Genomic DNA, 60,948 nt, shown 5'->3' with positions numbered 1-60,948 from the left:
GATGAGGACCACTTATCGGAAGGTTTTCTTTTCCTTTCCATAAATAGGCTTTCCCAACGACAATAGGGATTCTTACTTGTTTTTGCATGATTTGGAATAAGAGTGACAAATACATGATTTACTTCAAAATCTTAAATAGTAATTTATTCAAAGTTTATATTATAATTTTAACCAATACAAATTGTAGCTTTATTTAGTTAATGGGATTGTATTGCATGATAGTCTATGAATCTTCACTTAATTTTAACACAAAATAATAAATTTTAATTACATGTAATTTATTACATCGTCTTTAATATGAAATAAAAATAAAGCATAAAAGAAAAATCTTTATAGAATAATGAAGGTGGCAATTACACCCAAAGAAAAAAACTACTAACTTTTAATTTACACCTGAAGTAATCATAGGCTACTTTCTTCCGTTCTTTAATTTTTATTAAAACATAAATACACTGTTTAATATTATAGTTAAATAATTTTAAAAATTATATATTTATTAAATTAGGGTTCACGCGCAAAGCACGTACCCTAAGACTAGTTGAAAAAAAAAAACTTTGGATATAACAAAACTTTTATTAATTCAGTTGTCAAACTTTTACTGAAGTTTATTAATATTGTTTAATGAATATTCTTTTTTGCCCTTTATTTTTTTAATTTATAAAATAAAGTGAAAGAACCGTAGTGTCCGGAGTTTCGTTTAGAATTGACTTCATCAATCCAAGGAAAAGATCCCACATTTTTTTTTTTGATAACGAAAATGTCATTTTTTTTTTAAATAGAGCGATATTTTCTGGATAATATTTTACATTTATTCTCTACGAGGTAAAAGTATGTAGACCTTTTATATGATTGCTTTGGGTGAGCTCACATGCGTTGAATTTAAAAGTAATAGAGTTGCAATCATTGATATCTATTTCCTTTCTCACATCTTTTTTTACTTTTCTAAAAGAAATAATTGGATAATTTTCCTTTCTATTATTTGAAAGCTTGTACTCCCTCCATAGGAATTTTTAAAAATAGTTATTTCAAACAAATTTAATTTGTTTTCCCTCTAACCCTTAATAATAATTGTTCTTGAAGATGGAGATAACACGTAAATATTGAATGAAGAGAGATTATATCTTAAGACATAAATAAGGGTAAAATAATTCAAAACCACTTCTAATTAATATTTTTTAAAGTGTGTGTAAAAGAGAAACACGGAGGGAATAATATCAAATATCAATAAATCAAAACAGAATAGGAAAAACCAAACAGTTAATAGTTCGAGATTTATGTTAAATCTCTCCATCAATCATATTTTTCCTAATTTTTGTTTGACATTAAATTCCAATCAAATTAATACATTAACGAATATGCATGAAGAAAGGACAACAGCAAAGCAGGATCGAAAATCAACGGCTTGACATGAATTAAAGAAGGTTCAGGCCGCTCATTAAAACTTACGGAAATTTTGTTTCACATCTTTTCATTAATTATGGCTTTGTTGAGACTTTTCTTATTTTTCCTATAAGATCCTATATTTACAAGATGAGTGTTTGATAGATTGAGATGCTAAAATAGATGTACGGTCATATAAAGTTAATCATGATTAAAAGTAATTATACTCGACAAAAGACACAAATTACACATTGAAGATAAAACGAGAGAATGTTGTTGAGATGGTATGATGATCATGTTTTGCATCTGACTTCTAGATGCACGGGTTCATAGTTGTGAATACATGATGAATGGAGGTGTTAAATGTGCTGACATATATACCAAAAATCACATAAAAGAAAGTTGACTTGAATAATTTATAATCTCTTGAAATTCATACAGAATTAGGAAAAAATAAGTCATAATAAAAGAAAGTGTTAGGCGATACCAATAATTTTTACATGTTTTAATCGTGTTAGTGTGTTCACTTTAGATCCTAAATTTTCTCGAAGTCTTTCAGTCCTATTCGAAAATTATATGTTAGTAAAAAGCATAAATTACTTTTTATTTTTATTTCTTATAATAGTACTTTATATGAAATATTACACGATATGATTAGTAGAATTCATACAATTAATCATAACTTGCTTGAATATGAAACGTAATTGTCTTAATACTAATACTTCCCCCATTGTATACATCTTGGAAAAAGGAATACATATGGAGCGTGACATATATGCATGAGGGATGAGAGTAGCATATTTGTTCTGACAATTATTAAATAAAATATAAGAAAATATTGTGGGAAGTAATTGATAAGAGCAAGGAAGTCAAGGTTTGAAGAGGGTATATGACAATATCATAAAGGGTATATAATGGACTATATAGTAACAATATTAGAATAATGTCTTTTTCTAGCCGGCTTTTGTCCCTAGCCTAACTTGTAGAGTTAGTTCTGGGTTTTGTCAATATTGTCGCCAAACTTTTCCTTTGTTTAACAAAATGTGGTCAAAGAAAACACACGAAGGATGATTGCAATGTTTTTTATGATTAAAACGTTAAGAAATACACATTTTGCAAATCACTAGAAAATTTTTTGGGTAAAACCATCAGAGAAATTCCAAAACTTATTAGATTCCTCATTATAGAATAATAACTATGTCTTAGTCTCAAACAAATTATAGTCGATTATATAAATTCTTATACCTTTCATTTAGCTCAATTTATATCATCATTATGATCAAAATAAAATAAAAGTATAATAAAAAAATAAAAAAAAATAAAAAAAATAATAATAATAGAAGTTATCTACCAAGTCTAAGAGCCCGTTTGGCCAAGCTTCCAAAATCTGCTTATTTTAAAAAGTATTTTTTTTTAGAAGTACTTTTGAAAAATAACTGTTTGTGTTTTGGCCAATTCATTTAATAAGTACTTTTTGCAACATTTAGTAAACAAAATGTGTTTGGCCAATCTTTTTAAAAAGTGCTTTTGAGTGTTAAATTACCAAAAAGGATAATACCAAGATCTTATAATTCTTTTAAAGAAAGAATGAACTTAAATATTTATCGTAAGAGATTTTTATTATTTTTTATTTTATTTAATTAAAATATAAAACTTAAAGTAAACAAACATATTAAAGATTTAAATTAATTTTACATATATAGTTATACCAAAGCATATAATATTATCTAGTATAATTACTTATTGTTACATGATGATTTGAATAATCAAAATACATCATTCAATATAAATTAGAAGTCTATTTCACAAATTACTATATATTGATAATCCACCATGAAATAATAAGTAAAGTCACTCACACATGATAATATTTCGCAACAATTTCATCTCTACTTCTATCACGCAACACTCCATTTTAGTAGAAGACTTGTCTTGCATTTTTAAAGGAATATCAGAAGGCCCATCCGCTTCCTCAATCTCTACAGTAATGTCTTCTTTAGCATAATAGTTGAATTCCTTATCGGTAGAAGAAGGACGCTTCAGATGAAATTATGTATAGCCATGGTAGTTGTAACTGGATGATTTTAAGTGTCAAACTTGAAAGATGGCATTGAGCGTAAAATAGAAATATTTTTAAATATATAAAAAATTTGTAAAAAAAAATAGTTAAGTATGTTTAAATTCAAATTCAAAAAGAGTAACTAATTATTAACAACACATAATGTATAATTTTTTTAAAATTTAAATTCAAAAGGAAAATAATTGTTACCTAACTTTACTAACTTTGTTCTAAATTGCCAAGTGGCCTATTGTGAGGCTGCCACTTGGCTTAATGTGGATATTTTTTATTCTTCTTTTAATAATATATAGATAGATTATGCGACGCAATTATAAATTTATTACCTATTTGTAGGTAATTTTTACAAATTAGATTTAGTAACTATTTTAAAGATTCGGAAACTAATTGCATATAACAGAAGAAATTATAAATGATTATTTGTAGGATGAGAATTGATAATCCAAAGAAGGATGTTGATAATTTGCTTTAGTGTGAAAAAAGAAAAAGATAATTTAAAAATTTACAAGACATTACACACAAAAAAAATCAAAAAACAAGAAAAGTCAATAAAGAATTTGAAAAGTTACAATATGATTCATGTATATGATATCTTTAATTTTAAAAGAATGGTAAAAACTAAAAACAAAAATAAAAAAAAAACTTAAATTAGTAAGGGATAATTTGAAAAATATAAATTTATGGTGATGATAGTTTTAGCTTGAATAAATTAATTTTCTACTTCTGCTTCTGCTTCTTGGAAGAAGCTAGAATTTTCTGCTTCTTCCCAAAAGCAGAAAAACTGCTTCTGCTGCTGGCCAGAAGTACTTTTCTGTATTGGCCAAACAACATAAATTTTTTAAAAAGTACTTTTTTTTGGAGGAAAAAGTATTTTTGGCCTCCCAGAAGCTTGGCCAAACAGGCTCTAAGACTTATTCTCAACTAGTAGGTATTACCTATATGAATTTTTCTCTTCTATTGTATCATATCTTTAGCTAAGTTTGTATTGATTTCAAATATTTATAAGTATTTCGAGACACTTCTTACATATGATTTTAGGTCTAGATCTTCCCCATCATAGTTTCACAGATATAGACTGGCACATTCTGTAGATTGACGCAGGACATGACCAAACCATCTCAAGCGACCTTCTCTCATTTTATCCTCAATGTGTGATACTTGCACCTTCTAGCGAATGTGACATTTTTAATTTCTTCTATTCTAGTGTGACAACATATCCATCTTACCATTCACATTTTTACAATACTCATCTTCTGGATATGTCGAACTTTACCAGCCTAACATTCACTACCATAGAGCATAACCAATCTTATAGCTATTCTATAGAACTTTCTTTTATCTTGATAGGTATCCTTCTATGACATACACTCCGGTAGCACTTTTCCATTTCAATCATCAGGTTTCTTATGAGTAACATCTTCATCTATCATTCTATTCTCTTAAAACAACGAGCATAGATATCTAAATTGTTTGTATTTTAGTACTTTAATTCCATGTGATCTCACCTCAATTTTGCTTTTCTCATACTGACTAAACTTGCAGTGCATGTACTTAGTCTTACTTTTACTTATCTTAAAACCCTTAATCTCTAAGGTATTTCTCTATAGCTCAAGCTTTCAGTTTACACCCTCGCTAGTTTCGTCAATTAGCACAATATTATCAGCAAATAACATACGTCATGGGACCTCATCCGCTCATTTGTAACTAGGATAAATAAGCAGGGGCTCAATGTAGAACCCTAGTATAAACCCATTATTATGGTAAACTCCTATGTATCTCCTATTAATATTTTTACGCTTGTGACTCCTCCTTTATATATGTCTTTTATGATATTTATATATTTAATATGAATTCTTTCTTCTCCATCGCCCACCACAAGACCTTCCATAGTACTATATCATATGATTTATCTAGGTCAATGGAACCACGTGTAGATCTTTCTTTCCTTCATATTAGATTTTTATTGATCTTCTTAGCAAGAATTATTGAGGAGTAAAGGAGTAGAGTTAGTTATAATGAGAGGGGTATTTTAGACAATGTACACAACACTCATGTGATAGACACATGGGTGTTATAGCCTGTTTGGCCAAGTTTCTCTAGTTGAAAAGCACTTTTTTTTCAAAAAAAAAGCTTTTATTTTTTAAGTTGAAGTGTTTGGTCAAGTTTTTGGAAGAAAAAAAGGTGCTTTTGAATAGAAGCAGAAATAGTTTTGGAGAAGCAGAAAAAAAGTAGCTTCTTCCCATAAGCACTTTTTTTAAGAAGCACATTTGAGAAATATACACTTAAAAGCACTTTTTAAAATCTTGGCCAAACATTAATTGCTGCTCAGAAGTGCTTTTTAAATTAATTAGCTAAACACAAATTATTTTTTTACCAAAAGTACTTTTGAAAAAAAGCACGTCTCGAAATAAGCTGATTTTTCTAACTTGGCCAAACATGCTATTAGTTAGACTGTTAAATACTGTTACGCACTCTAACAGTGCATTATAAAATGAAAAATATTTTCTGCTTCTTCCTCTCTACTCTCTGTATCTTCTAGATCCTTCAAGCTAGGGTTTCAATTGTGCATGCAATCTAGATTATATCATGGTATCAGAGTGGGCTGTTGGAAAGTGTGACGAAATTATGTAAGATCTGAACATCGGACATTGTTAGAGCTCGAATTCAATCAGCCATGGGAGAAATGTCGAGTCTTCAAATTGATCACAATCATCCTCTATTTTTAGCTTCTACAGACACGCCTGGACTTGCATTGCATGATATCAAGCTCACTGGACCTGAAAATTATGATTTGTGGAGTAGATCAATGCGCATGGCACTTTTGGTGAAGAACAAGCTAGGGTTCATAGAAGGAACATACTTGAAAAGCACTTACAAAAGAGAATTGGCGAATTAATGGGAAAGGTGTAACGCAGTTGTTCTCTCATGGATAGGATGCACAGTTTCTGCAGAATTACAACAGAGCATAATTTATGCATCAAATACAAAAATAGTGCGGAGTGAATTTAAGGAGAGGTTTGATACAAATTGGATCATTAAAACAAGGTACTGATTCTGTAATATCATACTATACAAAAATAAAAGACCTTTGGGATGAAATTGATCTGTTAGTCCCAGCACCTGGTTGTGATTGTGAAGAAACTAGGACTTTTATTGAGCAATTTAAAGTTTTACGTTTGTTGCAATTCCTTGTTGGACTTCTTACAGTCAAGTAAGAAGTCATATATTGCTTAAGATACCAGTACTGACTGTAAATCAGGCTTATGCTTTGGTCATTCAAGAAGAAAGCTAACATGAACTAAGTATGCTTGAAGTAAATAGGGAGCCTTTAACTATGATGGCAGGACATAATCAAGGATATAAAGTTAAGAAGGCTGGGATAATTTGTGAGCATTGAGGATATAAAAGACATCTTAAGGAAAACTGTTATAAAATTATAGGGCATCCTCTTGATTTTAAAAGCAAGAAGAAACAGCAGGGCCAAGGAAATAAAACTTATGCTAACATGATATCAGAAGAGACCACAAGTTCTTCTCAGAATCAACCAGATGGACAATGTTTCACTGAAAGCCAGTACAAATAGTTGTTGGATCTTCTTAACAAAATACCTGTAGTTGATGGTCATACGCTTATGGCAGGTATAACTACATTGCTGTCCAATACATCCTTTTGTGAGTGGATAATAGATACATGGGTATCTCATCATATTACATGTCATAAGGAGGTTTTGTCTAACTTAGAGAACATTAAGCAACAAAAGAATCATAGAGTACATGTGCCAACAGGTAGCAAGTGCTATGTGATACACAAGGGAAATGCTTTTATTATAGGAAGCTATGAACTAAAGGATGTGTTTTATGTTCCAGATTTTAAGTTTAATCTGTTGTTAGTCTCCAAGTTGGCCAAGGAGTTGAGATGATGTGCCCTATTCTTCCCTAACTTTTGTGAATTGCAGGGTCTTTACAATGGGAAGGTGATGGGGATTTGTATGGAGGACAGTGGACTTTATGTGCTCAAGTGGAGAGACACACATGCAACAACAATGTTTACCAAGGATACTGATGAATCCAACCTTTGGCACATGAGATTAGGTCATCCATCAACAACAGCAATGAAACACATTTTTGTCTTGAAGAATAAAGTAGTGGACAACATACAATATAACTGTGAAGTGTGCCCTTTAGCTAAGCAAAGTAGATTGAAGTTCCCTCTTAGTAGCAACAAAACTGACTGTATTTTTCAGCTTATCCATCTTGATATTTGGGGGTCCTCACAAGTTACCTACATATGACAGAAAATATGATTTTTTACAATTGTAGATGACTTTAGAAGATATACCTGGGTGTACTTATTACAGTCAAAATCTGAAGTTATAACAGTGTTAAAAGATTTTCTTATAATGATAAAGACTCATTTTAGTGTGAATGTGAAAGTATTGAGGTCTGATAATGGGAAATTTCTTTTAACTCTAGCTGCAATGAGTTGTTAGCTTCTTTAGGTATTATGCATCAAAGTAGATGACCTTACACACCCCAACAAAATGGGATGGTAGAAAGAAACATAGGCATATACTTAAAGTAGCCAGGGTATTGAACTTTTAGAGTTCTTTGCCTAGAAAGTTATAAGGATATTGCATTAAAACAACTGTCTACCTGCTCAACAAATGGCCTACATCTCTGTTACAAGGAAAGTCCCCTTATGAGGTGCGGTATAAAAACCACCTATAATTGATCACTTGAAGGTGTTTGGATGTTTATGTTTTGCTAGCAATTTACCAAAAGGAGACAAGTTTGCTAAAAGGGCAAGAAAATCAGTCTTCATAGGTTACTCAGAGGTTCAGAAAGGGTATAGGTTGTTTGACTTAGACACTAAGACCATCTTTGTGAGCAGAGATGTCATTTTTAGAGAACACATTTTCCCTTTCAGAGAGACTATAACTGAATTAGAAGACAGTTTTTCGACACAAATGTCTGTGCCTATACAACCTGATTCCTCAATAACACCTGCATCTGGTACAATCTTATAGGAATTCCACACAACTACTACATATGATCAAATTCAACCTATAGACATCATTCCAGTCCCATACGATATCAATACACTTGCTGCAGAAGCAGTTGAGGTTGCATGCAGTGCAAAATACCTCAACTGAATTACCTACAGACATTGATAATACAGACACTGAACTAGAACAGAGATCACAGCTATTCCTGACCCAGGCATGATGGAACCAACTGATGCTCAAGGTTCCAGGAAGACCATAAGAACCTCAAAACCTCCAGTTTGGTTGAAAGACTATCAAACTACTAAGAAATTCTTTGGCCACTGTCTGTATCCCTTGTCTGAGACCTTGACTTATGCTAATCTCACAGCAGGCTATCAAGCTTACTTGCAAGCTTTCTCAATTGAAGTTAAGCCTAGTATTTTTCAGCAGGCTTCTACTGATAGCAGGTGGGTTGCTGCTATGCAACAGGAAATCAAAGCCCTTGAGGATAATCATGCTTGGGAAATAATGGACTTACCAGCTGGGAAGCAGGCCATTGGGTCAAAATGGGTGTACAAAATTAAATAAAAGGCTAATGGAGAGGTTGAGAGATACAAGGCAAGACTAGTTGCCAACGGGTATAATAAAAGAAAGGGCTAGGCTACCATGAAATATTTTTTCCTGTAGCAAAAATGGTCACAGTTAGGACCATTATAAGCATAGCTGCTGCAAAAAGCTGGCATTTATATCAAATGGATGTTAGCAATGCGTTCTTACAGGGAGACCTCTATGAGGAGGTTTATATGCAATTGCCTCAAGGATTTCACAAGCAGTGGGAGTTGAAAGTATGCAAGCTTATAAAATCTCTCTATGGCCTCAAATATGCATCCAGACAATGGAAGATAAAGCTCACTGATGCACTAGTTCATAGTGGCTATAAACAAAGTGCATTTGATCATTCTTTATTCACAAAGCATCAAGGAAAAAAGATGGTCATCATACTAGTATATGTTGATGATTTGCTTATTACTGGGAGTTGTACCAACCTAGTAAATGATGCTAAGACAATTCTGCATAGCAAGTTCAAGGCATAGGACTTGCGTCAGTTAAGATATTTCCTTGGAATTGAGATCTCAAGGTCCAAGAAAGGGATCTTACTCAACCAAAGGAAGTATGCTCTAGAATTAATCTTAGAGGCAGGCTTAAGTGGTGCAAAACCAGTTGCAACTCCTATAGAGTTGAATCAAAAATTGACAACAGTGGAGTATGACACTTGTGTTGGGAAAACAGGTGACTCAGAATTGAGGGACAACTCAACATATCAAATTGATAGGGAGGTTATTATATTTAACTATGTCACGACCTCAATTTTCCTCCGAAGGAAGTCGTGATGGCACATAGTCTCTACGACTTGGTAAGACTAACAATTAATAATAACCCGACAGAAATAATTTACAAAATACTAGAACAAGCTGAATAACTGATGTATACTTCAAAAAATAAAGAATCAACAACAATACATTTTCCAAGACCGGTGGAACTAAGTCATAAGCTCTACAGAATTAAACTAGAATATCTACTACATCACTGTCTGAAAGAAAATACAACAGGAAATAAGAATAAAGGAAGGTGACTCCGAGGCATGCGGATGCCGATCAGACATACCATGAAGTCTCCGTAAAGCAGCTAACAGATGATCACTAACGACCGGCACGAGGAGACATATCTGAATCTGTACAAAAATATGCAGAAGCGTAGTATGAGTACTCCATGATGGTACCCAGTAAGTATCAAGCCTAACCTCGGTAGAGTAGTGATGAGGCCAGGTCAAGACACCTATTAGGATATAAATAAACAGTATGAAATATAATAATGGAAAATGGAGAAATAACTGATGCAAACAGTTAACAGCATGAACTAATACCGGAATTGTAAGCACAAAATATAACATAAAGAAATAAATTAAAGAGAACCACAATGATCATATATGGACAATAACTGACAAAACAAGGAAGAATAAAACAACAAGAATCATAACGAGGTACCGCCTCGTGTACAATAAGAATCACCATCGAGGTACAGCCTCTTGTATATATATCAAGAATCACAACCGAGGTACCGCCTCGTATTCACAATTCACAATCTCAATCATAATCTTTCCTTATACCACCGCATGAGTGATCACGTCCAAATCACACCTCAAAAGAGGTATGAAATAGTTGTATGCAATAATAGAAACCCAACTAAGAGTCGGGGTCGAACCCACAGGGAGCTATGATGGGAGTTGGGGGTATATATTTCGAATTGAGCAATTGGATTTTCTAGATTGCACTTCCACAATAAGGATTTGTTTTCTATTTCTAATTTTACTCTAATGATTGCAAAAAATAAAGAAAGAAGACTAGAGATAATTATTTTTACTGTTTTTCCAAATGGATAAAAAGCCTAGGGCTGTGACTATGACCTAGGTGTTTCCTTAATGGGATAAATACTTTAATGCTTATTTTGTTGATTGGGGTGTATTATAGCTATCAACTCTAAATTACTCCCTAATTACCTCTTGGTCAGAGAGTAGTTTTGCCTACTTTGGCTTTCTCAAGACCAAATGGGTATCACCCAAAATAGTTGATAAAAGCTCAAGTCGGGTTATTACTATCTCTAGGTTGAACCCTTTAATTGGGTTAATCAATCTCTCGATTGACCCAATTCCTTGTTAGCTAAGTTATCCTAGACTAGGTTTTTCTTTTCCAAGTAGAGACTAAGTCAAATAGGCATGAATCAATATTTGCAACCATTAATTCTAAAATTGAAGCATGAACTAGGCTAAATAATCAACACCCAATCATAAACAAGCACTAAATTAGATATCCATAAGGTTTACACACTAGGGTTGAGTCACAACCCTAGTAAAAGTCTAGCTACTCATAATGAGTTTTGAAGAAAATAAGGAAGAAAAACTAATTAAACGCATAATGGAAGCTTAAAATGATTAAATCTATTGTAAATACATCAAAGAAAAGTAAAACTTCTTAAAATAGTAAAGAAAAATGGCTACAACAACTTCAGAGATTCAAACTTGATCTAATTTTGTGAAACTCGTCTATTTATACAAGGCTAAAAATCTCGGACAAAAATGCCCCTCGGGAGGTTCTGCGGCCGCATAATTTCATGTGCGGTCCGCATATTTCTTCATCTGGCAGGAGCTGGAGTTCTGCGGCCGCACATTTCTGAACTGCGGCCGCGAGACATTCTTCTGCGGTCGCACATTTCTAGACTGCGGCCACAAGGCAGCTCTTCTGCGGTCTGCAGATTTAGGCCTGCAGCCGCAAGGCACTTTTCTGCGGCGGCACAATTCTTGTACGGTCCGCAATTCACAGAGGTTCCTGGACTTGATCTTTTTGCATACTCTCTGATCTTTGACTCTTAGCCCAGCTTTGCGGCCACACAATTCATGTGCGGTCCACACTTTGCGCAAATGTATGCTAGATTTTTCCTCTTTGTGTGCGGCCGCAGATAGATTTTGCGGTCTGCAATTTCTTCTGCGGCCGCAGAATTCCTTCTGTGGATTGCACATTTGTGCTTCTGCGGCCTTTATTTCCTTGTGCTTCGGACTACTCATTTTTGAGTCGGATTTCATCTCGGGATTCCAAGTTCCATCATTCCTGTAATTTTGCATAATTGCATTAGTTTCTGGAACACAATTCAATGCTTTTAGACTAAAACTAAAGCTAAAAGGCTAACATAAGCAGTCAAAATCCCCACTTATCAATTCCCCCAAACTTAAGTCTTTACTTGTCCTCAAGCAAATAAATTAGTTCCCACCTCCAAAAGTTAAGAATCATTTCAGTGAGCCAAAGATGAGCCATCCACACATCAGTTGGGACCAATAATTACCCACACCACTCATGTATTATCAACAAGGCGAAAAGTTAAACATTCATGCACATATAGTTTTAATGTGACATTTGAGCTTCAAGAATTGACTTTACTCATCAAGGACTTTTGCTCGATCATGTAGGTCATGGTGGACTCCAAACTCTTTCTCCTCTACTTTCCATTTGCCTGGCTCACTTAAGAAATTTAGCAATCAATCCCAATGTCACGCCCCGTTTTCTCGCGAAAGCGGGTTTTGACGTGTGACAACTCTTTTAAGGAAGGTATTAAAAGAGAAGAGTCGCCACCTAACAATTTTTAAGGTGCGTTAGGGCACCTATCCGCAAATAAATCTGTTTGATTAGTCTACGTCACCAAAGATCGGGTAAGGGATCAAGTTACTTCGAAGAGAAGGTGTTAGGAATTCTTCGAAATCCACGACTATGGGTCCCGGCCGAACATTAAACTATGTGGATGATGTGATTAGGCTAGATGATCAAATAGACAAAGGGAAATTTAGAAGTCGAAGAGTCTTACTATAACACATGAGAATCGGTACGAATCTTAATGATTACAAGGATATAACTACATTGGTCTATATTAAATGACTAAGTGTAAATAACAAGTATATAAAGAAAGGAGGAGGGGAATGGGGGGTCCTAAGTTTTTAGCCTAAAGGATTACCCCGTGCAACATAAATAATACTTCGCAACTCCCTTAAGGTAGAGGTTGCTCTTTATTATTCAGCGGGCACAGAGTATCATCTCCTGCTACCCAAATACTATGTTGAAGTTGTTACTTAAAGGCACTCTAATTCAGTTCTAAATTGTATCCTATGCGTGCACTTCCCGACCCATACCTATGGTCCAGGAGGCTTTGGACCTACTATTTGGATAGTTTTAGGCTTCTCCTAGGTTGCTTAAAATAATAAAACTAAGGGACATTCAAAACAGATAGGACTTCACATAAAGACAATTAAAGGCCTAAGTTAGCCTCCACACATAAACAACAAATGCACGCGGGTAGTTTAGGCAGTGCCCAGTTTCAGAATCAAGACTTAAAATCCTACAGGCATGGTTTCTAGGTGATTCTGAATTCCAGTATCATTTATTCATCATTATTGTTCTAAATGACTTAGGCGAGGAGGCAGTAAACTATTTGCAAACTCAGGATTTCTAGCATTGATTTTAGGCGTCTTAGGAGAGTGACACTATCCTATAGGCATGATTTCTAAGTTGTTTATGCAATGGGCAGTGAAAGCTATTTAAACTCGGAATTACCAGCATTTGATTCTATAGACATGCTTTTTAGGCGAATAATAGTATCCTATAGGCAAGATTTCTAATAGGCGGTATTTGAACTCGCTTTTATCATACTTATTCCTATAGACATGCTATCTAGGCGGCAGTATAATAAAACAACAGAAACAGTCGATTAATCAATTAGTTAAGACCCTGTAGTCATGGTATCTAAATGAGTATTAACAAAGATATGTATTATTATGACCCTATAGGCATGCTATCTAATAATCATATAAAAGTAGACATGAGAGCATGTTAAATATTTATTCAAACAGTCATGCTTTGAATAATGTCAGGTATTAGGCAAGTTGAGTGAAGTGTGTGATTTCCTATAGACATGATTTCTTCTAGCGTGCAAAGGTAGAGCAAGTTAACAAGATAGCAAATAAAGTGCGTAGACCCTATAGGCATATTTTCTACCCTTTATGCAAGAACAAAGTACATTCATTCCCCAATTTCACTAACACCCCAATTATTGGTTATTACAATTTACATGACCAAAATGGAATAATACAAACTCAAAGATGACAAAAATACGAGCTGAAACAAGTACAACTCCCCATTAAATAGTATAGGCCTGCTATAAAATAACCTAGTAAATTTTTGGGCCTTCAGTAGCCTCACCAACCAACAGACCCAAATCTCAGGCTCATAAGGGCAGTAGAATCTTCCTAAATCAAATGCCCGGGTCCAACAATACATATGGACCAACACACGGCCCAACGAATGACTTACTTAGCCAAATGGATGCCAAACTTAACCATACAGGTGACAGACCACTCGTGGAATTAATTACCTAACTCTTTAAACTATAACTAATCAACAGTTCTAGCCAAAGCACGTAGACAAGATCACAAGAAATACTGACAAGTTTAAAAGGAAGGTTCATGCTTGTATTCTCAGCAACAAAGGTAAAGGATTAGAAGATAGTGAACTATTCCAAAGAGTTTCAAAAGTAAAATGATTCAGGATTAGCCTAAAAGAACTTTAGACACGATATTTAAACATGAAATCTAATAGAGTCATAGACAAGAACAAGTAGAGCATAGACTCCACATGAAAGTTTTAACATGAAGGCCTAATAAAAACAAAATAACAGAACAAGTTCATGATCGAGCAGTCACTTAGTTGAGAATGAGAAAACTTTAACATGCTGAGTATCAGTTACAATAACAGAAAGACTTATAGTAAACAAAAACATGTCAACTTTACATCAATAGGACGGACAAGCATTAAACCTTGTACTAGTTGGCCACATATAGGAGAAAATGCTAGTTATGAGATTTACTCTAAAGGTCTCAACTAATAATGAAGAACACAGAATTGAGCAGATCAAACAAAAGCACACAATAAGGTTACATATAGCATGGGAACATGTCATAGCTAACAGTAGATCTCCAGAAAGATAAAGTTGGGTATGGATATCTCAAAGGAATTAGAACACATTCTGGGCATGAGTTGATTATCATAATAGTACAGAACAAGGTAAGAATCTAAACTATGAATAAGAAACAGGTATAAGTAACCAACTACTCCTAGACATAATGATTAGAAATCGTTCAGGTTGGACACACATAATGGGATGCATTCAGGCTAGCATATTAAGCTAAAATATTCAGATAGCATTGTCATATGACTTGCAGAGAAATAGTCCATTATACATACGTGATTCAGCATGAAAAGGGCAATTTTGAGCAGGAACATAGTTTCCTAAGGGGTTTAGTACAAAGTTCAACAACCATCACTTAGGTTTCAATTACGAATCAGGAAGGCATCATGAATCAACTTAACTATCCACATGTGAGTTAAGATCAAGACTTGTATAGAATTGAAGCTAGTGGAACTACAGAGTAGTACTAAAACAAATAGAATTGTATACAAAAGGACATAACATTGAGATTAACTCAGGAAAATCCAAATAACGCTAATGCACATAACACAAACACGAACAGAAAGAAGTAGAAGTGCGAGAGTATAGGGAACTAACCAGTTGCAGACAAACTAAACAAAGGATAAAGAACTCAAAAATCTCAGGAATAGTTGTGATTATTAAAGACCAATAAAAATCTCAACTCCCGAGTGCTTCAGAGTTCACAGGAGCCTCAAAATGGACTCTGAGCAGTGCTTACACTGGAGGAAGGTGAACAAAATCCGGTGGCCTTGGCTTTCAGCCGGCCAAGGGCTAAATTTCAGAATAGTATAGAATAAGTGAGAGTGAGAGAATAGTTCCTAAGGTGATTACCGTCCCTCCAAAGGGAAAATTGGGGAGGGGTTTATATAGTAGCAAAATTAAACACACAAACAAGGAAAAACAGTCAATTAAACATAAAAAGGGAAAGAATAACATGCAAAATCGATTAGAATCAATTTAAATAAAAAGGGAAAAAATAACATGCAAAATCGATTAGAATCAATTTAAGAAGAATCAGGCAAACCCTAGTTTGAAACGAAGAACAAAAATAGTAAAATATCTCGCTGAATCGGACCCATAGGGCCTGGTAGTGAGTGTATCAGGTCAGAAGCATGAAGATAATACAAAATCGGAGTTGAACGAACACCAGTAATTCAGTTTTCATAAATAATCGAGTACCAAATTCTTGTAACGCATAAGAGATAGTAAGAGTCTTCGTGTGTGCAAGAAAGGAAAGGAATCATGAAAGATTTCCATGTGATTATCGGATTGGGACTGGGATTTGAGTGGGGAGGCTAGGGTTTGCAGAAGTGAGGAGAAGTTTCGATAGAGTATAGAGGCGGCTGGTTTGAGAATAGTGGTCTTTAGGCTTTCAGGGGTTTAGTTAATTAAAAGGGGTGGGGTGATCTTGGGCCGTTGATCTTGAGAGATCAACGACCATGATTAAGGAATAGGCGGGGCGGGTCATTAAATGGGTCGCGCTCGGGTCAGTTGCAGGGGTCGTTTCGATTGGGCTTTGGGGATTATTGGGCTAAGGTGTGGGTGTTTGGGCCATTAAATTGGTGTGGAATTGGCTCCAAATTTGGGTTACAAATTAAATATACGAAATTATTTAAATAAAAAATAATTAATAAATAATAAAATATTACTTATGCAATAAAATAATTGAAAATAATAACTTAACATTATAAAAATAATATAAAAATTCTATTTTAGCATGAATAATGTAATAATTGTAATTATGCATAACATATAGGCTATTATTGTAAAATTATATAAATAGCTTAAAAATACAAATATAATTATATGAAATGAAGTACAAATATTATGAAACATATATGTGGATACAAATGATAAATTAAGTCATCACAAAATAATTTAAATAGGTAATTAATACATATTCAAGTAATTTAAATGCAAGAAAATCAATTTTATAGCTTCAAAAATTATGAAAAATTATAGAAAATATTGGTGATGATGCAGGAATGATATTTTAAAAGCATATAAAAATATGAGAGTAAAATTGGGTATCAACAACTGCCCCTCTTTACCCGGGAATGATGAAAGAGTTGTCGGGTAAAGAAAATGATGACTAATTTTGTCCGAAGTGAGTGAGGAACGATGTATTTTGAAAAACAATGGGGCTGAATTCTGGTTCTTGAGTTTCCTGCATATCCCTGGTGTTACGGAAATCAGTCCGTGTGTAGTTCTGGATCCAACGGCGAACGAAACCGATGGAATTAATATAAAAGTGGTTGTGTGTTTCGAAAAAGGATCTTTTGGATACGATAGTATTGTGAGTAACAGATGATTTCAGGTGGGGTTATAAATGCAAATTGAACGTTGCGGATGTACAAGGCAGATATTTGGACGGTTAAAGAACAAAAAGGTAATCAATTACTAATCATCGGTTACGTTTGAGGTGATCGAAGGATGTGAATGTTGTGAACGGAAACCTGAGCGAGAATTGCTCTTGTTTCTAGAACGGTTACCTCCTGAGTTACCTGCAAAACTTAAAACATGATACATGCGAATATATATGGGTTATTGCAAAAATTTAAACATGATGCAAATTCCCTTCGGATCACGAGAGTTGTCTCTGGACGGTGAGGATGATGTCCTTAGATTATGATGTCCTGGGCCATGAAGCGTTTGATGAGGGATTCACAGGCCATGAAATGATGTCCTCGGGCCATGAGGATGGTGCCTCTGGACTATGACGCCTTTGAATAATGATGTGCAATTTCGAGAGATTCTCAGGCCATGGCATGGTGTCTTCAGGCTATGAGGATGATGCCTTTGGACTATGACACCATCGGACAACGTGGCGGTGTTTCAGCCCATGAAATGCAAGTATGTGTTAATATCGATCGCTTGATAAAGGAAACAGGTGATGCTTAGTCATTTGCTAAAACGAGACAAGACAAGGCTTAGTCTTATATGAGATGAGGGCAACGCTTAGCCCGTGGCGAAGAAAGGATATAATGCTTAATCTTATGTAGTGTAGCGGAGACAGAGTTTAGTATCATGCAAGGGAAGGCAATGCTTAGCCTTATGCAATAATGGAGGCAGTGCTTAACCTCGTGAGAGAAAGAGAGACAGTGCTTAGCCTAATGCAAGGAAGGCAGTGTTTAGCCTTATGCAATAATGAAGATAATATTTAGTCTCATGCGCGGAAAGGCAATGCTTAGCCTTATGCAATAAAGGAAGGTAGTGTTCAGCCTTATGCAGTAGTGAAGACAGTGCTTAGTCTCATGCAAGGAAAGGCAATACTTAGCCTTATGCAATAATGGAGACAGTGCTTAGTCTCATGCGCGGAAAGGCAATGCTTAGCTTTATCCAATAAAGGAAGGCAGTGTTTAGCCTTATGCAGTAATAGAGACAGTGCTTAGTTTCATGTAAGGAAAGGCAATGCTTAGACTTATGCAATAAAAGAAGGCAGTGTTTAGCCTTATGCAGGTAATGGATACAATGCTTAGTCTCATGCAAAGAGTGGAGACAGTGTTTAGTCTCATGCAAGAAAGTCAGTGTTTAGCCATATGCGGTGATGAGGTCTGTGCTTAGCCCTATGCAAGAAGAGCAATGATTGAATGCGAGAGGGCAAAGTATTTCTTAGCTTGATGCGTTTGCATTTGGCGACTTTTGTCGGTGTGAAGATAGTAATCTTGTTGTGTGTATATATTTGCAGATGTTCTTGTTACGTCCATCGTGCCTGCATCCAAAGAAAAATTGTGAGTTTGGAAGGGGGAAGGTTGGTTCGTGCTCTCGATTCCTTGATTTGACTTTTCTCTTGTCTTGATGTCCTATTTGAGTCACCTCGGGTAGCGTCTGGCTACTGTAGAAAAAATATTTTTTTTCGAAAAACATGCATTTGTGATAAATCGTTTGTAGTTGTTTGAAATATGTGATAATGCCTGAGAATAAATGATTTTGATGAATTGGCGACTGTGACACGCTTTTGAAACATTGTAACCTCCTTAACTCGAAATTTTGAGGATCTTCCTCAAAATTCTGCCCCAGTTTAAATGCATACTTCTGGCGATACATTCCTTGGCGATTCTAAACATGATGAGATCGGGCGAGCTCGAGATCTTGCCCTAGTGATTTTATTATGATGTGACCGAACCCACAGGGCTGCCTACGTATCCCCTCTTAAACGGGAGTCAGGTCAAGCATAGTTTAGGTTACATAAAATAGAAAGTGCAAACATAATTTTAAACATAATATCTCTTGACTACCTCTGAATTGATAGGGTCTTTGGCCATATCTCTCCATCCATCTCTGCAAGTATAAGTGCTCCTCCTGTCAATACTCGGTGAACCATGTAAGGGCCTTGCCAGTTGGGTGAGAATTTCCCCTTTGCTTCATCCTGATGTGGGAAGATCCATTTCGGTACCAATTGCCCCGGTGTGAATTGCCTTGACCTAACCTTTTTGTTGAAAGCTCTTGCCATTCTGTTATGGTAGAGTTGACCGTGACACACTGCGTTCATTCTTTTACCATCAATAAGAGCTAGTTGTTCATACCGGTTCCGTACCCATTATGCGTCGCTGAGCTCGGCTTCTTGTATGATTCTTAAGGAAGAGATCTCCACTTCGGTGGGAATAATGGCTTCAGTACCGTAAACCAGTAGATAGGGAGTTGCCCCAGTTGATGTACGAACTGTGGTTCGATACCCGAGTAAAGCAAATGGTAGCTTTTCATTCCATTGTTTGTAGTTGTCCACCATTTTCCTCAATATCTTCTTAATGTTCTTATTGGTGGCTTCTACGGCTCCATTCATTTGCGGCCTGTATGCTGTGGAATTCTGATACTTGATCTTGAATGTTTCACACATGGCTTTCATCAGATCACTATTGAGATTGGCGGCATTGTCAGTGATGATTGACTCAGGTACTCCAAATCGACAAATAATGTGATCCCGGTCAAAACCCATTTCCATTTGAATTAGGGGGTTCGATTGGTCTGATGACATCCATTCCCCAAGCAGAGAAAGGCCAGGGAGAACTCGTTGCATTGAGTTTGTTGGGCAGCACTCGTATCATATCAACATGTATCTGGCATTGGTGACACTTTTGAACATATTTTATGCAATCTATTTCCATAGTCATCCAGAAATACCCTACTCTTAATATCTTCTTGGCCTAAACAAAACCGTTCATGTGAGGTCCGTAAGTTCCAGCATGTATTTCTTCAAGCAATCTAGATGCCTCCTTGAAATCGACACATCGCAATAATCCCAAATCAGGAGTCCTTCTATACAAAATTCCTCTGCTTTGAAAGAAATGATTGACCAATCTTCAGAGCGTGCTCTTCTAAGTGTGTGTGGCATTCTTTGGATATTCTCCCTTTTCCAAGTACTCCTTGATGTCGCGAAACCACGAATTTTCATCAAACTCTTCTTCAACACGAGCACAATAAGCTGGCTGCTTATGAATTCCTATTAGGATAGGATCGATGAAATTCTTGTCTGGATGTCTTATCATGGAAGACAGGGTGGCTAATGCATCTGCAAATTCATTCTGAATCCTTGGGACATGCTTGAATTCTATTTTCACGAACCTCTTGATCAGCTCTTATACACAATGCAAGTATGGCAATATTTTGTATTCTTAGTAGCCCATTATCCTAACCTAGTGCACCAATAAATCTGAATCTCCGATTACCAGCAACTCCTGAATGTTCATGTCGATGGCTAACCTGAGTCCCAAGATGTAGGCCTCGTATTCTGCTATATTGTTGGTATACGGGAACCTGAGTTTTGCGGATACCGGATAATGTTGGCCGGTTTCTGATACTAAGTCAACTTTGTTGCCCACTCCCTTGAAGTTTGCTGCTCTATCGAAGAACATCCTCCAACCGTCGTATGCTTCAGTAATATCTTCTCCTACAAATGATACCTCTTCATCAAGAAAATACGTCTTCAATGGTTCGTATTCTCCGTCTACAGGATTTTCTGCCAAATAATCAGCCAATGCTTTCCCTTTGACTACCTTCTGAGTTACATAGATGATGTCGAACTCACTCAGCAATATCTGCCACTTTGCTTACTTACCCATAGGCATGGGCATCTGAAAGATGTATTTTAGCGGATCCATCCTTGATATGAGATATGTAGTGTACGCACAGAAATAGTATCTCAACTTCTGGGCTATCCATTTCAAAGCACAACAGGTGCATTCCAACAAAGAGTACATGACTTCATAAGGCGTGAACTTCTTGCTCAGATAATATTTTGCCTACTCTTTCCTTCCAGATTCATCATGTTGTCCTAGAACGCAACCAAAGGCCTCATCCAACATAGACAGATAAAGCAACAAAGATCTTCCTGGTTCTGGTGGGACCAACACAAGTGGTTTAGATAAATACACCTTAATTTTGTCGAAGGCTTTCTGGCATTCTTTAGTCCAGCTTGTTGCAACATCTTTCCTCAGCATTTTGAAGATTGGCTCACATATCACCGTTGATTGTGCTATAAAACGGTTGATATAATTGAGGCACCCTAGAAAACTCATCACATCTTTCTTATTCTTTGGTGGTGGCAAGTCTTGGATAACTTTGATTTTTGACGGGTCTAGTTCAATACCTCGGCGGCTGACGATGAAACCTAGCAATTTTCCAGCAGGGACTCCAAAGGCACATTTTGCAGGGTTCAACTTCAAGTTGTATTTCCGAAGCCGATTAAAAAATTTCTTCAGGTCTGCTATGTGATCTGAACTCCTTTTAGATTTGATGATAACATCATCCACGTACACCTCTATTTCCTTGTGTATCATGTCATAGAAGATAGTAGTCATGGATCTCATGTAGGTGGCCCCACTGTTCTTCAAACCAAACAACATCATTTATAACAATATATTCCCCATGGCATGGTGAAGGCGGTCTTTTCAGCATCCTCTTCATCCATCCAAATTTGATGGTATCCTGTGAAGCAATCCACAAAGGATTGGAGTTCATGCTTGGCACAGTTGTTAGTCAGTATATGTATGTTAGGCAGCGAGAAATCATCCTTAGGACTTGCTCTGTTCAAATCTCGATAATCGATACATACTCTAACTTTCCCATCTTTTTTTGGAACCGGCACAATGTAGGCTAACCAGGTCGGGTATTCGACCACTCGGAGAACCTTGGCTTTAATTTGTTTGGTGACCTACTCTTTTATCTTCAAACTCATATCCAGACTGAACTTTCTGAGCTTCTGTTTTATCGGTGGACACATGGGATTGGTAGGTATCTTGTGGGCTACTATGGATGTGCTCAACCCAGTCATATCATCATAGGACCATGCAAAAATATCCTTATATTCTTTTAAAAACCTGATATACTCTTCCTTTTCTATCGGCGATAGATGGATGCTTATGCGAGTTTCATTGATTATTTCAGAATCCCCTAAGTTAATGGCCTCAGTTTCCTCCAAATTAGACTTCGGTTTGTTTTCAAAATTCTCTACTTCTTTGACAATTTCCTCAGGTATTACATTATCCTCTAGATCTTTCGAATCACTGTCCTTATGTTGCGTTGTCTCATTACATGTCACAGTCGTAGGTTCATCAGGATATGTAATAATTATGCTGAAAAGAATGTAGAAAGATAATAATAAATATGAAAAGCAATAATGCATTAAGAAAACTTTTAAAATGTCAACAAGTACGACTCAATGGCTCGAGTAATTATTTCAAAACAAAATACTGAAAAATGTCTTAAATGCTCAAAACAATTTGAAAATAAGTCATGCTAATTTGCCAGGCTACCCAGGAACTCGGCGAGCCCGGGATGGTGAAGAGGTCCAATTCTTGAGAATAACTCCCTCTTACATTATCTGAATGGTAAGGTCTTCCTCCTCATCCTCCTTAACAATTGCACTGTAGTCCATGCTTTCTTCATCCAGAAACAACTTCCTCATGCCAGCCAAAATCTTATCTTCCTCAGATCCCCACATTATGCCAGCTTAATGAAATGTCTGATGCAGAGGCGGTATGGGTTGTTCCAGTGGATAATAAGGGGCACGCCATGGTGATGTCCAATCCTGATGTTCTTGCACGGTATATTCATACCCGAGTCTAAAGGTCGTGCCATGATACTGTTGTTGTATGAGTTTGATGATCCACTGAAGCTTTTTACCAAGACCCTTGCCTGTTTCATATCCTATCCATAACAATATGCTTTCTATCTTGTTGCTCCACCATCAATCATTTTCAATTGCATTAACCCGTTCAATGCGGTGATATGATTCTCCACCCAACTTCCTCTTATTTTCGATGATTGGAACAGTCTGATTGGTGTAAATGGGGTTGCTTCCATCTCCATGAATGATCACCTCTTGATGATTCCACTCAAAATTCATAGCCTGGTGTAGAGTAGAAGCCACTGCCCCATCTGCATGTATCTATGTCCGTCCCAACAATAGGTTGTAAGTAGTCGATATATCTAGCACTTGGAACTCAATTTAAAACCAAGTCGGACCCATCTGTAGATCAAGGTTGATTTCTCCGATAGTGGCTCTCTGAGATCCATTGAATGCCTTCAATTTATGCTTCCCATTCGTATCTCGTGCAGGCCCTTACCTAATCTCTTCAGAGTGGTCAGTGGACATATGTTCAGACTCAAACCTCCATCTATCAGGACCCTAGTAATAAACCTGTCCTTGAATTGCACTGTGATGTGCAACGCCTTGTTGTGACTCAATCCTTCTAGTGGTAACTCATCTTCGTGAAAAGTGATTTTGTGGCTCTCTAATACTTGTCCGACCATGTTAGCCATCTCTCCACTAGTGATGTCGGCGGGTACATAAGCTTCACTTAACACCTTCATCAAAGCATTCTTGTGAACATATGAGTTTTTTAATAGTGATAAGATGGATATCTGAGCAGGAGTCTTGTTCAGGTGGTCAACAACAGAGTATTCCCTTACTTGTATCTTCCTCCAAAGATCGCTAGTGCCAGTCTCAACAACAGGCGGCTTAGGTGCAGCTTCCTTGCTTGTTCCTCCAAGATTCTCAGGTGTGTAAACTCTGCCAGTTCTAGTCATACCTTGCGCGACACCTGTTTCTTCCATTTTGGTTTTTCCCCTTCTTCTCGCTTCCATAACATAATCCCACGGGACGACATCAGGCTTGTAAGATGGTGTGGGAGCTACCATTACAGTGAATGGTGTAGCTACCTCAACTTCAAATGGTGCCTGGGTTTGTACCACAACTAGCACGAGGGTGACCGGAGATGTTTTAGGAGCGTCTCCCTATAGAATGAGTCTAATGGACCCTTCCTAATCCCACTCTTCATCAGTTTCTATCACATTCACTCCCTCACCTCTATGATCCGGGAGAGGGTTGTTGCGGACGTTCAGTGCAACTTCCTTTGCTTGTATAACCTTAGTATCGATCAGTGTCTAAATCTTATCTTTCAACATGCGACATTCTTCAATGGTATGGCCCTTCATGCCTGAATGATAAGCACATGTTTTGTTAGGGTTGATCCATTGGGAAGGATTTTTCATAACAACAACAGGAATAGGGGTGACGTAACCAACGACCTTCAGCCTTTCATACTGTTGGGCTATGTGTTCAACAATTGGGGTGTATTGTCTAGGAGGCCTGCGGTCAAAATTTGGACGTGGCTTTGGGTAGTTTTGGTGGGCGGGTGGAGGTGAATGCTAATACCTCCTGATTGCAAAGCTTTATTCGTGGCCTGCAGTGCCTCGAAATTAGTTACCATCCCACTCTTGATTCCTTCTTCTATTTTTCCCCTAACTTGATGATGTCTGAGAACTTGTGAGTTTTGATGACCATCAACCGTTCATAATATTGTGGATCTTGTGTTCTAACAAAGAACTTATTCATTTGTTCTTCTTCAAGTGCTGGCCTTACTTTTGCGGCCTCTGATCTCCAACGAGTAACATACTCGCGAAAGGTTTCTGTCGGCTTCTTCTTGAGGTTTTGAATGTAGAAAACATCTGGTGTGTTTTCCGTGTTGAACCTGAATCTGTCCATGAAATCTGATGTCATACTTACCCAATTAGCCCACTTCTTTAGGTTTTGACTGATATACCAATACAAAGCGTCTCCTGTAAGGCTTCGTATGAACAGTTTCATGCGGATTTGTTCATTCTTACCCATTCCTACAAGCTTATCGCAATATGTTCTTAGATGCACCTTTAGATCACCAGTGCCATCGAACATTTCGAACTTTGGAGGTTTGTAATCCTCTGGTAGTTCCACATCTGGCTGAATACATAGATCTTCGTAATTCAGACCTTCAACGCCCTTCCCACCTTTAACACTCTGGACTTTTCCTGTGAGTTTCTTAAGTTCCTCCGCCATGTTTCTAATGAGCAAGTCCTTCTCAGCCGGTTCGGGTATGTATAGGGTTTGCTGTGGGGTATGGAGTAAGGTTTCTACATATATGAGATTGCTTTGATGAGTCCCTAGAACTTGGGTATATGGGTGATCATTGGTCGAGTTTTGGGGATCGGGAGTAGGTTGTGGTGCATTTTGGGGAGTGTGATATGTAGTGGTTTGTGGGTATTTAGTTGGATGATGGTGATGTTATTGAGGGGTTTGCACTGGTGGTGGGTTACGATTCTGGGGAGGTGCGGGATTATGATACTGGTGTGGTGCAGGAGGATTTGGAGCCATGGGTGGTGGGTTCTGGTTTTGTGTGTTTTGTGGTGGTGCTTGGTTTTAGGTAGTCGGGTTTTGTTGGTTGATATCGGGAACATTGAGAGTAAGGGAAAGGTTTTCCAGATTTCGGATCTGCTCAAGCTCGCCCTGTAGTTCCAGGATTTTTTGCTCCAAACGTAAGACTAACTCGTTCTGCCCCGGAGTACTTCTACTATCTAAAGTTTCAACATTTTCCGCCACAACAACATTGTCTTTCCAGATACCACTTAAATCATCCATTTTCCCTTTGCCCTTGCTTTTGCTTTTCGGGTCGCTAGGTGGAGGAGGAGGTGGAGGACCTCTGGATCTAGTGTGGTATGATGACGATGCTAGTATGCACGAACCAACCTTTGGGAATGGGAGTAATCAGAAAGAAAGAAGAAGCAAAAGGTAACCAAGTCAGTAAGGTGAAATAAAAGAGTGTTCGCAATATTAAAGTATGTTTTACAAAGTCATGCAATAATTCGTGTCCTAATTTGGGGACCTCATTGTGCCTGAGGTAGGCCTAAGCGATACATAGACTTGGAGAAAATTGGTGCCAACGTTTGCTTCATTTCATTAATGCGAAAGTGAGCCAAAACAATCTTTTACTAAATCGACAATAGTATAATAAAGTTACTAATAACATTTAGCCTTATTACATCGAAATCTAATCTAATCTAGAAAGCAGTAAAGAACATCATCTCCTAATCTACTTGGTCCCCGAAGGACCTTCTCCATGCTTGCCTCTTTTGACCCTATCAATCATGTTTCCCAGATCGCGCATATCTAGCAATAAGTAAGCTTTTGCCATATTTCCTCCTTCATCGTCGTCCATGCCTTGACAATCCAAAAGTCTCTTTCTCATCTTCCCTTCTAGCTCCATCAGTCCTTGTTCTAGGTATTCCAATCTTTCCGTTAACTTAATGGCAATCTCTTTCCATTCCCTTATTGCCTGCATGTTCATTTTGTACTGCTCCAGATGTTTAGCTTCGGCCCCGAACACCCTTTTGCTTAGCCTCTTGTACTTCACTTGTGCCTCAGCCACTTCATCTAGGATCATATCCTTCAGATTGACTCCTGGTTTGACGTCCCCAGCTACGTCGTCTTCTAGCCATGATAAATAATAGTACAAATGACCGGCGTGATACCTATCTGGCTCAATAGCTTCCCCTTCCACAATGATCTTTTGGTTCCACATATGTTGCGCTTCGAACTTAAATGGGATGACATCTCCCTTGAAATCTGCCTTATACTGGACCATGTTGGAAATCTGAGGTATGATTTTTTTTCTTCCAGCTTGCCTAATTACTCTTATAGGAGCGTAAAGATAGATGACTCATAGCCCGATCAGTACCAAGTGAGTAGTTCCTTTTGATCTGATGATGAACTCACTACTAGAAAACCATTCAAATATCCAATGCACTTGCTCGTCTGTCATATTGCTGAAGAAACGCACCCAACTTATAGCATTTCCATGCTTTGCAAATCTGTCTGGAATAAACGTCATTTTTGTTGGGTGATGATTGTTTATATAGTCATTTAGTGGCCTTCGTAGAAGCTATTGATGATACTCACCCCTCTGAAAGTGTTCCAGTAGCCTGACTTGTAGCAATAGATTGCAACCCTCAAAGTGTCCAAACCCATCCTTGCTTCGATCTAGAGCACGGTATATCTCAGCTAAGAGCATTGGAATGATAGTATAAGTTTCTCCTTCGATACCATCCATTAAGGTCCTGGCAACCATGGCTAAGCGAGTATGAATTCTTCCTCCTTTCATCGAAAATATCAACAACCCCAGGAAGCAGACAATAGAAACATAAACCCAGCGATGTACCCATCCTAAAGAAGTAATGGCTGGTTCATCACGATGAAGTCGATATGACTTGCTATGCCCATAACGCTCATAAAGAAACTCAAAATGGATGTATGATTTCTTTAGACAGAGTAGTTCATCATTCTTCTTAAAACCCAACATTTTCAGAAAACCGCGGGGAGTACGATTCTCTGGTACTAGCAGTCCCGGACTATCCCATGGTAACTTGGTGAAACCCCCTATTTCTTCTAGGAGAGGAGTCATTTCTATATTGCCAAATCGAAAAACAACTCGTTTCTCATCCCAGAATATGGTAGCGGCCTCGATGAATTCCCTATTTGGTTGAATGTTCAGCAAAGATGGCAAGTCACCAAGTACTCTCCTCACATGATTCTTGTTGCAAGACGCGAGGTCTTTCCACCAGTCAAGTAGCAAAGGCGGGATGTTCTGGACCATACCAAACCTGGGGATTTCGTGCTTCATTTCTGCAAACAAATAAAGTTAATCCTTTTCCCCCTCCAGATTCGGCTACTTACACAATAATGATCAACATATTGGCACATTTTCTTCAAGTAATGCACATAACATGATAGTGTCCTTTGGGATTATGGAAATCCTGTCGGACTTTGGACAAGGTTTATCTAAGCGGGTTGTTACGTCAATAACGCTTCAACCCGTACTCGGTTTAGCATGATGCACGTACATTTAAACTTGGAGTGGGGTTTCTAAAAGGGTCTAGACTGGTACTCCCAAGCGGACAACTTGAGAAAGAAAGGCATGAGACCGTCGACTGCACCGCTGATCGACTAGTCTGCCGCAAATAAGCCTTTTTGATTTAAAAAGGGTAATTTCAGGAATGCGCGGACACTCATCAAGTGCCGCTATGTTGATAATTGACACGAGTGGAGTATGATGTGGAGCATGCTTCATGCAGGAATAATAACACATTGCCAAGTATTTGCATGACAAAAGTACGTAAAAGCAGTAAATAACATAACAAAGTTGAACATAAAAAGAAAAGGAAAGAAAAGAAAGACAAAAGCGAGAAGTCAGTTTAGCTCATGAAAACGTGCGAGAACGTAATGAAGTAGGTAGGGAAATAGCGATGGGAGAGTAATAATATAGCAGTCTTAGGCAATATGAAAGAGATGGAGAGAGGTCATACATGTCATAATAGTTTAAAACAAATAAAGGTGAATAAGAAAAGGGATGTCACATCAGTTTAAAAGAAATAAAGGTGAATAAGGAAAGGGATGTGCATGTCATAGTAGTTTAAAACAAATAAGGAAAGTAATCCACATAAATCAAGTTCGTCATGGTAAGAGCCTAAGTGTATCCCCAGCAGAGTCGCCATGATGTCGCGCCTCGTTTTCTCGCGAAAGTGGGTTCAACGTTTGACAACTCTTTTAAGGACGGTATTAAAAGAGAAGAATCGCCACCTAATGATTTTTAAGGTGCGTTAGGGCACCTATCCGCAAATAACTCTGTTTGATTAGTCTACGTCACCAAAGATCGGTTAAGGGCTCAAGTTACTTCGAAGAGAAGGTGTTAGGCATTCTTCGAAATCCACCACTATGGGTCCCGGTCGAACATTAAACTATGTAGATTATGTGATTAGGCTAGATGATCAAATAGACAAAGGGAAATTTAGAAGTCGAAGAGTCTTACTATAACACATGAGAATCAGTATGAATTTTAATGATTACAAGGATATAACTATATTGGTCTATATTAAATGACTAAGTGTAAATAATAAGTATATATAGAGGGAGGAGGGGGGAGGGTCCTAAGTTTTTAGCCTAAAGGATCACCCCGTGCAACATAAATAATACTTTGCAACTCCCTTAAGGTAGAGGTTGCTCATATTATTCAGCGGGCACAGACTATCATCTCCTGCTACCCAATTACTATGTTGAAGTTGTTACTTAAAGGCGCTCTAATTCCGTTCTAAATCATATCCTATGCGTGCACTTCCCGTCCCATACCTATGGTCCGGGAGGCTTTGGACCTACTATTTGGATAGTTTTAGACTTCTCCTAGATTGCTTAAAATAATAAAACTAAGCGACATTCCAAACAGATAAGACTTCACATAAAGACAATTAAAGGCCCAAGTTAGCCTCCACACATAAACAACAAATGCACGCATGTAGTTTAGGCAGTACACAGTTTCAGAATCAAGACTTAAAATCCTATAGGCATGGTTTCTAGGTGATTCTGAATTCCAGTATCGTATATTCATCATTATTGTTCTAAATGACTTAGGCGAGGAGGCAGTAAACTATTTGCGGACTCAGGATTTCTAGCACTGATTTTAGGCGTCTTAGGCGAGTGACACTATCCTATAGGCATGATTTCTAAGTTGTTTATGCAATGAGCAGTGAAAGTTATTTAAACTCGGAATTACCAGCATTTGATTCTATATACATGCTTTCTAGGAGAATAATAGTATCCTATAGGCAAGATTTCTAATAGGCGGTATTTGAACTCACTTTTATCATACTTATTCCTATAGGCATGCTATCTAGGCGGCAATATAATAAAATAACAGAAACAACCGATTAATCAATTAGTTAAGACCCTATAGTCATGGTATCTAAATGAGTATTAACAAAGATATGTATTATTATGACCCTATAGGTATGCTATCTAATAATCATACAAAAGTAGACATGCGAGCAGGTAAAATATTTAATCAAACAGTCATGCTTTGAATAATGTCAGGTATTAGGCAAGTTGAGTGAAGTGTGTGATTTCCTATAGACATGATTTCTACTAGCGTGCAGAAGTAGAGCAAGTTAACAAGATAGCAAATAAAGCACGTAGACCCTATAGGCATGTTCTCTACCCTTTATGCAAGAACAAAGTATATCCATTTCCCAATTTAACTAACACCCCAATTATTCGTTATTACAAGTTATAGGACCAAAATGGAATAATACAAACTCAAAGATGACAAAAATACGGGCTTAAACAAGTACAACCCCCCATCAAATAGTACATGCCCGCTATAAAATAACCTAGTGAATTTCTGGGCCTTCAGCAGCCTTACCACCAACAGACCTAAATCTCAGGCTCATAAGGACAGTAGAATCTTCCTGAATCAAATGCCCAGGTACAACAACACATATGGCCCAACAGCCGACCCAACGAATGACTTACTTAGACAAATGGATGCCAAACACAACCATACATGTGACAGACCACTCGTGGAATTATTACTTAACTCTTAAAACTATAATTGATCAACAGTCCTAGCCAAAGCACATAGACAAGATCACAAGAAATACTGACAAGTTTAAAAATAAGCTTCATGCTTGTATTCTCAGAAACAAAGCTAAAGGATCACAAGATAGTGAACTATTCCAAAGAGTATCAAAAGTAAAATAATTCAGGATTAGCCTAAAAGAACTTTAGACCCGAGATTTAAACACGAAATCAAATAGAGTCATAGACAAGAACAAGTAGAGCATAGCCTCAACATGAAAGTTTTAACATGAAGGCCTAGTGAAAACAACATAACAAAATAAGTTCATGATCGAGCAGTCACTTAGTTGAGAATGAGAAAACTTTAACATGCTGAGTATCGGTTACAATAATGGAAAGACTTATAGGAAACAAAAACATGTCAACTTTACATCAATAGGATGGACACGCATTAAACCTTGTACTAGTTGGCCACATATAGGAGAAAACGTTGGTTATGAGATTTACTCTAAAGGTCTCAACTAATAATGAAGAACACAGAATTGAGCAAGTCAAACAAAAGCACACAATAGGGTTACATATAGTATGGGAACATGTCATAGCTAACAGTAGAACTCCAGAAAGATAAAGTTGGGTATGGATATCTCAACAGGAATTATCATAATAATACAGAACAAGGTAAGAAACCAAACTTAGAATAAGCAATAGGTATAAGTAACCAACTACTCCTAGACATAATAATTAGAAATCGTTCAAGTTGGACACACATAATGGGCATGCATTCAGGCTAGCATATTAGGCTAAATATTTAGATAGCATTGTCATATGACTTGCAGAGAAATAGTCCTTTATGCATACATGATTCAACATGAAAAGAACAAATTTGAGCAGGAACATAGTTTTTTAAGGGTTTTAGTACAAAGTTCAACAACCATCACTCAGGTTTGAATTACGAATCAGGCAGGCATCATGAATCAACTTAACTATCCACATGTGAGTTAAGATCAGGACTTGCATAGAATTGATGCTAGTGGAACTACAGAGTAGTACTAAAAGAAATAGAATTGTATACGAAGGGGAATAACATTGAAATTAACTCAGAGAAATCCAAATATCACTAATGCACATAACACAAATACGAACAGAAAGAAGTAGAAGTGCGAGAGTATAGGGCACTAGCCGGTTGCAGAAAAACTAAACAAAGGATGAAAAACTCAAAAATCTCAAGAATAGCTGTGATTATTGAAAACCAGTAAAAATCTCAACTCCCCAGTGTTTCAGAGTTCATAGAAGCCTCGAAATGGACTCCGAGCAGTGCTTGCACTGGAGGAAGGTGAACAAAATCCGGTGGCCTTGGCTTTTCAGCCGACCAAGAGCTCAATTTCAGAATAGTATAGAATAAGTGAGAGTGAGAGAATAGTTCCTAAGGTGATTCCCGTCCCTCCAAAGGGGAAATTGGGGAGGGGTTTATATAGTAGCAAAATTAAACACACAAATAAGGAAAAACAGTCAATTAAACATAAAAAAGGGAAGAATAACATGCAAAATCGATTAGAATCAATTTAAGAAGAATCAGGCAAACCCTAGTTTGAAACGAAGAACAAAAATAGTAAAAACTCTCGCTGAATCGGACCTATAGGGCCTGGTAGTGAGTGTATCAGGTCAGAAGCATGAAGATAATATAGAATTGGAGTTGAACGAACACCAGTGATTCAGTTTTCATAAATAATCGAGTACTAAATGCTTGTAACGTTTAAGAGATGGTAAGTGTCTCCGTGTGTGCAAGAAAGAAAAAGAATCATGGAAGATTTTCATGTGATTATCGGACTGGGACTGGGATTTGAGTGGGGCGGCTAGGGTTTGCAGAAGAGAGGAGAAGGTTCGAGAGAGTATAGAGGCGGTTAGTTTGAGAATAGTGGTCTTTAGGGTTTCAGGATTTTGGTAAATTAAAAGGGGTGGTGTGATCTTGGGCCGTTGATCTTGAGAGACCAACAACCAGGATTAAGGAATAGGAGGGGCAGGTCGTTAAATGGGTCACGCCTGGGTCAGTTGCAGGGGTCGTTTGGATTGGGCTTTGGGGATTATTGGGCTAAGGTGTGGGTGTTTGGGCCATTAAATTGGTCTGGAATTGGCTCCAAATTTGGGCTACAAATTAAAGATACGAAACTATTTAAATAAAAATTAATTAATAAATAATAAAATATTACTTATACAATAAAATGATTGAAAATAATAACTTAACATTATAAAAAATATAAAAATGCTATTTTAGCATGAATAATGTAATAATTGTAATTATGCATAACATATAGACTATTATTATAAAATTATGTAAATAGCTTGAAAATACAAATATAATTATATGAAATGAAGTAAAAATATTATAAAACATATATGTGGATGCAAATGATAAATTAAGTCATCACAAAATAATTTAAAGAGGTAATTAGTACATATTTAAGTAATTTAAGTACAAGAAAATCAATTTTAAAGCTTCAAAAATTATGAAAAATAATAGAAAATATTGGTGATGATGCAAGAATGATATTTTAAAAGCATATAAAAATATTAGGGCAAAAATGAGTATCAACACCTAAGATTTATGAAAGGTTAACTCATCTCTCTCAAGAGAATGTCGCAAGTATGACTTCAAGTACCATATGCTTGCCTCTCATGTAGATTGCCACTAATGCAAGCTCACTCGGCTTGAAATCAAGTAGGAATTCTTTCGGGATGTAATGCTTTTGGATTAGGGTTGGATACAATATGGGTGAGTGGTTTCACCTTTCCTTAAGCACTCCATTTTTTTATTTCTCGGCTCACACTTTGCCAATTCTTTGAGGCACTTTCTTTTCCTTGGGGAACTAAAGAGACTTAACATCACTCTTTCTTGATCATTACATCCATTTTATCCCTCTTTGATTTCTCCTTGTTTGGGATCATTACCTCTCTTTGAATCCCTTCAACTCTTCCACTTATTCACTTTTTTGCATTTTTCTTTTTGTTCTATTCTTTTCTTGCCTTTCCTTACCATCATTTCTTTTTTTTATGCCTTGATACCTTTTTCAAGTTCCTCGTCTCTCCCCCAAACTTATGTTTTTAGCCATTTGTTTCGCAAGAGTGTTAAGAAAATCTCGGTTGCCAAGAGAGGGTCACGACAAAACGGGTAAAGGCTTGTAACATGGTTGTCAAATGAGAAAGGCTCGAGGCTCAAAGGGGTTGACTAGGGATAACAAGATTGGTAGGCAATAGAAAACTCAAACGGGCCAAGGAAAGCTTACAATCACTTCTCAAGCCAAGCAAAACTTAAGATTTCACCTTAAAATACATTCGGGGCAAGTTCTAGACCTTTCGCACGGGTACTTGGACTAGAAACAAAGCATCTCACCCCTCACGCAACTAGATTGTTAAAGAGGATAGAGTCTAGGGCACACAACGATAACATTCAAGATTGAAAATCACTATGGTTCAATTAAACCACTCGATGTTTGCCAAAGTCAACACAAGAGTCACAAAGTCACTAACTAGAGCTATTTCTTTCAAAAACCTTGTTTCTAACCATAAGCACGTAGTTAAGTGTGTTGGTACCAATTGAAGTATGTTTGACTCTTTAAGCATGACTTAATTAGGTCTTTTTATTCATTACTACTATTATTACATAAACACTAAGAACAGACTCATTCCCTCAAGAAGGCTGTCACGCTATCCATCGTTGGAACGAGTCACCCGGTTCACACAACAACTACCTTTGGAAAGAACCATGAAATTAAGAAAACCAAAGGCTTATTATCTACTAGAACATAAAAAGAAGCTACTAAATCAAACAAAGAAGCTACTAACTCAAACTAAAAACTAACAAAGGAACAAAAATAAAGAAGCTAATAAACAAAAACTACTGAATACACATAATGAGAGAAAAAGAGAGAATATATACAGAATAAGAAAGAGAAAGAAAATAATATCAAGTTATTACAGGCCAAATGTCTCAGAATGTACCAAATATGATCAAAATAAACTCCACCCCCTGAATAACGATAAGCATTGTCCCTAATGCTTAACAAAATCAGAGTAAAAGAGGGGAGCGAGTGAAGAAAACTCCTTACGGCTCCCTGGACATCTCTGTGTCCCCAGTAATGTCACCGCCCTCAGTCTCATCCAACTGAATCTCATCATCCTCAACTCTGGGTGTGATTGTGTTGGTGAACATCTGACGCACTGCCTTGGCAGTGTCTGCAGTAGAGTCTGGCTCCTCAGACTGGCTAGCTGGTGCTACCGGTGCTGATGGTGCTACAGTATCTAGGTCTGAAGGGTGTGGGTCGATCAACATGTCAAAGGGGATATCTCCGGCTACAGCAAGCTTGGTCACCTATCTCCGGAGCTTGACCACTGGCTTCTTGCTGGCCTGGGACTTTCTCATCTTCTTTACTTCTTTTCCCAGCTCTTCGATCACTGACCCGTGTTGTACCAAGGTAGCCATGATGGTGTTCTGGTTCTCTAGGATCTTCTTTAATGTATCCTCCACTGTCGGGGGAAACTGAGGTTCCTGAACAGTAGACTATGCTGCAACAATACTGGATAAGTCAATCAGCTTTGCAATTGCTGTCTGCATCCAGTTGTTGAGGCTCGCCAATGTCTGGGAGACTCGCAGCGTAGAAAGTGGAGCAGTTGGCATGGGCACCGGCTTCAAAGTTGAAGTGGAAACTGTGGCAGGAGCTGCATAAGTGGGTGTGGTTGATGGTGGAGGCATAGCTGCGACACTAAAGGAAGGCTCGGCTGAAGTGGATGGAACATCAACTGCCTCCGCAACTACCATAGCTGGCTCATCAGACTGGCCTGTGGTGGTAGACGGCTGGCCTTTTCTCTTCGAGTTGTTCGCATCGATTAGTGAGTACCATGAGAAAGGCTTCTTCGGCCTCACCTTTGTATCAAAATCCCTTGATTCCACCCCCGCATCCGTAAGATACTCTGTAATGGTGTTGGGGTATGGGTAGGAAGAGTCAACCTGTCGGGCGATCACTGAGATGTTGGGTGACATCACGACACCCACATTGATAGGGTACCCGGCCATAATAGAGGAAACTAAGACTGCCTGAGGAATCGGCAAGTGAGTCTCATTTTGACTCGGGTCCAGTCTGCTGCAGACAAATGATTGCCACCCTTTTGCTTCGAAGCTCAGTGTGCTCCGGTAGATAGGAACCCCAGCGGTGATCCATGGTGGTGGTGGTCCTGGTGTAGCTAGAATCTCCGCTAACCAAGGACACCCGCATCCCCAAGTGCACACTTTTCTAGGTATTCATTTGGCTCGACATCATCAATGCCCAAGTATGTGTTCAGTGTGTGCTGATCAAATCGCACTTTGAGGTTTCGCACTTTTGTCACCTTTTTTATATGCGCAACATTGGCGTAGAATTCCTGGACAAGGTATTCCTTAGCATCCACCACACTCTAGGTAAACCACGTCCACCCTTTGCGTTCTCTAAACTACCTCAGCACGGCCAGGTTGTACCTCTGTAAATCTGTCAGTAAGAAGTGTCGCTTAAGTGTTAGCGACCTCGCCGGCCACCATTTACGGAAACTAGTGAAAGTTGCTAGGCTGACGAATCGGTCCTCCCAAACCTCTTTCTTCTTTATTCTTTCAATCCCAGCAGTTGTGGTATCTCCCCCTCTACCATCATCGGGTATTCTTGAATGGGTGTATTCTGTGTCATAAGGACTGGTGCTGCTGAAGGCTCAGAAGCCTGACTAGCACTTTTCGATCCCTCGGAAGTGCTGTGAGATAAGGATGGCTCATCCTAAGTTGAAATTTCCTTGACGGCCTAGACTGTACTGCTGGTTGTTCCTAAACAGAGGCTGAGTTACCCTCTGATATGTCCCTAGACGGATCTAGGAGAGATCTGCACTTCTCCCTCTCCCGGATGTTGTCTTTTTTCTGATTTCTTGCTGTTGGGCCATAGGTAAAGCTCTCTTGCCTCGTCCCCGAGAAGGTTCACCCCTCCCTTTGGAAGTGTTGCCTCTGCCTCTAGATCGGACCATTGTCTGTGTCAAGCAAAGGCGGTTGTTAGTTGCAATTCAATGTTAAGGCATACACAGGAGATATGCAAGAATACACCAAAAAACATAGTGAGGGTCACAAACACAATATACTTACATGGTAAGGATTTGCGGTCTGCATAATTTTATTGCGACCGCAGATGAGGCCTTGAGGACCACACATTTTAGCTTTGTGGTCCGCATAATTTCACTTGCGGTCGCATCTCAGGAACATAAAATATGCCAACTTTTTGATGATAGAGAATTGGCTGATGTGCGGCTGCAACATGATTTCTGCGGTCCGCACAATTAGACCTACGATCGCACATTTGAGTCGCACAATGCAGACTCTCTGATGACAGTGAAAAGGCTGTTCTGAGGCCGCAATGGGAATTCTGCGGTCCGCACAATTTTCTTGCGGCCACATACCCATTCTTTACTAAAGCTGCCCTAGAATCAACTTCTGTGGACCACACAATTTCAGGTGCGGCCGCAAAATTCAAAATATATGAACAGTTCAGTATTTCAATCTAGGGTTTGCAATTTTTGTGCAAATTTTGACATGGTAATAGCATAAAGGCATGAAAATACGTTAACCCAGTCCCCATAGAACATGTACTAGTTAACCCACTACAGATTTACCCTCACATGAATGCACAATTGAATTCTATTGACAAATGACCTCAAAATAATTAAAAAGCTACAAATTAAACTAAAAAAATAAAAAATTCTAACAAGGAATTTAAGCATACCATATGTGAATGAGTGCAAGGGATGAGTGATCATAATTGTTGGGCATGCGGGCAGATGATTCACCAAGAAATTTCACTATAGTGCAAGTTTTGTGCTCAAAGAGGGAAAAGTGTAACAGTTGCCCTGGTCCTCTATTTATACTATTGATTTTCTAAGGGAAGGAGGAGCGAATGCGTCCACACAATTTCAGTTGTGGTCCGCACTCTATTACCCGGTGAGCTTCAGTTGGTGCCTTATCTGCGGTCCGTAGAATTTTGCGTGCGGCCGCAGATTCCTTGTTGCGGCCGCATATTTCGTGTTGCGACCGCATATTGGCCATTTTTCTGACAGACCAACTTTAGAGAGTTGGCATTTTGAATCCTCCATTTGTGCGGTCCGCAAGGTAATTATGCGGCTACAATACTCTTTTGCTACAGCACTCCAAATTGTGCTGTCCGCACAAATCAACTGCACTCCGCACTTCTTTCAATACTTAGCCTCATTTTTGTCCACCGTTCCTTTAAGCCACACTCAGCCCTGTAGCACACTTCAAATCAAGTTAGCACAAAAATAACACCTAACTATAAAATAAAAAAGGAAAAGAAACGTGGGTTGCCTCCCAAGAAGTGCCTGATTTAACGTCGCGGCACGATGCAGAATACCATCACTTGAAATGAATGACCGCCACGATGTGGCTATCTCCAACTTTTCCCAAATAGTGCTTCACCCGGTGACCATTGACTCGAAATACTTCATTGTTTTTGTTCTTCAAGTCCAATACACCAAAAGGTGTCACACCCACAATTTCAAAGGGACCACTCCATTTAGACTTTAGCTTTCCGGGGAACATCCTCAACCTTGAGTTGAACAATAATACGAGATCTCCCACCTTGAACTCTTTGTTCCAAATGTATTTTTCATGAAGATATTTCATCTTTTCTTTGTACAAGGATAAACTTGTGTAGACATGGTACCAGAATTCATCCAATTCATTCAAATGGGCAGCCCTCAAGTTAGCGGCTACATCCCAATCAAGATTCAACTTCTTTAGAGCCCACATAGCCTTGTGATCAAGTTCCACTGGAAGATGACAAGCTTTTCCGAACACCAACCGGTGCGGAGACATTCCGATAGGTGTTTTGTAAGCCGTCCGATAAGCCCATAATGCATCATCAAGCTTCTTGGACCAATCTGTCCAGTTAGCATTCACTATTTTGGACAAAATACTCTTTATCTCCCAGTTGGAGACTTCCACTTGAACGCTAGCTTGTGAATGATAGGGAGTTGTGACTTTATGAGTAACACCATACTTGATAAGTAAAGTGTCGAAATCCTTGTTGCAAAAATGTGACCCCCCATCGCTTATAATAGCCCACGGAGTACCAAACCTTGTGAAAATATTTTTCTTCAAGAACGCCACCACACTTCTCGCTTCATTGTTGGGTAGAGCAACAGCCTCAACCCATTTGGACATATAATCCACCGCGACTAAGATGTAGGTGTTTCCATAAGAACTCACAAAAGGACCCATGAAGTTAATACCCCACACATCGAAAATATCAATCTCCAAATTGGTGGTGAAGGGCATTTCATTTTTTTTTGAGATTCCACCAGCTCGTTGACATTCATCACATCTTTTCACTAGCTCACTAGCGTCCTTGTAAGGAGTGGGCCAATAGAACCCGCAACTTAGCAATTTAGCCGCCGTTCTTGCTCCATCATGGTGACCACCATATGGCGAAGCATGACAAGCCCCAAGAATTTCACCTTGATTTTCTTCCGGTACACATCTTCTAATCACCCCATCCATACAAATTCATAAAAGGTATGGTTCATCCCAATAATAATCTTGACAATTCCGTTTGAGTTTCTTCCTTTGGTTTGAAGAGAACTCATCCCGGGATGATTCCACACATAAGGAAATTTGCTAGATTTGTGAACCATGGCACCTCTTCCATTGAAATAGCCAAGAGTTGCTCATCGGGGAAGGAGTCATTGATTTCAAGGCCATCATGCAGCCTCCCCTCCTCCTCCATACGAGACAACTGGTCCGCCACTTGATTTTCACTCCCTTTTCTATCTTGGATGTCAATATCAAACTCTTGCAACAAAAGCACCCATCTCATCAACCGAGCTTTGGAATCTTTCTTGCTCATAAGATAACGAAGTGCCGCATGATCCGTGTGGATAATAACTTTTGCACCCATCAAGTACGGGCGAAATTTGTCAATTGCAAATATAATGGCAAGGAGCTCCTTCTCCATAACAGTATAGTTGACTTGGGAACCATTCATGGTCTTACTAGCATTGTAGACCAGATGAAAAATCCTATTGATGTGTTTCCCCAAAACAACCCCAACCACTACGTCACTTGCATCACACATGAGTTCAAAAGGGACACTCCAATTTGGAGCGGTGATGATGGGAGTAGTTGTCAACTTGAACTTTAACAATTCAAAGGCTCTCATGCAATCATCATTGAAGTTAAACTTAGCATCTTTCTCAAGAAGCTTGCATAACGGGCTTACCACCTTAGAGAAATCTTTGATGAAATACTGGTAAAACTCCGCGTGGCCTAAGAAACTCAGCACACCCTTTACCGAAGTTGGAGGTCGAAGTTTAGAAATCACCTCAATATTTGCCTTGTCAACTACAATTCCATTCTTTGATATTTTGTGTCCAAGGACAATGCCTTCCTCGACTATGAAATGACACTTCTCCCAATTGAGCACCAAATTTATTTCTTCACATCTTGCCAACACTTTATCTAAATTTGCAAGACAATCATCAAAAGAATCTCCAACCACCGAGAAGTCATCCATGAAAACTTCAAGGTAGACCCCCACCATGTCCGTGAAGATAGCCATCAAACACCTTTGAAAAGTGCCGGTGCATTGCACAAATGAATTGGCATTCACTTGAAGGCGAAAGTACCGTAGGGACATGTAAAGGTTGTTTTCTCTTGATCCTCTAGAGCAATAAGGATTTGGTTGTAGCCCGAATACCCATAAGGAAAGCAATAGAAAGCATGAACGGCTAATCTATCAAGCATTTGATCTAAGAAAGGAAGTGGGAAATGATCCTTCCTAGTGACTTTGTTGAGCTTGCGATAGTCCATATACACTCTCCAACTGGTCACCGTTCTTGTAGGAATCAACTCATTCTTGTCATTGGTGACCACCGTCATGCCCCCTTTCTTGGGACACATTGAACCGGAGAAGTCCACGAACTATCGGAAATGGGGTAGACAACCCCGGCATCCAACCACTTGATAATCTCCTTTTTGACAACTTCTTGCATAGCCTCATTGAGTCTCCTTTGATATTCAATTGATGGTTTGGCGCCTTCCTCCAAGTTGATCTTGTGTATGCAAAATGCGGGGCTTATCCCCCGAATATCGGCCAATGTCCACCCAATAGCCTTCTTCCTCTTATGTCGTACCGCCAATATAGAATCTACCTGCACGGTAGTCAAACAAGAGGAAATAATGACTGGTAAAGTAGAACAAGGGCCAAGAAATTCGTACCGAAGATGTGGAGTAAATGGCTTCAACTCCAAGGTAGGAGGCTCTTCAATGGAAGGCTTTGTGGGAGGAGTTGTCCTATTTTCAAGATCCAAGATAGTTTCTGGGGTGCATAATTGTATGACCCATTCCTTGCAAGGAGTTCACACATTCCATGAAGCCATCCATCTCGTCATCATCAAAGTTGAGCAAGACGGCCTCCAACACATCACCAACATTGATTGTGGCACTTGTATCATCAACAATAACATCGGTCACCAAGTCTACAAAAGAGCACACCTCGTTGCTATTTGGTTGTCGCATGGACTTACACACATACCACTTTCTCATCACCTACCCGGAAGGTGAGTTATCCAGCTTCAACATCACAAAGAGCCTTCCTCGTAGCAAGGAAAGGTCTTCCAAGAATAATCTGCACCTCATAATCAACTTCACAATCTAGAATGACAAAATCCGCTAGAAGAATGAATTTATCAACACGAACCAAGACATCTTCAATCACTCCCAAAGGTCTCTTCATGGTACGATCGGCTATTCACAATCTCATAGAGGTGGGTCTTGGTTGCCCAATTCCTAAGGTATTGAATACCGAATAGGGCATCAAATTGATACTTGCCCCAAGATCACAAAGAGCTTTAGCAAACTCAGCACTTCCAATTGTTCAAGGAATTGTGAAAGCACCGGGATCCTCCAACTTAGGAGCCATTGAATGCACAATTGCACTCACTTGATGAGTGACTTTAATAGTTTTAAAATTCATTGACCGCTTATTCGTCACGAGATCCTTCATAAACTTTGCATATCCGGGCATTTGTTCCAAATCTTTAACTAATGGCACATTGATTGAGAGATTCTTCATCATTTGAATGAACTTTTTGAATTGATTCTCGCCATTTTGTTTGGCAAGTGTTTGATGGTATGAAGGTGGAGGCTTAGGCAATGGTGCCTTAGCCTTTTTCACTACCGGCTCCGGTATGTCAATAATGTGATCCCTAGAAGGGTTCACCTCCTCTTGAGTCTCTTCCACACTATCATTAATATCAATCCGAACTTCATCATTTGACTGTACCACATTGTTCGGGACCTCTTCTTCTTTACCACTTGCTCATCATCTACAAGTTGCTTTTGACTTGAGGTGGGTACATTCCCACCTCTTCCACTTCTTGTAGTAACGGCCATGGTATGCCCCGTATTGTTTCCACCCTTTGTGTTTACCACCGTATCACTTGGTAGTGCCCAGTTAGGATGAGAATTTAGAGCTTGAGAGATTTTCCCCATTTGCACTTCTAAGTTGCGGATCGATGTGTTGTGTGAGGCTTGCCTATGATCATGCAACTCTTTGTGAAGATGGATCACGTTGGGATCACCTTATGGAACATTAGTCCGGGATTGCCATGCCGATGATGTTTCTGCCATTTTATCTAAAATCTCACATGCCTCCACATAAGGCGTAGTCATGAAGTTCCCACCGGCAAGTTGATTCACTACACATTGGTTGGTTGTGTTGATCCTATGATAGAAAGTTTGTTGAATCATATTCTCTGTCATATCGTTGTTGGGACATTCCTTAACCATTGTTCTATAGCATTCCCATATCTCGTGTAGTGGTTCATTTGGCTCTTGCTTGAACGCCAAAATTTCATCCCGAAGTGTAGCCATGTGCCCTGGAGAGAAGAACTTAGAAATAAACTTTTCCGCCAACTCATCCCAAGTGTGAATGCAATAGTTCGGCAATCATTCCAACCAATCTAAAGCTTTCCCCTGTAGAAAGAAGGGAAAAAACCTTAGCCTCAATGCATCCTCGGAGACATTTGTTTGTTTTCTCCCCCAATAAGTGTCCACAAACCCCTTCAAATGTTTGTATGCATTTTAACTTGGAGCACCGGTGAAGAAATCTCGTTGCTCTAGCAAAGTGAGCATCACATTGGTGATTTGAAGGTTGCCCGCCCTAATACAGGGAGGGACTATTGAACTAGCATATCCTTTATTGGGTAACACCCCATGTGGAGCCGCTCATGGTGGAAGTGGGGGTGGAGCAGGGACATTGCCATGAGGTACTCGGCCTCTTTTATTGGCTTGAGGTTCAAGAGGAACCTCATCAATTTGCTCATCCTCGACGTCCACATCCCCCAAAGCAATATATCCGAGCTCATTGTTTGCCATGGTTGTACCTACGATTTCTCAAACAATTTAGTAATACGGAAGGAAAAGAAGATATTCTAAAAACACACCCAAATATATAGCTAACACCGCTTTTTAGTTACCCGACAACGACACCAAAAATTGATCACGTCCAAAGCACACCTCAAAAGAGGTATGAAATGGTCGTATGCAATAGTAGAAACCCAACTAAGAGTCGGGGTCGAATCCACAGGGAGCTAAGATGGGAGTTAGGGGTATATATATTTCCAATTGAGCAATTGGATTTTCTAGATTGCACTTCCACAATAAGAATTTGTTTTCTATTTCTAATTTTAATCTAATGATTGCAAAAAATAAAGAAAGAAGACTATAGATAATTGTTTTTACGGTATTTTCAAATGGATAAAAATCTTAGGGTTGTGACCATGACCTAGGTGTTTGCCTAATAGGATAAAGATTTTAATGCTTATTTTGTTGACTGTGGTGTATTATAGCTATCAACTCTAAATTACCCACTCATTACCTCTCGACCAGAGAATAGTTTTTACCTACTTTGGCTTTCTCAAGACCAAATGGGTATCACACAAAATAGTTGATAAAAGCTCAAGACGGGTTATTACTATCTCTTGGTTGAACCCTTTAACTGGGTTAATTAATCTCTCGATCGACCCAATTCCTTATTAGCTAAGTTATCCTAGACTAGGTCTTTCTTTCTCAAGTAGAGACTAAGACACATAGGCATGAATCAATGTTTGTAACTATTAATTCTAAAATTGTAGCATGAACTAGGCTAAATAGTCAACACCCAATCATAAACAAGCACTAAATTAGATACCCATAAGGTTAACCCTAGTAAAAGTCTAGCTACTCATAATGGGGTTTGAAGAAAATAAGGAAGAAAAACTAATTAAACTCATAATGGAAGCTTAAAATGATTAAATCTACTACAAATACACCAAAGCAAAGTAAAACTTCCTAAAATAGTAAAGAAAAATGGCTACAGCAACTTCAGAGGTTCAAACTTGAGCTAATTTTGTGAAACTCGTCTATTTATACAAGACTAAAAATCTCAGACAAAAATGCCCCTCGGGAGGTTCTGCGGCCGCAGAATTCCATGTGCGGTCCACAGATTTTTTCATCTAGCAGGAGATGGATTTCTGCGGCCGCACATTTCTGAACTGCGGCCGCACATTTTTGGACTGTGGCCATAAGGCAACTCTTCTGCGGTCTGCAGATTCAGGCCTGCGACCGCAAGGCACTCTTCTGCAGCGGCACAATTCTTGTGCGGTCCGCAATTCACAGAGGTTCCTGGACTTGGTCTTTTTGCATACTCTCTAATCTTCGACTCTTAGCCCAACTTTGCAGCCGCATAATTCATGTGCGGTCCGCACTTTGCGCAAATATCTGCTAGATTTTTCCTCTTTGTTTGCGGTCGCAGATGGAATTTTGCGGTCCGTAATTTCTTCTGCGGCCACAGAATTCCTTTTGTGGACCGCACATTTGTGCTTCTGCGGCCTTTATTGCCTTGTGCTTCGGACTACTCTTTTTTAGTCGGATTTCATCTTGGGAGTCCAACTTCTAGCATTCCTACAATTTTGCATAATTTTATTAGTTTCGGGAACACAATTCAATACTTTTAGACTAAAACTAAAGTTAAAAGGCGTTAATAAGCAGTCAAAATCCCCACTTATTAGTGAGCCTTACATTTGAAATATGTTTTGAAAATAGTTTTTCTCAAAATAGCTACACGCACTTTAGCCCACCTTATGACGCCGTGTGACTTCACACAGTTCCCCTACAAGCAAATGCACATAAGTCCAACCTTATACCGCCGCATGCACATTAACCCTAAGCCTTATACCGCTGCATGCTCGTTAATATCACATTACAATAATAACTCGTACCATAAGTGCCCATATATCAATTTGCCAATAATCAACAATTTCAATGTTTCCACAACAATAGCCCACGACTCCACCACAACGTGTATAAGAATATCAACAATACCAATGAATGTAAAATTCTCAACAAGAAAGATATCTCAACAATTATCAACTTTGGTTCAAAATGATACGGCTTCCACAACTTCAACACCAATAAGTCAACAATGAGAAAGATAACATGTAACTACGAATCAAATACAAGTAATCCACAATGGAAGAAATAACATGACTTCAAATGAGAATAATAGCAACGAAAGAGATAACTAGTAACAATGACTTCAAATAATGATAATTAACAATGAACGAGATAACACATACAATGACTTCAAGTAAAGATAATCAACAATGAAAGAGATGACATGTATCAAATAAAGGAGCAACAAGTTCAACTAAAGCATGAGAGCAATTTATGAAGTAGGATGTAGAACAAGTGTTAAACAAATCAATTAAGGCAAGTGAGGATAGGCTAACGCAAACAAGAATTGATTGACTATGAGAATTTAGAATATGATATGACATTTCAATTAAAGCATGTAAATAGTCTAAGTAGCCTAAATCGGTCAAATACCATGTACAACCGGTATACCCACTCGTCACCTTGCATACACAGCTTTCACATAGCATAAATGAATCAATCAATACCAATCCTAAGAGGTAATTTTTCTCACACAAAATTAGGCAAGATACTTACCTTAATTAGGCCAATTTAACACTCGGAAATAGCTTTTTCCCTAAATTTTGCCTCCACACGGCTCAAATCTAACCAAAATCGACTTAATATCATCAAATAATACTAGAGAAATCAATTACATTAGATAAAGCTAAGATCTTTATACTTTTCTCAAAAAGTCAACAAAAATCAACCCGGGGCTCGCCCGATTAAAACTCGGGTCCAATGGTAGATTTCGACTACCTATGACCCCACAAGTTCATATATGTGATTAGTTTCAAAATACGAGTCCAAATCGACTCTCAAAACGCAAATTATATTTTTAAAAAAAACTTGACAAAGTTTCACAAATTTTCACTTTGATGCACATGATTTTGATGTTAAACTCTAAGATATATTGATGGAATATGATTAGAAATAGATTAGAATCACTTACCCAAAGTTTGTAGATGAAAATTTTCTCTCCAAATCGCCTCCTACCGAGTCTAGGATTCAAAAATGAGAGAATATTTTCAAAAATCCCGTCTTCCAGCCCTTTGTACCAGCTGCAGATATCGCATTTACGACACAAGGTTCACATTTGTGAACCCTCGCAATTGCGAACCAGGGATCGCATTTGCAAACCCTGACAGCCTAAGTCATCATCGCATTTGCGAGAAAAGGCTTTGCAATTGCCAAGCTGGGAACTTCGCAAAAGCGAACAAATGTTCGCAAATGCAAACTAAGTCATATGCCAGCAAACTTCGCAAATGGGAAGAGGTAGTCACAATTGCGATATCAGAGCCCCCACTATTACCTTCACAATTGTGATGCTGATGCTCGCAATTGCGATACCTGAGCACCAGCAGTTTATTTTCAATGCAATTTATTCCGAAACACATCCAGAACTCATCCGAGCCCTCGGGGTTCCAAACCAAACATTCACACAAGTCTTAAAACATCATACGAACTCGCACGCGGGGATCAAAATACAAAAATAATACCTAAAACTACGAATTAAACTCTAAAACGCATGAATTTTGAAGTAAATTTTAAGAATTTCTAAAATTACAACTAAACGTCCGAATCTTATCAAATCAACTCCAAACGACACCAAATTTTGCAGGCAAGTTCTAAATACCAAATAGACCTATTCCAAGTCTCAAAATATAATTCCGAACTTGATATCTTAAAGTCAACCTACGGTCAAACTTTTCAACTTTAAATTGTCAAATTTTGGCGAATCAACACAAATCAACCTACGGTTCCCTGAGATACACCCAAGTCCGAAATCACGATACGAAGCTATTATAGCCATCAAAACACAGTTCTGGGGTCATTTTCATAAAGTCAAAGTTTGGTCAATATTCTTTAATATAGACTTCTAAGTCAAGAATCAAGGGGTTCGAATCAACCTGAAAGCTTTCCGGAATGAAACTAACTAACCCCGCAAGTCATAAAATCATAAACATACATATGTGAAGTATAAAAAAGGGTAATGGGGTGAAATTATATAAAACGGTCGATGGGGTCGTTACAAACTATCACCAGACCTGACATAAGTTTTGCAGTCCAAACTTTGAGTTAGTTTATGCAAAAACCCAAACAGTCACACATGGAGGCAGCTTTTAGAGTGGTGAGATATATAAAAGGGGCACCAGGACTGGGGTTATTGATGGAAGCAAGATTTATTGATCATCTAAGTGCATATTGTGATTCAGCTTGGGCATCATGCCTCAATACAAGGAGATCTGTGACATGTTATGTTGTGAAGTTAGGTAATTTCTTGATATCTTGAAAGTCAAAGCAGTAACCAATAGTAAGAAGAAGCTCAACAGAAGCTGAGTACAGAAGTATGGCTGTTGTAGCTGCAGAGGTTGCATGGCTGACTGGAATACTAGAGGAGTTGGGGATAACTGTGTCCAAACTTGTTTCTTTATTCTATGATAATAAAGCAGCAATACAAATAGCTGGGAATCCAATATTGCATGAGAGAATAAAGCATATTGAGATAGATTGTTATTTTGTGAGGGAAAAGATCAAGACATGGCTCATACATCTATGTTATGTCTCTTCTTCATTGTAGTTAGCAGACCTTCTAACAAAAGGATTGACTGCTGCACAATATAGTTCTTAGTATCCAAGCTTGGTATGTTAGATATCTTCCACCCTCCAGCTTGAGGGGGAATATTGAGGAGTAAAGGAGTAGAGTTAGTTATAACGAGAGAGGTATTTTAGATAATGTACACGACAATCATGTGAGAGACACGTGAGTGTTAGTTAGACTGTTAAATACTGTTATGCACTGTAACAGTGCATTATGAAATGAAAAATATTTTCTGCTTCTTTCTCTCTACTTTCTGTATCTTCTAGATCCTTCAAGCTCAGGTTTCAATTGTGCATGCAGTCTATAGTCTCCGTTGTTGATTTTCTGAGCATAAATCCAAACCGATTCTCTATCACTTTTGCCGTGTTCCTAAGTCTATGCTCTATCACTACTTCCAAGAGTTTTATTGTATTACTCATGAGTTTAATGTCCGATAGTTCGTACAACTTTGAATTTCTCCTTTGTTTTTATATATTGAAATTATGGTACTCTTCCTCCAATATTCGGACATCCTACCACTTCTTAGTATGACATAAAATAGCTTGGTGAGCCATACTACTCCTACCTTCTAGGCTTACTTCTTGCTCTCTTGTATTCTTAAAAAGGCTTCTCCCTCTTTTGCTTTTGCATATTAGATTCCTCATTAAATATGATTAAAAATAAGTGAATAGTATGCCGATTGGCTATCTAAAATGTTTACTTATGTGAGTTCTTCTTCTTCGTATCATTACTGTTACTAGATGTATTATAATTAAATTATGTATAAAAAGTTAATTGAACAAATATAAACCTCGTTTAGAAAATTAGAATGGTACACATGGGGTGACAATTTGAGCCCAAACCCATTTGACTCACCCAACCCGTCCAAGGTTGAACTGATTTTTGACTCGCCCATTTGTTGAACTCAATCCATCTTGACCCGACTCATTTCAACCCATTTAAAGTTGGGCTGATTTTTAGACCAAATTGATCCATGAGTAATTTTGCTAAAATAACTTTAAAATATTTTTTTGTTTGATATGATATATATGACCATAAAAAAAAAAAAAGTCTTATTTGATAATTGTTCATAAGAAAGTAATACACGTTAATTAAAGCTTGGTAAGAGTTGGGCTATGCCCCAAATTTTAACCCGTTTTGACCCAACTCATCTCAGCCCAAGTTACTTTTTGGCGGGTTATTGACCCGTTTATTTATTGACTCAACCCATTTTGACCCGCTCAAAATCAGTCCAACACACCCATTTGACACCCATAGGTACACATAAGTGTATTTAGAATTTTAAATTTGTCGGTGCAAAATATTAGTGCGCTTACTCTCCTTTCATGAAAACAAGTGTAACTTATGAATAAATCAACTATACTAAACTTATTCAACTATACTAAACTTATTCAACTATACTAAGAATAAATTAATATTTCTAGAGATTTAATCGGAGGTGTAATAATATATAGTTTCAATTGGAAACCCTGTATTGTGACCTTATTATCTTCTCTAAGGAGAGTAACACTTTCTGTTGCAATTTATGAACAAAGTACATAAATTGACGAGTTGTTGGTTTAAATATCGTTTGTGTTGGCAATTCAATGGATGTCCTTGTCCAACTTGCAATGTTGATATATCACACTTGGAATAATATATACTTGTGATTTTAAGGTTGTAACTATACGTGATTTTTCCTTCTTATTAAAAGTTAAAATTTTTTATGTGGCTGAAACTAATTAAGTAACAACTTTGAAAGAAAACTGATTTAAATTCAAGTGTTCTTTATTCGAAATGAATCATGCTTGCCTGTTATTGTTTAAGTTATCCATGACGTAATGTTCTCCAATATTTTTCTCAATCTCTCCACTTTAATATACGACCTTATCTACATAAATTAATTAAGCATATTATTTAACTATTAAAAATCTTTATGACTGATACTTTAATTTTCATTGATTCACTTAAAGTAGCAGAACAGAAAATATTGATGAATATGAAATCCATATAGTAGATATGATAGGGTTTCTTCCATTTTGTTTGATACAATTGGGTAATATTTTCTCTATTCGGATTTTAAAACGTTAGTACTTAAAGAGTCGCACAGTTTTTTCATTGGCAAAGAGCTTTAAAAGATTTTTTTAATGTTTTACACAATATAAAATTATGATTTTTTACTACACTTTACCTAATTTTATATAAGTTAGTTTTATTTTTAAAAATATTATAATATAAATGTGGGAATCCACTGCAAAAAATAAGATGCAACTTCATCATTTGTTTGGACGAAAGTATTTTTCTTTAATGTTGACTTAATGAGGAGGAGCAACTAATATACAGTAGTATTATTTTTTTCTTATACTATCCAAAAATATTGTTCAGACTCAATGCAAATGGAGGAGGGTATTAGAGAGATTAAGGCCTCATTTGTTTGCACTTAATGGAGGTCTGAATCTTAATTATTCAGATCTCAAATATTAAGTGTGTTTATTTTTAACGTCGGAATCTTAATTATTCAAATCTTAATCATTAAGTGTGTTTGTTTTTTTTTTACTTCACAACCACTTAATTGGTCTGAATAGGTCTGTATGATTAAGATTTATAACAGAGACATAATTTTATTAAGATGCTATCGTTTACATTCATTATTAACTGCCGTCACCGCCAACCATTATCAACTACCACCATGCCACCCACCACCACCATACTCAACTACCACCACCACCACTACCACCACTATCATCTTCAATCATAGCCACCATTATCGACAACCATCACCCACCACTTCCACCACCATCATTTTCAACCACAACAAATACTCATCCACCTCAACTACCACAATTAACCATCCCATCACCATCAACAATCATAGCCGGCACTGCCTATCATTATAAACTACCACCACCCACCACCACCACCCGCCATTACTAACTATCACCACCCACCACCACCATCCTCGATCATAATAGCCACCACTACCAATTACCACTAGCTACTACCCTGAACTATCACCATCAACCAAAACTATCACTAACCGTCATCTCTAGTCAGGATTCACAAGCACCACCATTAGCCATCACCATCGGCAACTACCATAGAATATAGATTGATTAGTATTTTAATTGAATTTTATGTTTATTAATTTTCAAATAAAGATAAATTGCATACATTCAGATGTTAAAAATCAAACGGTCTTAATCATTTAGTATTCAGATCTTAATACACATTTTAATATTCAGATGTGTATTCAGATTCAGATGTCTTAATCTTAATACACATCTTGATATTCAGATGTGTATCCAGATTCAGACGTCTTAATCTTAAAAAAAATAAATGAGGCCTAAGTTATGGCGTTTGGACATAAGAATTATGAAGTTCCTGAAAAAAGTGAAAAAAAGTTTCAAGTGAAAATGGTATTTGAAAATTAGAGTTTTGTTTGGACATGAATACAATTTGGAGTTATTTTTGAATTTTTGTGAGTGATTTGAAGTGAAAATTTTGAAAAACAGTTTTTTTGGAGTTTTTAAAATTTTTGAAAAATTTCAAAATCCAATTTCAAGTGAAAATTAAAATTTTCATGGCCAAACTGATTCCGCAAAAAAGCTAAATTTTTCTAAGAGAAAGTAATTTTTTTTTTATGGCCAAACGTAAATATGTTCCCCGTCTAAGACATGGCATAGTTTTTTACTCTTTTTTCTAAAATGTCTAAATGCAGGTACCAGTTTAGAAGGTAGGCCTAGTCCTAGGGTCCATAGGAACTAGCGGTTATAAATAGACACAATGTGGGTTACAACTTTGGACCAAAAAACAATATGTAATTCTTTGAGCTTCTAGCCAAATTAATTACGGGTCGTCTTAAAAGTCTAAAAACCAACTCAGCAGCCATATTTTGTGGAGGAATATGTTGACGCTATCAAAAATTCTAGAATTAATTTACTTAGCTTCTTTCAAACCGACCAACTTCTTGCCGTCAGTCACTTGAATGAAACGTGAAGTTAATAATTTTATGTTGTTGTCCAAATAAGATGGCTTTTGTTTTTGGGCCTAAACGAATTCCATTGCTTTGGAAAAGTCGGGTGTGTACTGTGAAAGGTGGGCGAGTCAAAAGAAGTGAAAATAGCACGGGCTAGCCAGTTTTCAGATTGATATTTGAAAAATAGTTAACTTTTGCAAAGTCATTGAAAAATAGTCACTGTTTTGCTGCAACACGGAAAGTTACAGCATAATATACTGGAGATTGGAGCACCTGTATATGAACTTCCAGTATATTATGTTGGAAGTCCAGTATATTATACTGGAACTCCAGTATATTATGCTGAAATATTTTTCGGATTTTGAACAATGTTTTCGTTTAGATTTATCTTTAAATAAAAAGTGGCTAAATTTCGATTACTTTTAAAATAATAGTTATTTTTCAATTACCACTTGTAAATCTGGCTATTTTTGAATTTCACCCTCAAAAGAAGGACCAACAGATTCTAGGATTGATACGTTTTTTGAAGAATAAGTCTGGTGAAGCACCATACTTTAGGCAAATTCCATTCTGAAATAGGAGAGTAAACAGAGAATTTTAATATAAGTTTATATGGTCACGCGCTTTTATGCTATTATTGCATAGCACAATAAATAAATTCGTGAGGTCTATTAGGCCAAAGAGCATAATACGTGTCATGTGCTGGGCCGTGATAGAACCAACGGTTAATTGATCAATTAATTTATAAATACGGGTAGATTATCGGTGTATGTTTTAATAAATAATTACACGCATCTATTTTTAGATGATCTTATAATATAAAAATACTTTTAGACAATCAATGTATGATAGTTAAATTCTAATTAATTTATAAGAAATCGTTGAGCTTGAAAATTCAACAACCTTAATTCTGTGCTTATAAGATAAAAATCTAGAATTTGCTTCTCCATAATAAGAATTGCGTTGGAAAAATCAGTGTAAGTTAAAAAAGCGACTTTGACTAGCAACAAGCAGTATCTTCACAAGTCATTCATGTCAAGTATCAGTCTCCATTGACTGCAAAAGAGAGCCATCCTTGCGACTAGTCACTAGATTGATAGGGATGGCCCAAACATTCGTTAGAGTACAATATTACGGAGCATTTGCAAAAATGGCCTTATTTGAAGCCACTATTTAAATTCTGTCCCGTTTGGCCGGTAGGTTAGATCTGTTTGCAACAAGAAAAATTCATACAACTACCTTTAATTGCTACATTTACCAATCGTTTCCGTGGACTAAATTCGTCTGCAAAAATAAATTTTATTCAATTACTTTAAAAGGTGAAATATAAAACACTAGATTATCGAGGATAAAAGTTTAAAAGTAACCCTAAAAGGCTATACAGTGCAAATAGTCCCAATAATAACTCCGTTATCTTCTTTTACAGACAATCCCTGAGCAAGTATAGGCATGGGGTTCAAATTTTCATACGGTAGCAGTTCAGTTTTTTTAATACTATCATATTACTTAAATAACTATGTATATTAAGTATGGATCAGTAGTTTGAAAAATATAACATACTAAATAGTACGGATTAGCTAACTAATGCATAAATAACTTAAGCGCAAATACAAGAACTTCCCAGTTCTAAATTCTTGTGAAGTATAGGCAAAAAGAAAGGAGATAAACAACGATTTTCGCTATGCTTGTCCACAAATCTAAATAATGTGCTATATATTTGCAGGAAAATCTTAGTCTTATAATTATCCTGTAAATAACAATAACATTATGTCTAATATGACTTAAGAGATCTCAAATGTTATTCTGAAACTTGTACGAACCAAAGCAAAGAAAAAAAAAAAACACATTCTGTTTGATGTATAAAACTGAATATATAATTCACCGGCCTTGACCCCAAATTTCTTTTGGGGATGAACCTGTCTAGTAGTGAACGACAATGGATATTTTATGGGCTTGTGTATGATCATTTGATAAAACATTTGTCTGTCTATGACTATAGGTCCCGCTTATTATTCGTCGCTTTTCTAAAGACCTAGCCTAGAACTAATAGTACGATTTTGAGAAACATACATACTCTCTATAGAACGACATATACACTAAAAGAAAAGTGCTAATTACATGGGAATTTTACATGGGAGTTCTATTTGCAGATAATATCTGCGGATTTTCACGAGAAAAATTAAAATTCTTAAATTTAGAATATTTTACAAGCAAAAAATATTTTCCCAGAAAAATCTGTAGGTAACTTTGGCGCCATAAAGCGCCAAAATATTTTCTAGGAAATTACCTAGGGAAACTAATGCGCACGTATATTTTTGCAGGAAAATTCGCAAGTTATTAAACAAAGAAAATGAAAAAAATTCGTATGATAATCCGTAGGAAAATCCCTAGGTAACGCTAATTTACTTGGGGATATTTTCTTGGGAATTTATTTGGAGATTTGCTTATTTGAAAAATATCTAGGGATGTTGTTGCTACGGATTTAGCTGGAGATTTTTTCCGGGGGATTGACCTGGGGATTGTCTTAGCTGGGGAATTACCTAAGGGTGTTGTTGCTGCGGATGTAACTGGAGATATTTTCTTGGGGATTTACTTGAAAATTTTCTTACTTGAAAAATTATCTAGAGATTTTGTTGCTGTAAATTTAGTTAAACAAAATTCTTGGGGATTTGCTTATTTGGAGAATTACATGGGAATTTTATTATTATAATTTTTGCTAGAAACTTGTTCTTGGTGATATAGCTGGGAATTTTCTTACCTGCAAATTTTTCTGAATTTTGATTGGGGATTTGTTATAAGGATTTAGACGATGTTTGGATTGACTTATTTTAAGTGCTTATCACTTTTCTAATACAGTCAGACCTCTCTATAACAACATCCCTATAAAACAACCATTCACTATAAAAGCCAAGTTTTTCTTAGAACCGATTTTTAAAGTTATATTTTACCCTTCTACAATAATTTTTTAACCTATAATAGCAACAACCATGTTTATAGCATAACGCTCTTTGTAAAATTACCCCTCTATAACATCCATATAGAATCATTAAGATTACTAATAATAGTTTTAAAAACATACACACAATCTTTTCCATTAAACAAAGTTTCTATCTTGCATAAGATATAAGATTTGAAGATTGCACATGATATATTTTCTATTGGACAAATTTTAAAAAACTATTTAGATGAAAAATTTAATTGTTAAGCTCTTAGATTGTTTTCAAGAAAAAGCTATTGGATATCTTTTGCTAAAAATTTGGACACAAATTTTCGTCAATTCAAGCGTTATATCGCTAGTAAGAGAATAAACCTACAAAACAAGCTACAATTACAACGTTCTTCCATCAATCTTGAAAGAATTTATTTTTCTAGGTAGCTTTAAAATGTCTGCCTTAGAATTTAAATCTTTATACGTTTAGTTATAAATTTATTAATAATGTATTGTCTTTCTTCAATATTTAACTAGTGAAATATGCATATCTTTTGAGATTTTAAATTTGAATAATTTTCTTATGTGTAACATTAAAAAAGGAAAAATAATTAATTTTTGGATAATTTTTATCTATAACAACCAAAAAATATTTAAACGTCAAATGCTGTTATAAATGTATAACAACCATTCATTATAAAAGCAAAAAAATATCGAAACAAACGAGCATGTTATAGAGAGGGTTGACTGTAAATGGTGTTTGACAATGATAAAAAGTGCTTAAAAGTATATACTTTTAGGCATAAAAAGTATAAAATAAGCCAAAAATCAAAAGTTGGGTATTACCAACTTATGGCTTTAGGCTTTTGGCTTTTAGCTTATAAACTACTTTTTAAAAGCCAATCTAAATACCTTCTTAGATTGAAATGTTATTTGCTGCTTTAGTTGAATATATAATCCTTGAAAATTTACCTGAGGATTTTATAGTAAGATATTTAAATTTGAATTTCTACAGATACTTAAAAAAATATTATTTAAAATTTTAAGAAAATGTTATTTTTTTAATTTAAAAAAATATTTTTTTTTCTAAAAACTACAAAAACTTGATTAGGAAAACACATCCTTCAATTTTAATTTTATCTATTATATATTTGTCGATTGTGTAGGTAAATATAATAATACTGACTCTATATAAAACTTATATATATATATATATATATATATATATATATATATATATATATATATATATAGCACTTATAGTCCAGGATTCATATTTCTCTTATTTTTGACCTTGTTCCTCATTTATACCATTTATCTAATACATTAAAAAGGAGCCGAAACGTCACTTTAAATGCTTATGCGTTATAACCTTTGCATCTTTCTGAAGAGGTTACATTTCCTTTGAGAGGAAGGTGTCTTTTAAAGCTCCCTCTGTCTTAGAGATGTCCGTTTGTCGCACGGCTTTCCCAACTACAAATACTTAAAATTACAGTATCTATTGTTATTATTCTTTTTTCCCCTTCTTTCATTGATTTTAGTCGCCAATATTTTGTTTTTTCAGGCTTCCTATTAGTTTGTGGTGTTCCTTTTTTTGTTTGTTTATACTATCATATTTTATTGACTTTAGGTGTGTTGTTTCTTGCAGGTTGATATTAATTGGTGCATCGATCATTATCTTTTGAGAGGAGTAACTTGCTTCTCCTTTCTCCTCCGTTTTTTTCTTCTGTTTCCCTTCAAATTTATTTCTTGAGTTATAAGTAGTGAAGTTGCTGTATGTATGAAATAAAAATTACTTAGATAATTCTTTGCTGTAAATTTTGGTCAATCTGTTGTGTTTGTGGAGAAAAAAAATACTTCTCTTTCTCTTTTGCTAATAAAATCAGGTGGAGAATCTATATTTATCATAGACTTTTTGACCTATACCCTTTCTATATTAATTCCTACAAAGAGTTGGCACGATGCCTTTTAGGTTCATACGCAATGTCTTTTAGGATCTCTTCCTTATCATTTCTTCTTTGCTACATCTGATTTTTTGTAAGGCAAATATCAACGAAGATAGAAAGATCACGAGAGTTGAAGTTCAAGAGGTAAGACTATCATTGAATTAATTTTTATTTGTAAAGAATATTTAAATATGATAAAGGCGAGAAGGCTTTACATAATTTTGGTAATTTTGATTGAGAGGGATATCCTCGATATTAATGGTATTATAAAAAAAGTATATATGTGGTGTTTTTATTTATTTATTTGGATTTGTTTTTTATTCTATTTTTTTGTATTTATTTTTTCCTTATACATTTGATCTGTAACGTTTTTCCTTATAACATCATTTGTTAAGATATTTTTTTCTACAGATCTCTCTAACATGCTAACTTGTATCTTGATGTTGATTTTCAGATAATCATTTAAATCACGTAAGATATAATATTTTGAGAAAGTTGACATTTATCACAGAGGGGAAGTTATTGTTAAGAATAGTAACAATGTAGAGGATGAAAGTTGAGAAGAAGAAAGGTGATGGAGATGCCGGATGTATATAAAATGAATGTCAGTGTGTTGAGTTATGTATTTTGATGATTAACAAGTATGTACAATGAACATATGCTAAGAATCAGGTTCTCACAATAACTGCTGAAAGTTCTTACAGGGCAGTGACTTTTTCTGTAAAAGTTATTGTAGTCCGATATTGGTGGGAAGGACTATTAGTGTCTTAAAGTATTCTGCCTAAGGATATTTGCAGATAGGAGTCACGAAGCTTGAGGAGTCCTCATGATCTCAAGATTTGTAAGTGAACGAGAGTTCGACCGTGCTTAGAACTCGGAGCTGTGAGGATTTAAATACCTTGCATATGGACTGTTGAAGTCCATATAGTCCAAATTTTTTATACACTTACCGGAGAAAAAGAGCACATCATTTTCAGTTCAAAATACTCCTGAAGTTGCTGACCAAGATTGTTCGAAAAGCTAATTCCTTTTCCACTTGAGACAGTCTAGTTCATGTGTATTAGGGGATTGAGTTATATTCATATCTACATTCAAACAATTTTAGTTAGTTTATTTTTTAAGTTTGCAAGTTAGAGTAACTTGTAGTCTTTATATAATAAGTAGAAGTAGTTGAAGTGTGGAGGTGTATTAGGTTACAAGAATTGAAATTTGCACATTTGGCTCATTTGTTCTAGTAAAGTTGAAGTTAAAATCCTACGTGGTATGTCGTGGTTTTGGCATCTTTGAGCCGGCTGATTTTCTACTTAAAATTGCTATTTTTTACTTCTCTGTTGATTTCGTTTAAAGCGTAAGAAGTAAGGTAAAAAATCAAGTTCTTTTATAATTTAGGAGGACACTTAAATTAACAATTGGTATCAGAGTAGGTTCTCTTAAACGTGGTTAATACCTCAAGAGATCTTGGAAGAAATGAGTGCTCCACCTGAAATTAATGAAGGACCGTTAACTACTAGACCACCCATGTTTAATGGGTAATATTACACTTGGTGGAAGGCAAAAATGGAGGACTTCCTAGCGGCTGAGGACTATGAACTCTGAACTATAGTAAATCGAGGACCATTGACTCCCGCCAAGCAAAATGGGCAAAATGAGACTGCTCCCAAGGACTACTCAGAATTTGTGGCAACTGATTTCAGAATGATGGAAAAGAATACCAAGGCCAAGAAGATTCTCATTTGTGGACTTGGTCTTGATGAATACAACATGATATTTGCCTGATCCAATGCTAAGGAAATTTGGGACGCCCTTCAAACTGCTCATGAAGGGACAAATCAGGTGAAGAGATCAAGAATTGAGTTCCTAATGCGAAACTATGAGCTCTTATCTATGAAGGAGTCTAGGCCTATTCAGGAGATGATGACCAGGCTCACTATCATAACAAATGAACTAAAATCTCTGGAAAAGATGTTCACTTCTGAAGAATTGGTTAGCAAAGTCCTGAGGATTCTCCCTGCCTCATGGGAACCAAAGGTTACAACCATTCAAGAAGCGAATGAGTTGGAAAAAATCTCACTAGACGAGTTGATTGGGAATTTAAATACTCATGAGATGAGAAATCTGGAACTACGCAAGGAAGAACCAAAAAAGGGATAAGGTGCTGATTCTCAAGGCTACAGATGAAGATGAGTCCGGCAATGATGCTCTGGATATTTCACTGTTTGCTAAGTTCAAAAAATTCATGAAGAACTCCAAAAATGCACCAAAGAGAGAAAATGATAGAAAACCTAAGCAGGTTGACAAATCTTTATATGATGGATGCTACAAGTATAACAAGCTAGATCATATCATCAAAGACTGTTCAATGTGAAAAATAAAATAGAAAAAAGAAAGAGCTGAGAAAGAAAAAATGGTAAGTTAAAGGAGCGTGGTATAAACAAAAATAAAATTATAGGTAAGGGATTTATTAAGGCCATGAAACAAGCCTTCCTGACAGCATATAAAGATAGTGGAAGTGACAAAGAGGAGGAGAAAGAAGAGGAGAAAGAAGATGAGACCATTAATCTGTATGCTGTAATTCAATCTGAAAACTCCAACAAGTCTAAACCTCATATACAACTAGGAATGTATATTGGGAGACCCCTCATTTTAATGGACATCATTTTTATGAATGAAAGATGCACATGAAGATGTTTCTTCAAGCGACTGATTATGACTTAGTGGATAATTTTAATCATGGGCCAATCATACCTATGAATGTGAATAGTAATGGAGACAAGAGTATCAAAAGAGAGGAAGAATATAATGCGGAGGATCGCCAGATCATCTAGAAAAATGCCAAAGTAAAGGACCTTCTTTACAGGAGCCTTCCAAGGAATGTTCTCTACAAGGTGTCCTCCTGTCTCTCTACCAATGACATATGGAGGATCCCGGAGGATGATTATGAAAATAAAAATATTGATCTAGCACCGATGGCAATTGAAGAAAATAACTCAGAAGAGGAAGTGATAGGGATGGCGGCCAAGTGATTCAGAAGCTGAAGATGAACCAAATTAAGTAAGTATCTCTAAATTGAAATAAAACATTCATGTTATGCCTAATAAACAACTAATGACCATAATAGTAACTATGATAAGTAAAATGGACATATTAAGTGCTTGAAAAAGCAGTTAATAAGTAATCTTTAATTTGGAAAGCTTGATTTCAAAAACCTTGAAACAGACAAAACTGACCTTGAAAAATTGATTAAGGATCTTAACGACCAAGTCTTTGACCTTATTGCACTGAATGAGCAACAAGCTTCTAAAAATGAAAAGGGAATAATTAGTGATTTGCAAAGTAACCTTGCAAAGGAACGGAAAGAGCATAAGGATAGTCTATACGATGCTGATACCAGGAATAAAATACTACTAGAGAATCTTGAAAAGGAAAAGTATGAACTATCTAGATTAAACAAATGGCATATATCATCTGATGCATTAAATTGGCTGAATGAAAATTGCAACACAAATAGGTCAGGAATTGGCTACAAGAAACCTGTACCAAGATTTGATCCTAAGTATATTGGAATCTATAATAATAAAATATGCACTCATTGTAAAAACGTTGGACATTTCACAGATAACTGTCTTGCTTTAACTCATGCTCAGTTTAAGAACACTTTTGGCTTACCTAAATATGTGGCAATAAAAGAAAAAACAAATGTCACTGTCACAATCCAAAATCTCAAGTGCCGTGATGGCACCTATCATGATACTAGGCAAGCCGACAACTCACACATACCAACATCTTGAAATTTAAAATATACGAAAATAAGCTTAAGTAAGTAAAAGTCTCATAAAACTAGATGAAAATGTCACAACTCAATACAGAATTTTTCAAAACCCGGGTGTCACTAAGTACATGAGCATCTATACAATAACATAGTCTGATACACTGTCCAAGAAAATAGAACTGAATAAGTAAAACTGAGAGATAGGGGAGGAGAGTCAAGGTCTGCGGACGCCAAGGCAGCTACCTCGATAATCTCCGAACGGCTGAAACTCCAAGATCAACTGCCACCGTGCCCGAAAACTGTATCTGCACACGAAGTGCAGGGTGTAGTGTGAGTACAACCAACTCAATAAGTAACAATTCTAACCTTTGGACTGAAAGCAGTGATGAGTCCGAACAATACGGTCCAAATACATAATTAAGCAGTACGAAAATTTACAGAACATATGACAATAATATCTCGGAGAAACTCATAATTTGCAAGTACCAGTACAGGAATGTAGACATGCTTCTAGGTTTGACAGTTAAACTCAAAACAGAAAA

The 60,948-nt window shown here is 36.9% G+C and overlaps 3 protein-coding genes and 1 long non-coding RNA gene across 4 annotated transcripts; 2 read left to right on the top strand and 2 right to left on the bottom strand.

Annotated features, from left to right (window-relative positions):
• The first annotated feature begins 6,131 nt into the window (after positions 1 to 6,131).
• Positions 6,132 to 9,029, top strand: LOC138895810 (uncharacterized). The gene is made up of 6 exons (XM_070180547.1): positions 6,132 to 6,298; positions 6,665 to 6,728; positions 7,413 to 7,689; positions 7,777 to 7,897; positions 8,225 to 8,469; positions 8,653 to 9,029. The coding sequence occupies exons 1-6, from the start codon at positions 6,132 to 6,134 to the stop codon at positions 9,027 to 9,029; spliced, it is 1,251 nt and encodes a 416-aa protein (XP_070036648.1).
• Positions 9,030 to 20,341: 11,312 nt separating this feature from the next.
• LOC138895809 (uncharacterized) lies at positions 20,342 to 22,965 on the bottom strand. The gene is made up of 5 exons (XM_070180546.1): positions 22,841 to 22,965; positions 22,343 to 22,528; positions 21,545 to 21,845; positions 20,693 to 21,022; positions 20,342 to 20,590 (listed from the first exon to the last, which is right to left on the bottom strand). Exons 1-5 carry the CDS (start codon positions 22,963 to 22,965, stop codon positions 20,342 to 20,344), a joined length of 1,191 nt encoding a protein of 396 aa, XP_070036647.1.
• A 1,791-nt stretch (positions 22,966 to 24,756) lies between these two features.
• On the bottom strand, positions 24,757 to 25,341 carry LOC138895808 (uncharacterized). The gene has a single exon (XM_070180545.1). It carries the CDS (start codon positions 25,339 to 25,341, stop codon positions 24,757 to 24,759), a length of 585 nt encoding a protein of 194 aa, XP_070036646.1.
• Positions 25,342 to 56,008: 30,667 nt separating this feature from the next.
• LOC108948292 (uncharacterized) lies at positions 56,009 to 57,892 on the top strand. The gene is made up of 2 exons (XR_001972986.2): positions 56,009 to 56,781; positions 57,092 to 57,892. It is a non-coding gene; the product is annotated as an uncharacterized lncRNA (long non-coding RNA).
• The last annotated feature ends 3,056 nt before the right edge of the window (positions 57,893 to 60,948 follow it).

The sequence above is a fragment of the Nicotiana tomentosiformis genome, chromosome 7 (genome assembly GCF_000390325.3).
Source record: "Nicotiana tomentosiformis chromosome 7, ASM39032v3, whole genome shotgun sequence".
Taxonomy (NCBI): Eukaryota; Viridiplantae; Streptophyta; class Magnoliopsida; order Solanales; family Solanaceae; genus Nicotiana; species Nicotiana tomentosiformis.
Note: the sequence above shows the minus strand (reverse complement) of the source record. Positions and strands in the feature narration are given on the sequence as shown.

Coding starts and splice junctions, on each gene's coding strand:
- LOC138895810 (XM_070180547.1), top strand. CDS start 6,132: ATGGGAGAAATGTCGAGTCTTCAAATTGATCACAATCATCCTCTATTT. Junction 6,299..6,664: donor TTGGTGAAGAACAAGCTAGG/GTTCATAGAAGG, acceptor GACTTCTTACAG/TCAAGTAAGAAGTCATATAT. Junction 7,898..8,224: donor GTGAATGTGAAAGTATTGAG/GTCTGATAATGG, acceptor ATGTTTTGCTAG/CAATTTACCAAAAGGAGACA.
- LOC138895809 (XM_070180546.1), bottom strand. CDS start 22,965: ATGTGGGGATCTGAGGAAGATAAGATTTTGGCTGGCATGAGGAAGTTG. Junction 22,529..22,840: donor GACCTTACCATTCAGATAAT/GTAAGAGGGAGT, acceptor ACATAAGGACAG/TGATTCGAAAGATCTAGAGG. Junction 21,846..22,342: donor GAAAAGGAAGAGTATATCAG/GTTTTTAAAAGA, acceptor TTTGAAGAACAG/TGGGGCCACCTACATGAGAT.
- LOC138895808 (XM_070180545.1), bottom strand. CDS start 25,341: ATGGCGGAGGAACTTAAGAAACTCACAGGAAAAGTCCAGAGTGTTAAA.